Here is a 72,089-nt window from a genome sequence, read left to right on the forward strand (position 1 = left end):
TTGTGTTAATAAGTTGAGACTACTGGATGAAATAATGTTAGTGTTAATGGTGATTGGTTGAGCGTCTATAACTTGTATTGGGATGAGACATTGTTTGTGTGAAGTAGTGACAGCTAGTGTATCTGTGGGGGTTGAGCCTGACTAGTTATCACTATCAGACTGCTAATAACCAATAATGATGCACCAAATCCTATTGATATGCTATGTGTGCTGGATATTATTAATCCACTGGTGGTGTCAATACAATTTACGGGTCAAAGGTGATGTTGGATGTTTATAACTAAATTCAGAGTTCCTTCAAACTGAGCTCACACTTATATTGAATTAATTAAAGGCTGCCATCTCCAAAGTCTCATTTAGACCCATTGGAGATAGTGATTTGAACTTGTAGATCCAATAGGTCTCTCTCTATCTAAGTTTCACAACTCTATTGGATCCCTGTATAAAGGGTATGTGTTCGATGGGGGTAATTTTGAAGGCACATTTTATATTAGAATGGTACAGACAATGGTGTCTGGAGACACTATGTTTGTTGCTCCCTTTGATGATATTTCTATAATGTTCACCCCATCTTTTCCTGATAGGTTGAGTGGTGCAACCTAAATACTGCATTCCACAAATACATTTGAGTAGATAGATAACAAAACTCGAGCTACATGTGAGCTTGTTGTTTATGGTGTATGATAAACCTGTTGTCATTGATGTCACCTTTTTATGACCATGTGTGACATACTGACACATATTGCATCTATTTTTGTCACATCTATAAACCTAATTTATATGATTGTGTGGTTGTCTGACTCTTGGAATTGAATTGGGCATTTTTCTCTTAGTAACAACTACTTTGCTGGGTGCCACTTTCTGTTTAATAGTGGGTGCCCTTTTGAAAATACACTTGGGTATGGAACCAATAATCTGTTTCAAGACAGGATCTCTTTGTAAAAGGTGCCAATATTTGTTGATCACCTTCTTTATGGCCCTAAAATTTGAGTTATAATCAGTGATGAATGATGCTTCACTAGGATAATTGGTGGTATTAGGCTTATTATTGGCCTGATCTAGACATGTGCGATTCGGTTCGGTCCGAATCGAAATTCGGACGAATTTTGCCAAATTCGGAATTCGGATCGATTCGAATTTCCGAATTGCGGCAGTGCTGAATCTACCGAAAAAATCCGAATCGATTCAAATTTATTCGGATGGATTCGGATGGCCATGTATTACACTAGTATTGTACAGTATACTAGTGTAATACACAACACATCCCACTTAACAGTGCCGAAATTCCGAAAATCCGAATCGATTCGAACCGAATTGAACCGAACCAAACCGAATTTCACACGAATCCGAAAGAATTCAAATTCCGAATTCGAATCGATACGAACCGAAATTCGAATCGGTCCGAATCGATCTGAACCAAACCAAACCAAATTTTTCGTGGCTGCACATGTCTAGCCTGATCCAGTATTTAATTCTTACTAATTAATCTTGCTTTTATGAAGCCTTCTTTTATTAGGGAAATAGGGTACCCTTTCTCTCTAAATCTTTGTTTTAAAATCATAGATTGTGCATCATATGACTCTAAGGAGCTACAATTTCTTTTAAACCGGTGAAACTGACTGTATGGAATATTGTTTTTTTAACTAGTTAGGTTATTACTACTATATTCAAGGAAATTGTTACTATCAACTGATTTGAAGTATGTTTGGCATATTATATTGTAATGTAAGATCAACAGTCCTGAATACATTATAGCGGGTAACAGAGGAAGAAAACCGAAACCAATAGAAAGGGAGGTGAGAGTGACATCATCACAGCCACGCTTGGGTAACGGAAGACTCTGAAAACAACAACCGCTGTAATCAATCACCGGAGAAAAGCACAGTAAGCCTGCAAAGAGGCACATTATTGTGTTAAAAAAGTTCCCGGTAAGCATATTCTCTACTTCTATCAGAAGCACACAAAATATGTGCAGGGCACAGTACGTGTCTGAAGATTCCAGTAAGCTATAATTCACATTATCCTGCATTAAGAAGGAAGTGTCTATTTGGTCAGTGTTCCTTGGCCAGACTTTGTTATATTGTTCTAAACATATATTTACAAATATAGTAGAGTTAAGCTACACACTCCGGAAAACTGCAGTTTTTAACTGGAAAATATACATGCCAATATTGACTCAATAAAGACTTTAGATCTGGATTCCATATATAAAAATATATAGGAACTCTCTATGCTCTCTGTAATTTTATATGATTTGAATCTGCACATGTTTTAGATTTACACAGAAATATACTATAAATTGTTTTATTAAAAGTTATTAGATTTTATCACCTCTTAGACTCCTTAGCTTCTTTAGCGCTCTCTTACTTATTATTTTTTAATATATTTGTTCCAGTTAGTTGTAACTTGGTGTTTGTTTTAATACATTTTCGTGTGCTAATTAGGCTTGCGATGATGCAAAATGCTACTCTTTATTGCGTAATTTCTGTTGCAAATTTTTTTGGCGCAAAATCGCGTCTGTCGTGATGCGAGTCGCGTCATTTCTTGTGTCTTTATTGACGCAATTTTATTTGGGGTGAAGTTGCGCCTGTTATGACAAAAGTTGCATTAATTCATTTGTTAGCTTTGGAGGCAAAAATTTTTTCCTCTGCATTTGCGTCATCTTTGTTTGCGTCATTCTTGGCGCCAAAATTTGCTATATTAAGTCTCTCCCTCTTTTGCTCACTGCTCTTATTTGTTTTTAGAGAGCTATGCTGTTTGCTTTTGATTTTACTTTTGTTTAAGAATATTATAATAAGCATTTTTTTTCCAATCCCGAAAGTGCTATTTTGAGGAAATTGGATATTTTGTTTAAATGTTATTTTTTCTTTTTTGTTACATTTTGCAAGATGTCTTAAACTGATCCTGCCTCTGATCTAAGCTGCCTGAACACAATTCTACCAAAGCTAAGTGTGTTTGTTGTTAATTAGCTGATGTTACTTCTTCAGATCAAATATGTGGCACTTGTTATGATAAATTATTACATGCTGATAATGTTTCTATAAGTACAAATACATCTACTGTTACTCCTTCATAGTCTAATGTACATGATATTCCTGCAGATGTTAAAAATGTTATTGCTGCAGCCATAGAGGAGGCTATGACTGCTATTCCGCCTTCAAATAAACGTATAAGGTCTTTCCAAACTTCTCATAAATCTGATGAAATTTGTATTAATCAACAGCATACTGAAGTATCTTCTGCTGATGAGGATTTCTCTGGCTCAGAGGATCCTGCTTCAGAGACTGAAATTGACGAATCTACCTTTCTTTTTAAGATTGAATATATTTGTTCTTTATTAAAGGAAGTTTTGTTTACTTTGGGTATTGAGGAGTCTAGTCCTCTTGATAACAAAACTAGCAAACATTTGAATTCTGTTTTTAAAACTTCTGAGGTTACTCCTGAAGTTTTTCCTATTCCAGATGCTATCTCTAATATGATTACTAAAGAATGGTCTAATACTGGTGCTTATTTTAACCCTTCTCCTAGGTTTAAGAAGCTATATCCTTTACCTGTGGCCAATTTAGAGATTTGTGAAAGAGTCCCTAAGGATGATGGGGATATTTCCACTCTTGCCAAACTTACTACTATTCCTATGGAAGATAGTACTTCCTTTAAGGATCCAATAGATAGGAAGATTGAATCTTATCTTAGAAGAGCATATTTACATACTGGCTATATTCTAAGACATGCTATTTCTATGGCTGATCTTGCTGCTGCTTCAACTTTTTGGTTGGACAGTTTAGCACAGCAGTTATCAGATCCTGTATTGTCTAGCATTGTTCTTTTACTTCAACATGCTAATCATTTAATTTGTGATGCTATATTTGATGTCATTATAATTGATATTAAATCTATGTATTTAGCTATTCTTACTAGAAGAGGTTTATGTGTTAAATCTTGGAATGCTAACATGGTTTCTAAATCTAGATTACTATCTCTATTGCTTCAGGGTAATAATTTATTTGGTTCTCAATTGGATTATATTATCTCCACTATCACTGGGCAAAAAGAGAGTTTTTCTGCCCAAGATAAGAAATCTAAGGGTAAGTTTAAAGCTCCCAATAGTTTTCGTTCCTTTTGTCAGAATAGAGAACAAAAGACCTATAATTCCCCTAAGGCCTCTGGCTCTAATTGGAGACCATCTCCAAATTGGAATAAATCCAAGCCTTTTAAGAAACCAAATCCAGCCCCTAAGACTGCATGAAGGTGCGACCCTCAAACCAGTTCATCTGGTGGGAGGCAGATTGAAATTATTTCAAGACATTTGGACAGATTCTGTTCAAAATCAGTGGATTCAAGATATTGTTTCTCAAGGATATCGAATAGGTTTTAGAATAAGACCTCCCATTGGAAGATTATTTCTTTCTCATGTTCCAACAAATCCTGTGAAGGCTCAGGCTTTTTAATTTGTTTTGGAAGAGTCAAGATGGTGACTATAAGGACTATTCTGCTTTTTGTTCAGCAAGGTCATTTCATGTCCACAATAGACTTACAGAATGCTTATCTTCACATTCCAATTCATCCAGACCACTATCGTTTTCTGAGATTATCTTTTCTAGGCAAGCATTACCAATTTGTCGCTCTTCCGTTTGGCCTAACAACAGCTCCAAGAATCTTCTCGGTGCCCTTCTATCTGTAATCAGAGAGCAGGGTATTGTGATGTTTCCTTATTTGGACAATATCTTGGTACTAGCTCAATCTTTACATTTAGCAGAATCTCACACAAAACATCTAGTGTGGTTTCTTCAAAGACATGGTTGGAAGAACAATATACAAAAGAGTTTCTTGATTCCTCAGACAAGAATCACCTTTTTAGGTTTCCAGATAGATTCAGTGTCCATGACTCTTTCTTTTCTGATAGACAAGAGACAAATTAAGTTGGTTTTAACTTGTCTAAACCTTCAGTCTCTATCATTCCCTTCAGTGGCTATGTGCATGGAAGTTTTAGGTCTCATGACTGCAGCATCGGACGCAATCCCCTTTGCTTGTTTTCATGAGGCCTCTACAGCTTTGCATGTTGCACCAATGGTGCAGGGATTCTACTCAGATATCACAACTGATATACTTAAATCCAAACACTCAACTCTCCCTGATTTGGTGGTTAGACCATCACCTTATTGTTCAAGGGGCATCCTTTCTTCATCCTTCCTGGACTGTGATCTCAACAGATGCAAGTCTTACAGGTTGGGGAGCTGTCTGGGGGTCTCTGACAACACATAGGGTTAGGTATCCTCAAGAGGCGATGTTACCAATCAATATTTTAGAACTCTGTGCTATTTCCAGAGCTCTTAAGGCTTGGCCTCTATTGAAGAGAGAACTTTACAATGAAAGAAGTATCTTATAAACTTTCTTGGGCGGAATCCAACTCTTGTCAAATTTCTGCGATTCATATCCCAGGTGTAAACAATTGGGAAGCGGATTATCTCAGCCGTCAGAAAGCCTCTGCCATTTTTCATCAGTTGCCACTTCTTGAGTTTTCAAGAATTTGCAAAGCAGCAACTTGGTCTTCTTTGCATACATTTACTAAATTTTACCATTTTGATGTGTTTGCTTCTTCGGAAGCAACCTTTGGTAGAATGGTTCTTCAGGCAGCTGTTTCAGTTTGATTCTAGTGCTTTTAATTTGAGTTTTTTGAAATTTTTAAGAAAACAATTATTTTTTGGATTTAATTTCTCAGCGGATATAGCTGTTTTTATTTTATCCCTCCCACTCTAGTGACTCGTGGACTCTTGGGTATTATATCACATACGTCACTAGCTCATGGACTCTTGCCACTTCCATGAAAGAAAACATAATTTATGTAAGAACTTACCTGATAAATTCATTTATTTCATAGTGGCAAGAGTCCATGAGCTAGTGACATATGGGATATACATTTCTACCAGGAGGGGGCAAAGTTTTTTCAACTTTTTCAGCTCCATTGAATTCTATGGGTGAATGCAATTTTGCATTCATAACTTCTCAAAGTCTATTTTTAACCGTGACGTTACGAACATAAGAGAACAAACTTTTTACTTTCAACTCGTAATATAAGAGTGAATATCAGAGAGAAAAAAAATGACTGATAGCCCCCAAGGCAGAACAGTGTACGATGTGCGATCTCATCGCAGAAACTGTAGTGTGTCTGCAGACAGACCGGCCGTGACAGTAAAAAAAAAAAATTGCCTGCACTTTTAATTTCTACCTGCTGGTGTCACTATTCTGTTCTATCACAGTGTAAATATTTACTACGTTCCTCTCTTTTCAATTTCCTACCACTTCCTGAACTCAAGTGCGGTACAGGGTAAAAGCACATTGCAGAAAAGGTAAGTCAGGGATAAACAAATTTATTCTAGGAGCCAACCAATATACGTAGGAGCCAGATTTAGTTTTTTTTTAAATAAATGTGTGTTAATATATAGAAGTGTGTGTGTTGTTATGTGTGTGTGTGTTAATATATAGAAGTGTGTGTGTTGTTATGTGTGTGTGTGTTAATATATAGAAGTGTGTGTGTTGTTATGTGTGTGTGTGTTAATATATAGAAGTGTGTGTGTTGTTATGTGTGTGTGTGTTAATATATAGAAGTGTGTGTGTTGTTATGTGTGTGTGTGTTAATATATAGAAGTGTGTGTGTTGTTATGTGTGTGTGTGTTAATATATAGAAGTGTGTGTGTTGTTATGTGTGTGTGTGTTAATATATAGAAGTGTGTGTGTTGTTATGTGTGTGTGTGTTAATGTGTGTTTTAATGTATGTGTGTTTTAATGTGTGTGTGTTATAATGTGTTTGTTTTAATGTGTGTATCTGTATTAGTGTGTGTGTGTATATATATATATATATATCAGCAGTATAAGCAAGGAGCAGCAGCCCCTCCAAATTAAGCACATAGACCCCAGCAGTACAGTAGAGCAGGTTCCCAGGCAGACTGACACTGTGGGAATATACAGCAGACATCAGCGAGGCTGTACATGAACCTGTCCTCATGCACACCGAGTAAGGGCAAAGAATGCAACACTGGCTCCTCAGACCCTGCAAAAAATGTTTCACTAAAAAAAATCTCATTGCAGAAAATGAAAAAAAGTTCTGCCTCTGGGCTGATAGCTGTTTTAATGCTTGAACATGAGTGCAAACTACTGCTCCACTGGTAATCTAGCCCATAGCTGGTATTCGTATGTAGGGTTTCCAGCTGTGCTTCATAAAAATACTAGACGACCTATAGGTGTTTGGATACAGACGTAGCTGTGGTTGACACAATGGGGCCGATTTACTATGCCCTGAATGTATCTGTTTCCGCACGATCCTTCAGGCTCGCCGGAAACAGATGTTAAGATCTTAAGACCACTGCTCCTTAACTCATCCGCCACCTCTGAGGCGGCGGACAGCAATCATCCCGATCAGATACGATCGGGATGATTGGCCACAAATCTGCAGGGGGCGGCATTGCACAAGCATTTCTAGGAATGCTTTTGCAATGTTAAATGCCGACAGCGTATGCTGTCATCATTTAGCAAAGACCGTCCGACAGTTAGTAAATCGGCCCAATGTCTCCACAAAAGCTCAACCTTAGGCCCCACCCTTGATCCCACCACAACTAAGCAGTCATTTTATCGCCTTGTTTGCCAGTAACACATGTACAGAGCTGTGATGTGACCCCTTGGCTGCTAGAGCTACACACCCAGCAATGATTGAACACCCCCATGGTTGCCTGTAACACATAGAATAGAAAATGCACAGTGTAACTTCTTTTTTAGCCATATTTCTAATGCATAAAGGCCCAGAAGGCTCTTTACATTTAGCTGACAGGGGTCTTTATGTGTCCAGTATTGTACAGATTTCACTAATCAGCCTGCTAAAATACTGGACTGTCCGGTTGAATAGTGGACATAAATATTACTGGCACAATGACAGTTTATGTTTTTAACACAGTACCACAAAGTTTGTATTGTCTACAGAAACTTTCCGCCATTTCCCTCGATAAGTGCAGCATATTCACGACAAGGAAGTTGGTTTCTTATAGCTGTTTCTTATTTGTGAAATTCTGTTTCTTATTCATGGAAGTTGGTTTCTTATTCAATTTTTTTTTGTCAGACTGCTTTAAATTGACTTTAAAATAAAAATATAGGTTTTATTTAAATAATAATATGATTCATATAATGTAGTTACACAGAGGTGGAATTCCTTTATACAACAATTGGATATACAAACTGGAAAAAAGGGCATACGTTGGCACCAATACAATGATTACTATTTTGAATAAGTAACAGATATATTCAAAGGGTTAATAACCATTGGGCCACTGATTTCACTATGAATATATACAGGGTAGACCCCCCTCCATGACATGCAATTGTTTTTAGCCTGGCCCAATGTTGTTTTGGTCACAGAAATTGATGCCAACACTAGCATAGGTGCTCTGATTCTCATTTTTGAATAAGTAACTGATATTTTCAATGGTTAATGACAATTGGGCCACTTTTTTCACTATGAATATATACAGGGTAGACAACCCTCCATGCCATGCAAATGTTTTTAGCCTGGCCCAGTGGTCTTTTGGGCATATAAATTGATGCCAACACTGGCATTGGTGCTGTAATTACCATTTTTGAATAAGTAACATATTTTCAAAGGGTTAATAACCATTGGGCCACTGATTTCCCTATGAATATATACAGGGAAGACCCCCCTCCATGACATGCAATTGTTTTTAGCCTGGCCCAATAGTGTTTTGGGCAAAGAAATGTATGCCAATCCTGGCATAGGTGCTCTAATTCTCATTCTTGAATAAGTAACTGATATTTTCAAAGGGTTAATAACCATCGGGCCACTCATTTCACTATGAATATATACAGGGTTTTGAGCACAGAAATTGATGCCAACACTGGCATTGGTGCTGTATTTACCAATTTTTGAATAAGTAACTGATATTTTCAAAGGGTTAATAACCATTGGGCCACTTATTTCATTATGAATATATTCAGGGTAGATCCCCCTCCATGACATGCATTTATTTATTGCCTGGCCCAATGGTGTTTTGGACACAGAAATTGATGCCAATCCTGGCATAGGTGCTCTAATTCTCATTTTAGAATATGTAACTGATATTTTCAAAGGGTTAATAACCATTGGGCCACTGATTTAACTATGAATATATACAGGGTAGATCCCCCTCCATGACATGCACTTGTTTTTAGCCTGGCCCAACGGTCTTTTGGGCACAGACATTGATGCCAACACTGGCATTGGTGCTGTAAATACCATTTTTGAATAAGTAACATATATTTTCAAAGGGTTAATAACCATTGGGTCACTGATTTCACTATGAATATATACAGGGTAGATCCCCCTCCATGACATGCAATTGTTTTTAGTCTGGCCCAGTGGTGTTTTGGGCACAGAAATTGATGCCAAGAGAGATGTCACACACACAATGTGAAGGGCCTCGGTGCAGAGTTTCTTCAAAATTGCTACTATTGTGTGAAAAAGCTCATACAGAGTCCATGGGGCTGATTTAACAAAGTCTGGCACACATGATTCGCTGTAGCGATCATGTCCGCCAGACATTGCTGATTGCGGACAGCATGCGCTGTCGGCATTCATTACCGCACAAACAGTTCTAGTGAACTGCTTGTGCAATGCCGTTCCCGGCAGATTTGCAGCCAATCGGCCGCTAGCAGGGCTTGTCAATCAACCCGATTGTATGAGATCGGGTTAATTGCTGTACGCCGTACCAGTTAAGGAGCGGTGGACTTAAGACCGCTGCTTCTTAACTGCTGTTTCCGGCAAGCCTGAAGGTTTGTGCGGAAACAGCTACATTGGGGCCGATTGACCGTTTGGTTAATCGGCCCCATATCTGAGCAGCCACATCTCTTAAAAGGACCCCTTACTGGAAAAAAGAGGGTCTATCATTTCAGATGAGGGCTTTTATGTCCCTCTAGGATGAAGGTTATTAAAATAAAAAATGTTGATCAACTGAATCAACAGCTAAAACAAACAAGGCATCAGTTGTCCTCCTATGATATGGATAATCACCATGAGAAATAATAAACACTTCCCTGAATGACTACCATTGAGTTTGCAATTAAACTCTATGAAGTCTACTATACAGTTCAGCGCTCTAGAGTAAAACACCATTGGGCCAGGCTAAAAACAACTGCATTTCACGGAGGGGGATCTACCCTGTATATATTTATAGTGAAATCAGTGGCCGAATGGTTATTAACCCTTTGAAAATATCAGTTACTTATTCAAAAATTATTAGTACAGCACCTATTCCAGGGTTGGCATCAATTTCTGTGCCCAAAACACCATTGGGCCAGGCTAAAAACAATTGCATGTCATGGAGGGGGATCTACCCTGTGTGTGTATATATATATATATAGTGAAATCAGTGGCCCAATGGTTATTAACCCTTTGAAAATATCAGTTACTTATTCAAAAATGAGGAGTACAGCACCTATGCCAGTGTTGGCATCAATTTATGTGCCCAAAACACCATTGGACCAGGCTAAAAACAATTGCATGTCATGGAGGGGGGTTTACCCTGTATATATTCATTGTGAAATCAGTGGCCCAATGGTTATTAATCCTTTGAAAATATCTGTTACTTATTCAAAAATGAGAAGTACAGCACAAATGCCAGTGTTGGCATCAATTTCTGTGCCCAAAACACCATTGGGCCAGGCTAAAAACAATTGCATGGCATGGAGGGAGATCTACCCTGTACATATTTATAGTGAAATCAGTGGCCCAATAGTTATTAACCCTTTTAAAGTATATGTTACTTATTCAAAAATGGTAATTACAGCACCAGTGCCAGTGTTGTCATCAATTTATGTGCGCAAAACACCATTGGGCCAGGCTAAAAACAATTGCATGTCATGGAGGGGGATCTAGCCTGTATATATTCATAGTGAAATTAGTGGCCCAAAGGTTATTAACCCTTTGAAAATATCAGTTACTTATTAAAAAATGAGAATTATGTCACCTATGCCAGTGTTGGCATCAATGTATGTGCCCAAAACACCATTGGGCCAGGCTAAAAACAATTGCATGTCATGGAGGGGGGTCTTCCCTGTATATATTCATAGTGAAATCAGTGGCCCAATGGTTATTAACCCTTTGAAAATATCTGTTGCTTATTCACAAATGGTAATTAAAGCAGCAATGCCAGTGTTGGCATCATTTTCTGTGCCCAAAACATCATTGGGCCAGGCTAAAAACAATTGCATGGCATGGAGGGGGATCTACCCTGTATATAATCATAGTGAAATCAGTCGCCTAATAGTTATTAACCCTTTAAAAATATATGTTACTTATTCAAAAATGAGAAGTACAGCACCTATGCCAGAGTTGGCATCAATTTCTGCGCCCAAAAACACAATTGGACCAGGCTAAAAATAATTGCATGGCATGGAGGGGAATCTACCCTGTATATATTCATAGTGAAATCAGTGGCCCAATGGTTATTACCCCTTTGAAAATATCTGTGACTTATTCAAAAATGAGAATTAGAGCACCTATGGCGGGGTTGGCATCAATTTCTGTGCCCAAAACACCATTGGGCCAGGCTAAAAACAATTGCATGTCATGGAGGGTGATCTACCCTGTATATGTTAATAGTGAAATAAGTGGCCCAATGGTCATTAACCCTTTGAAAATATCAGTTACTTATTAAAAAATGAGAATTAGAGCACCTATGCCAGTGTTGGCATCAATTTCTGTGCACAAAACACCATTGGTCCAGGCTAAAAACAATTGCATGGCATGGAGGGGGATCTACCCTGTATATATTTATAGTGAAATCAGTGGCCCAATGGTTATTAACCCTTTGAAAATATCTGTTACTTATTAAAAAATGAGAATCAGAGCACCTATGCCGGGGTTGGCATCAATTTCTGTGCCCAAAACACCATTGGGCCAGGCTAAAAACAATTGCATGTCATGGAGGGGGGCCTACCCTGTATATATTTATAGTGAAATCAGTGGCCCAATGGTTATTAACCCTTTGAAAATATCTGTTACTTATTCAAAATAGTAATATTTGTATTGGTGCCAACGTATGCCCTTTTTTCCAGTTTGTATATCCAATTGTTTTATAAAGGGAGTCCACCTCTGTGTAACTATATTATATATTTATTTTAAAGTCAATTTAAAGCAGTCTGACAAAAAAATGAATAAGAAACCAACTTCCATGAATAAGAAACAGAATTTCACGAATAAGAAACAGCTATAAGAAACCAAATTCCTTGACGTAGCATATTCTGTAATTACGCTTTTATTTTTAACTCTCCAAATGCTACTTCCAGCTGCAGCACCAGTAAAGTATTAAAGCCCCGCCTACTCAGTCCAGTCCACGGCGGCGCCCACTCGGTGCTAGCAGCGCACACGCCCCCTACCCTTCATGCACAAATGTCTGACTTTGTTTCTCATCTCACGCCCCCTCCAGTATCACGTGTTTTTTCAAGCGATGACAAGTACGCATGCACATGACGCCGTAAAGTAACCACTCTGTGACGTAATGGTGGTGAGTGAGGTTTATAACCTGATGTCAGATAAGCTTAAGTCGTAAAGAGCGGCGCTCAGTGATGCGATAGTGGGTTCTAGGCCGTTGTGTGACCGATCTAATGTGCTACTCGCCGGTTTCCTGTAGTAATGTGCTCTGCATACGCGGAGTGCCCAGGAGAGCATTACGGGATGATTTGGCTCTCTTCCTGTCTATTCCCATAATTATCCCCTGATATTAGTCTTGTGATAAAGGGAAAGTCAGACAAAATAACGTATACGGTCAATATATATATATATATATATATATATATATATATATATATATATACATTATTACTGTGACACTAAATGTAATAGTCTTATTGCATGCTGTTATATTCACTGGCCTCTGTATTGTAATCTGATATTAGTCATGTGATAAAGGGTGTGAAAGACAAAATAACGTATAAGTGGTCATATATATATATATATATATATATATATATATATATATATATATATATATATACTACACAGAAGTCAGTGAACACATTCAATAAAACATTTAGTGTAACAGTAACAATGTATGCAATATATATACTGTATGTATATATATATATATATATATATATATACACACACACACACACACACTATATATATATATATATATATATATATATATATATATATATATATATATATATATATATATAGCATACATTGTTACTGTTACACTGTAACAGTAACAATGTATGCTATATATATAGTGTGTGTATATATATATATCTACAGTATATATATTGCATACATTGTTACTGTTACACTAAATGTTATAGTTTTATTGTATGTGTTCATTGACCTCTGTATTGTTATTTCAGATCCCCAGCAGCTGTTAACCCTTTGTTTATACCTTGATGTAGCATCATCCCTGCCCAATGCTCCACCAAAGTCATTTTAGCTTGATGCTATTAGGGCTGCCACTTGTCCTACACATGCTGGACAACATGTATGTGATATAGCACAGTTAGTAGATGGGGTCAGACAATGATCTTAAAAGCTTTACCTTAGGCCCAACCCCATGACCCCAGCATTTATATGTTTTACACCTGGGCAGTCATTTTATCCCCTTGGCTGCTACTAACATGCAAATCAGTCAGTTTACCTCTTTTGGCTGCCAGTAATATACTTAAACAGTTGTGATTTTACCTCTTAGACTTCTAGAACCACACAATGAGCAGTGATTTAACACTCCTAATTACTGTGAATAACACACAGAATAGAGCATGTTCAGTGTCACTCCTTTCTGGGCGATATTTATAATACATAAGGGTATAAGAAGCCTTTTACATTTAGCTGCCACTTAGGAGACTTTATAAAACTGGCATATAAGTATCCAATACTATTTTGTAGATTTTACTGGACAGTCTGCTAAAATATTGAACTGTCCAAGCTGACATTGGGTGGTGCAGCCAATTAGATTGCTTATCACCCACCTCATTGTCTAATTGCAGATATCATTTCTGCCCCCTGGCTTCTGTCTGTACTGACTAATAACAAGCTAACAAATATCTCAGGTGGGTTGGCAGGCAGTTGATCTTGTTACTTCAGGGGTGTAAACAGAGGGGTTTAAAGGGACATAATATATATCTAAATATATAATGCAGCCAAAGCTTACCTGCAAAACGGTTTCTGTTTTAACACCCATTAACCCTTTTAATTCAGGCATAGTTTTGTTTGCAGCAAGCTCCCCCTGGGCATTTCCATATATGGAAGGTGCTATCCAGGCCATAGCTTCAGCAGAATGCACTCGTGCATGGTAGGGGGCAGAGTCACATGACATCTGACAAAAGGAATGCACAGTATAATGCTGAAGCTTTCACAAAGCATGTGACATTTTCCCCATGGAAACCTTATTGAAATACTTATGGGGGGTTTTTACACTTTTTTTTTCCCCACACACTTTTCTACCTCAGTTGCCCTTTTTATAATATGCACATAACTCAAAATATTTTATGGCACTTTAAAGCCACGTGGACACCTCATAGATCAGTATAGAAACAAAAGATAAGTCAGTAATTATAATGTGTAAAACAAAATAATAGATTGTGTCCTTTTAAAATTAAGTCCTTCCTAAAATAACCTACCCTGTTTTGGCTACAAATAATTCTGTATAACAGTTTCAGTACTTAAAGGGACAGTCAACACCAGAATTGTTGTTGTTTAAAAATATAGATGATCCCTTTATTACCCATTCCCCAGTTTTGCATAACCAACACAGTTCTAATAATACATGTTTTACCTCTGTAATTACCTTGTATCTAAACCGCTGCAACCTGCCCCCTTATTTTAGTTCTTTTGACATACTTGCATTTAAGACAATCAGTGCTGATTCCTAGGTAACTTAACATGTGAGAGCTCAATGTTATTAGCTCCCAGTAGTGCATTGCTGAAGGAGCAGCAATGCACTACTGGGAGCTTGCTGAACACATCACTAAGCCAATGAAAGTATGCACAAATGTGCAGTAACCAATCAGCAGCTGGCTCCCAGCTACTGAGCCTACCTAGATATGGTTTTCAACAAAAGAACAAAACAAATTTTAGAAGCTGCAGGTATCTATTTGCATATGGAACCAGAGCATGATCAGTACAGCACGATCGGTAGAGCATGATCAGTACAGCACGATCTGTAGAGCATGATCAGTACAGCACGATCGGTAGAGCATGATCAGTACAGCACGATCGGTAGAGCATGATCAGTACAGCACGATCGGTAGAGCATGATCAGTACAGCACGATCGGTAGAGCATGATCAGTACAGCACGATCGGTAGAGCATGATCAGTACAGCACGATCGGTAGAGCATGATCAGTACAGCACGATCGGTAGAGCATGATCAGTACAGCACGATCGGTAGAGCATGATCAGTACAGCACGATCGGTAGAGCATGATCAGTACAGCACGATCGGTAGAGCATGATCAGTACAGCACGATCGGTAGAGCACGATCAGTACAGCACGATCGGTAGAGCACGATCAGTACAGCACGATCGGTAGAGCACGATCAGTACAGCACGATCGGTAGAGCACGATCCGTACAGCACGATCGGTACAGCACGATCAGTACAGCACGATCGGTAGAGCACGATCGGTACAGCACGATCGGTACAGCACGATCGGTACAGCACGATCAGTACAGCACGATCGGTACAGCACGATCGGTAGAGCACGATCGGTAGAGCACGATCGGTAGAGCACGATCGGTAGAGCACGATCGGTACAGCACGATCGGTACAGCACGATCGCTGCTCCGGTTCCATATGAAAGCAGATGCCAGATCGTTACAGAAGGTGATACCATGTGTATTACTGTCTGTAATGATCATCTGCTGGTGCCACGGGAGGTGTGGGAGGGAAAGCGGTAGGAAGCCTTGCGTTGGATGGAGGGAGTAGGATGAGCCCTACACTGCAGGAAAAAAAACGAAGGGAGAGGGATGGGGACCAAACTACAGAAAAAGGTGGAATGGGGGGGCTAACTAATGATCACCAGAGGTGGGAGGTGTGGGGACTGCTACACTACAGAGATATAAAAAAATCAAATAAATAAAAATATATGTATATATTAGGTACTGGCAGACAGTTGCTAGTACCAAAGATGGCCACCATTAGGGGGAGGGTTAGAGAGCTGTTTGGGGGGATCAGTGAGGTGGGAGGGTTGAGTATACACACTGCATAACAAAAAACTTAATTGCATATTGGCAGACTGTTAAGGAAAATATTTTTTGGGGATTGACCAGGTGGGAGGGTAGTCTCTACACTAAAACGAACCTTACAAGCTAATTGATTAACCCCATCACTGCCGGGAATAATAGAAGTGTGGTGCGCAGCTGCAATCAGCGGCCTTCTAATTACCAAAAAGCAATGGCAGCCATGTATGTCTGCTATTTCTGAACAGAGGGGATCCCAGAGAAGCTTTTACAACTATTTATGCCATGATTGCACAAGTGGTATGTAAATAATTTCAGTGATGAACCCAAAGTTTGTGATAAAGTTTTTTGTTTGTTTTTTAAAATATCCCATTTGGCTGTGAAATGGTGGCATGAAATATACCAAAATGGGCCCAGATCACTACCTTGGGTTGTCTACTTAAAAAACAACAACATAGTTTTGACAGGTAAATAAAAAAACTTTCTGTTTAAAGGGAGTGAATTTTAAAGGGAAAAAATGATCTGGTATTTTGGGAAAGTTCTTCCCTGAAATTTCCGGTAGAAAAGGGGTTAATGGTACTTAAGCTCCAAATCCCTAGCATGAGACTGATCTGTCCTATCCTTAAAACATAATATGCTCTTGATTAATTGTATTCAAAGGTTTGTTCTAGTACACACTATAATGGGGATATATGTTAATCACAAGTTTTCTTGTTTCCTATATATATTTCTCTAAGTATTGCATATGCAAGAATTCACAGTATAAACGTATATATGCATTTGTGATTGGCTGATGGCTGTCACATGGTACACGTATGCATTTGTGATTGGCTGATGGCTGTCACATGGTACAGGGGAGTCCAAATAGACATAACTTTTAAAATGTGTCTAAAAAAATCTACTAATCATTTGAAGTTCAGACTAAGTGCTATTGCATTGTCTTGTTATCATGCATTTGTTGATTATGCAAATCTACTGTTTACTGACCATTTAAATCTCCCAAAACAGTCTTCATTTCAAAGAATCACTGCGTTTAGAAATCAAATCAATAATGACCAGGCAGTGTATGTGGTCTTCATAGACTTGTTTCTTTAGACACATCAGTGTGTGCATTGTGTTTTAAGGACTTTGCACATAGCTTGAATGGTTTGTACAGGAAGATTCCCTGCTTGTAAACATTTTGGAAATGTGAGCTATTTACCAGTCTGTGGACAAGTGAGAGTTTAACCCTTTCACTACCGGGACTTTCAGAGAAAAACTTGCCCAAAAATACCAAATAATTTTTTGCATTTTTAACATCACTCCATTTAAACAGAAATAGAGCCTTGTTTTTTTTTTTATTTACCTGTCAAATCTATATATATATATATATATATATATATATATATATATATATATATATATATATATATATATATATATATATATATATATATATATATATATATATATATATATATATATATATATATAAGTAGACAACCCAAGGTATTGATCTGGGCCTATTTTGGTGTATTTCATGCCACCATTTCACGGCCAAAGGCAATCAAATAAAATAAATTGTTACTTTTTTTACAAACTTTGGGTTTCTCACATAAATTATTTACATACTGCTTGTGCAATCATGGTAAACATGTTTGTAAAAGTTTCTCTGGGATCCCCTTTGTTCAGAAATAGCAGACATACATGGCTTTGCCATTGCTTATTGGTAATTAAAAGGCCGCCAATTGCAGCTGCGCACCAGACTTCTATTATTCCCGGCAGTGAAGGGGTTAATTAGGTATCTTAAAAGGTTAATTTTAGCTTTAGTGTAACTATTAGCCTCCCACCTGACACTTTCCACCCCCTGATCCCTACTTGATCCCTCCCAAACATCTCTCTTCCCTCCTCCACTCCCCACTGGTCTCCCCCATCTTAGGTACTGGCAGACAATCTGCCAGTGTGAATTTTTTTTTTAAATAAAATGTTTTTTTAAATGTTGTAGAAACCTCCCCCTCTGTTAGGCGCCATCTTAGGTACTGGCACCTGTCTGTCAGTACCTATAAATCACTCTTTTAAATATATATTTTTTATATATATATATATATTTTTATTATTTGTTCCTTATTTTCCGTATCGTAGGGCCCTCCCACTCCCTCCCCCTCCGCTGCTGAGCCGCCCGCTCGCCACCCCCCTCCTACCCACACCTCCCGCTGGCACCAGCAGAAGATCGTTACAGACGGTGACACACACACCGATCTCGCTCTGGCTCCATATGCGGCAGATGCCTGGAGCTTCAGGAGCTCCAGCTCTCGGCTGTAATTTAACAGCCGAGACTGCTGGAGATTCCTAAATCAAAAATGTATATATACGTCTTGCAGTACGATAGGCAAAGTACTGCAAGACGTATATATACGTATTATTGGGTGAAGGGGTTAAGTTGTCTCATCTAGTCCAACTACTCAGCTGTATGTATATATGTGAATCTTAAAGCAGGTCTGCATACTTTCAAATCTCGCTGCAGTCCTTTATTGTGAGCTGAGTCTCGCTGTGTTGCTTTGCCCTTAAAGGGATATGAAACCCAAAATCTTTGTTTCATGATTCAGAGAATACAATTTAAAAAAAGTTTCCAATTTACTTAAATTATCAAATGTGCGTTGTTCTCATGCTATTCTTTGTTAGAGATATCCAGATAGGTAGCGTGCACATGCCTGGAGCTCTAAATGGCAGGAAATAGTGCTGTCATCTAGTGCTCTTGCTAATGTACAACATTGTTGCAAAACAGCTGCCATATAGTGCCGCAGACACGTGCACGCTCCTGAGCTTAGCTTCCTGCTTTTAAACAAAGGAAATTAAAGAAATTTGATAATAGAATTAAATTGGAAAGTTGTTCAAAATATTATGTTCTATCTGAATCATGAAAGGAAAAAATTGGGGTTTATGTCCTTTAAGTTCTTATTTAATTAAAAATAAAAAAGTGGAACTTTCCAAATCCTACACTGGAACTCTGCTGATGGATGGGTGAGACTCTGAACACACAGATCCTGCCCCCGGACTGCTTAAACCTGAACACACAGATTCTGCCCCCGGACTGCTTAAACCTGAACACACAGATCCTGCCCCCGGACTGCTTAAACCTGAACACACAGATCCTGCCCCCGGACTGCTTAAACCTGAACACACAGATCCTGCCCCCGGACTGCTTAAACCTGAACACACAGATCCTGCCCCCGGACTGCTTAAACCTGAACACACAGATCCTGCCCCCGGACTGCTTAAACCTGAACACACAGATCCTGCCCCCGGACTGCTTAAACCTGAACACACAGATCCTGCCCCCGGACTGCTTAAACCTGAACACACAGATCCTGCCCCCGGACTGCTTAAACCTGAACACACAGATCCTGCCCCCGGACTGCTTAAACCTGAACACACAGATCCTGCCCCCGGACTGCTTAAACCTGAACACACAGATCCTGCCCCCGGACTGCTTAAACCTGAACACACAGATCCTGCCCCCGGACTGCTTAAACCTGAACACACAGATCCTGCCCCCGGACTGCTTAAACCTGAACACACAGATCCTGCCCCCGGACTGCTTAAACCTGAACACACAGATCCTGCCCCCGGACTGCTTAAACCTGAACACACAGATCCTGCCCCCGGACTGCTTAAACCTGAACACACAGATCCTGCCCCCGGACTGCTTAAACCTGAACACACAGATCCTGCCCCCGGACTGCTTAAACCTGAACACACAGATCCTGCCCCCGGACTGCTTAAACCTGACCCCTTTATTCTAAATCCAGGTTTAATTTTTAATATGGGTGAAAGCAACCTACTTGCAGTATCTGACACAAAAAGAGAGGATGAGTTTATCGGTTGTCAGAGATAATACCCAAGAAAATTGTAATTTGGGTAGGTTTTCTATGGTCATTACAAACTGATGGTGGGTTATGGAATAAGGTCCCGTAGTGTCTCACAAAATATTTTTTCTGGCACACTGTCCAACATATCTACCCCACGCTCCAGGCGGCATACGATGTCCAGCATACCTACCCCACACTCCGGCATACGATGTCCAGCATACCTACCCCACGCTCCGGCATACGATGTCCAGCATACCTACCCCACGCTCCGGCATACGATGTCCAGCATACCTACCCCACGCTCCGGCATACGATGTCCAGCATACCTACCCCACGCTCCGGCATACGATGTCCAGCATACCTACCCCACGCTCCGGCATACGGTGTCCAGCATACCTACCCCACGCTCCGGCATACGGTGTCCAGCACACCTACGCCACGCTCCGGCATACGGTGTCCAGCATACCTACCCCACGCTCCGGCATACGGTGTCCAGCACACCTACGCCACTCTCCGGCATACGGTGTCCAGCATACCTACCCCACGCTCCGGCATATGATGTCCAGCATACCTACCCCACGCTCCGGCATACGATGTCCAGCATACCTACCCCACGCTCCGGCATACGATGTCCAGCATACCTACCCCACGCTCCGGCATACGATGTCCAGCATACCTACCCCACGCTCCGGCATATGATGTCCAGCATACCTACCCCACGCTCCGGCATACGATGTCCAGCATACCTACCCCACGCTCCGGCATACGATGTCCAGCATACCTACCCCACGCTCCGGCATACGGTGTCCAGCATACCTACCCCACGCTCCGGCATACGGTGTCCAGCATACCTACCTCACGCTCTGGCACACATCCTGCACTATTCGGCATACACTGCCCAGCATACCTACCCCACGCTCTGACATACGGTGTCCAGCATACCTACCCCACGCTCCAGCATACGATGTCCAGCATACCTACCCCACGCTCCAGCATACGATGTCCAGCATACCTACCCCACGCTCCAGCATACGATGTCCAGCATACCTACCCCACGCTCCAGCATACGATGTCCAGCATACCTACCCCATGCTCCGGCATACGATGTCCAGCATACCTAGCCCACGCTCTGGCATACGGTGTCCAGCATACCTACCCCATGCTCCGGCACACACTTTCCAGCATACCTATCCCATGCTCCTGCATACGGTGTCCAGCATACATCCTCCACTATTAAACATATCTACCCCACGCTCCGGCATAGGCTGTCCAGCATACCTACCCCACGCTCCGGCATACATCCTGCACTATTCAGCATACCTACCCTACACTCCGGCATAGGCTGTCCAGCATACCTACCCCACACTCCGGCATACATTCTGCACTATTCAGCATACCTACCCTACGCTCCTGAAATTCATCCTGCACTATTCAGCATACCTACCCTACGCTCCGGCATACACTGTCCAGAATACCTACCCCACGCTCCTGGAATACATTCTGCACTGTCCAGCATACCTTCCACACATTCCGGCATACATCCTGCACTATTCAGCATACCTACCCCACGCTCCGGCATACATCCTGCACTATTCAGCATACCTACCCCATGCTCTGGCATGCATCCTGCACTATTCAGCATACCTACCCCACGCTCTGGCATACACTGTCCAGCATACCTACTGCACATTCCAACATACATCCTGCACTGTCCAGTGTACTTATTTTACATGAGTATATGTACTTCACACAAATAGCATACATAGTACACAAGGGTGTATATATAGCACATACAACAGCATAGCTACATATAACTTTTTCCCCAGTTCATTTTAACTTAGAATTCTTCTAATTTTAATATTTTGTTAGTCCCTGACCTTTAATAATAATAATATTATCCTTGTTTATGTATTTAGAGATTCGCTCTACAGTTCAAGGCCACTCTGGAGAACATCTCCGGTCTGCGGCCTCTGGGAGAGGATTTCCGCTGGTTTTTAAAGGTGAGAAGGCGATAGATACACTCCGCGGCACACTCAAAGCCTCTGTATAGACATACACAACAGTATACAGGGATTCTCTCATCATGGGGTACACACACACACAGTGTTTATAAATGCCCAGACACAGTGTCTATATAGAAAATGACACTCAGCCTGCATACACAAACACTGACAGAGTTACACACAAACAATATGCAAAGACACATTGTGTATATAGAAAACCACCTAGACTTAAAGTGATGGTAAATTTCAGACTTTAAGAATGTTGCAATGAAAATATATTAGTGTACTAGCAAACCCGCATAATTTTTTTTTTTTTTTAAAGTTTGTATATATTTTATAATAAAAGATTTCTAATCCTATTTGGTACCTTCTGTTCCTCCTACCGCCTTCATTTCCTCTATTGGCTGGGCTGTGACATAGAGACCAGTCCCACCCACTGTCTACATAGGCTTCCTAAGGGCTGGACTTCAAGAGTGTCATATGACAGACACACTGATTGGACGTTTAGAAATTGTCATAAAAAAAGGGTTCATCCCATTTGTCCGGCATAACGTTGTAATAGAAGCATTACTATAGGTTTAGATTTAACCCTTTTCACAGATAGATATAAAAAAAGGTACTGTACACATACTTCTTTTAATGGCAAATATTACATATATAGTATTACTTTTGATTAGTTAAAGTTTACCATCACTTTAATAAATACATGCACAAGCAGCCATATGTAAGGACACACGTCCAGTGTAGCTGCAATTTCCTTTTTTTTTTATTACAGAACAAACCACTGTTACTGGAATTGTATAAAATTGATTTTCACAAGTTTTCAATCTCATGTTACAGCTAAAATGCGGAAACTGTGGTGAAGTATCAGACAAATGGCAATACATCACACAAATGGTGAGTGCATCTGTGTGCAGCACTGTGTACATTGTGAGGCTTTATTTAGCTTGGTGTATGTGTGATTTATTGTGCACACACGTATATCTGTACTGAGTGTGTTTTTACACAACTATAGTCACTACATCCTGAAGAGTGATACAACAGCCTGTATTGAATCAGTATTTTGTAGGGACCCAATCCCTACTGCTGCATCCAGATTGTCCAGCATTTCTCCTCGAGGGCTGGCAACAGACCAGATTTTCAGGATATCCATGTGTGAGAAAATCTGTGTTCAGCAGCCGCTGACTGACTCAAACAAGTATATCCTTAAAGGGACACTAAAGTCAGAACTAAACTTTAATGATTCAGATAGAGCAGCAGTTTTAAGAGACTTTTCAAATTACTTCCATTATCAAATTATCCACAGTCTTTTTATATACACACTTTCTGAGGCACCGGCCCCTACTGAGCATGTACAAGAGTTCAGTGTATATGACTGATTGGCTGATGGCTGTCACATGATACAAGGGGCCAGCAAATGGATGTATGTTTTGAAACTAGTCCAAAAAAAAATAATCTAATTTAAAATTCATAGTAAGTGTTTTTGCATTGTATTTTTATGGTTTCCCCCCAGGAAAACATTGGCTATGGGAATTCTAGACTAAAAAATGTATTTAAAAAAATCTAGAAGCCCTGTAAATTTGATATGTAACTTTGTTGTTTAAGGTAACTGTCTATCATTGTCAGATGTGACTTCCTTACCCTTTAGAGAACTGCTGGAAGCTATAGAGTGAGAGGCAGTTAACCGCTTATATAGAGTCATCAGTTACAAAACGACACAGAATAAGTGAATATAATAGTTCTATGTACTGAGGGAAAAATAGGATCAGGGTTTATCATATTTGCTTGTGTGCCATGTTTATAAACTAGTGTAATCCCTCACTAAGTATGGAAAGCTAGATAGTGACACCTTGCCAAGCAATCAGTACGCTCAGCTAGACTTGGACAACACTGTGACATCACTGGGCATCTTATCAGCTTGTGATCATAGCTAGTGAGGCGGCTCTGTAATTATACTTCTGTGATACAGGAGCAAACAAAAGTGCCTGCAGATTGCTGGTTTGCTTAATTTGCAAACTAATCTCTGACATTTATTTTTTTCCACTGTATGAACTAATGAGGCATATATCTGAATTATGGCCATCTGTTGTCAGCAGTATGTGTGTGTATATGGGGAGAATGAAGCTACTCCCAGGTGGCAACCGGGCCATAGAAAAAGTATTGATGCTGCTGTTCGTTCCTGGCAGACTGCTTCTCATTCTGTTTTGCATATGTAAATATGACCCTGGGGATAGTCTCCCTAAGGGTGATGGGGGAAACCAGACGGAAACTCCTTGCCCAATGTGCTTAGAGGGATATGGCTGCATCTCACTGAGGAGGCCGAAACTATCGTCTGGGGTTGTCGCACCATGTTGAAGAGCATACCTAAGTAGGTAGAGTGCACATTTCTGAAGCACTACATGATAGAAATCACTGCTGACACATATTGCTCTTGCAAATGCAAAACAATGTTAAAAGAATTATTTCAAGGCTGTTACCATAAAGTGCTGCAGATACATGCACACTCCTAAGTCTACCTGCTTTTCAGCAAAGGATACCAAGTGATTGAAGTACATAAAAAAATATATACTGTAATATTTTGGGGTTTTATGACCCTTTAAAACTGCAGTGTTTAGCAAGAAGAAAAACATAACATGTAAGGAACATCTATACCATGTACACTGGGTACTATTTACAAGGTATTGTTGTTTGTATAGCTCGGTGCATCATGCATTCCCTATGTGCACATTAACACACTCTTTGTATGTTCTCTAAGTATTTCAATTTGTCATCTGCAGGACAGTGTTCCGCTAAAGGGCGGCAGAGGTAGTGCCAGTATGGTGCAGAAGTGCAAGCTGTGCTCCCGAGAGAACTCCATAGGTGAGTGCCTCACTCTGCCCTCTGTATTCTTAATGCTGAGTCTACACACATTAGATGAGTGCCTCACTCTGCCCTCTGTATTCTTAATGCTGAGTCTACACACGTTAGATGAGTGTCTCACTCTGTCCCTCTGTATTCTTAATGCTGAGTCTACACACATTAGATGAGAGTCTCACTCTGTCCCTCTGTATTCTTAATGCTGAGTCTACACACGTTAGATGAGTGTCTCACTCTGTCCTCTGTACCAGCTCTCAGACTTAATGCTGAGTCTACACACATTAGATGAGTGTCTCACTCTGCCCTCTGTATTCTTAATGCTGAGTCTACACACGTTAGATGAGTGTCTCACTCTGCCCTCTGTATTCTTAATGCTGAGTCTACACACATTAGATGAGTGTCTCACTCTGCCCTCTGTATTCTTAATGCTGAGTCTACACACGTTAGATGAGTGTCTCACTCTGTCCTCTATACCAGCTCTCAGACTTAATGCTGAGTCTACACACATTAGATGAGTGTCTCACTCTGCCCTCTGTATTCTTAATGCTGAGTCTACACACATTAGATGAGTGCCTCACTCTGCCCTCTGTATTCTTAATGCTGAGTCTACACACATTAGATGAGTGCCTCACTCTGCCCTCTGTAATCTTAATGCTGAGTCTACACAAAGATGACTCTGTATTCTTAATGCTGAGTCTACACACATTAGATGAGAGTCTCACTCTGTCCCTCTGTATTCTTAATGCTGAGTCTACACACATTAGATGAGAGTCTCACTCTGTCCCTCTGTATTCTTAATGCTGAGTCTACACACATTAGATGAGTGCCTCACTCTGCCCTCTGTATTCTTAATGCTGAGTCTACACACAGATGACTCTGTATTCTTAATGCTGAGTCTACACACGTTTAGATGAGTGTCTCACTCTGTCCTCTGTACCAGCTCTCAGACTTAATGCTGAGTCTACACACATTAGATGAGTGTCTCACTCTGTCCCTCTGTATTCTTAATGCTGAGTCTACACAAATTAGATGAGTGTCTCACTCTGCCCTCTGTATTCTTAATGCTGAGTCTACACACATTAGATGAGTGTCTCACTCTGTCCCTCTGTATTCTTAATGCTGAGTCTACACACATTAGATGAGAGTCTCACTCTGTCCCTCTGTATTCTTAATGCTGAGTCTACACACATTAGATGAGTGTCTCACTCTGTCCCTCTGTATTCTTAATGCTGAGTCTACACACATTAGATGAGTGTCTCACTCTGTCCCTCTGTATTCTTAATGCTGAGTCTACACACGTTAGATGAGTGCCTCACTCTGCCCTCTGTATTCTTAATGCTGAGTCTACACACATTAGATGAGTGTCTCACTCTGCCCTCTGTATTCTTAATGCTGAGTCTACACACGTTAGATGAGTGTCTCACTCTGTCCTCTGTACCAGCTCTCAGACTTAATGCTGAGTCTACACACATTAGATGAGTGTCTCACTCTGCCCTCTGTATTCTTAATGCTGAGTCTACACACATTAGATGAGTGTCTCACTCTGCCCTCTGTATTCTTAATGCTGAGTCTACACATATTAGATGAGTGTCTCACTCTGTCCTCTGTATTCTTAATGCTGAGTCTACACATATTAGATGAGAGTCTCACTCTGTCCCTCTGTATTCTTAATGCTGAGTCTACACATATTAGATGAGTGTCTCACTCTGCCCTCTGTATGCTTAATGCTGAGTCTAAACACAGATGACTCTGTATTCTTAATGCTGAGTCTACACACGTTTAGATGAGTGTCTCACTCTGTCCTCTGTACCAGCTCTCAGACTTAATGCTGAGTCTACACACATTAGATGAGTGTCTCACTCTGTTCCTCTGTATTCTTAATGCTGAGTCTACACACATTAGATGAGTGTCTCACTCTGTCCCTCTGTATTCTTAATGCTGAGTCTACACACGTTAGATGAGTGTCTCACTCTGTCCCTCTGTATTCTTAATGCTGAGTCTATACACGTTAGATGAGTGTCTCACTCTGTCCCTCTGTATTCTTAATGCTGAGTCTACACACGTTAGATGAGTGTCTCACTCTGTCCCTCTGTATTCTTAATGCTGAGTCTACACACGTTAGATGAGTGTCTCACTCTGTCCCTCTGTATTCTTAATGCTGAGTCTACACACGTTAGATGAGTGTCTCACTCTGTCCCTCTGTATTCTTAATGCTGAGTCTATACACGTTAGATGAGTGTCTCACTCTGCCCTCTGTATTCTTAATAATGAGTCTACACACATTAGATGAGTGCCTCACTCTGCCCACTGTATTCTTAATGCTCAGTCTACACACATTAGATGAGTGCCTCACTCTGCCCTCTGTATTCTTAATGCTGAGTCTACACACAGATGACTCTGTATTCTTAATGCTGAGTCTACACACGTTTAGATGAGTGTCTCACTCTGTCCTCTGTTCCAGCTCTCAGACTTAATGCTGAGTCTACACACATTAGATGAGTGTCTCACTCTGTCCCTCTGTATTCTTAATGCTGAGTCTACACAAATTAGATGAGTGTCTCACTCTGCCCTCTGTATTCTTAATGCTGAGTCTACACACATTAGATGAGTGTCTCACTCTGTCCCTCTGTATTCTTAATGCTGAGTCTACACACATTAGATGAGAGTCTCACTCTGTCCCTCTGTATTCTTAATGCTGAGTCTACACACATTAGATGAGTGTCTCACTCTGTCCCTCTGTATTCTTAATGCTGAGTCTACACACATTAGCTGAGTGTCTCACTCTGTCCCTCTGTATTCTTAATGCTGAGTCTACACACATTAGATGAGTGTCTCACTCTGTCCCTCTGTATTCTTAATGTTGAGTCTACACACGTTAGATGAGTGTCTCACTCTGTCCCTCTGTATTCTTAATGCTGAGTCTACACACGTTTGAGTGTCTCACTCTGTCCTCTGTACCAGCTCTCAGACTTAATGCTGAGTCTACACACATTAGATGAGTGTCTCACTTTGCCCTCTGTATTCTTAATGCTGAGTCTACACACATTAGATGAGTGTCTCACTCTGTCCCTCTGTATTCTTAATGCTGAGTCTACACACATTAGATGAGTGTCTCACTCTGCCCTCTGTATTCTTAATGCTGAGTCTACACATATTAGATGAGTGTCTCACTCTGTCCTCTGTATTCTTAATGCTGAGTCTACACACATTAGATGAGTGTCTCACTCTGTCCTCTGTATTCTTAATGCTGAGTCTACACATATTAGATGAGAGTCTCACTCTGTCCCTCTGTATTCTTAATGCTGAGTCTACACATATTAGATGAGTGTCTCACTCTGCCCTCTGTATGCTTAATGCTGAGTCTAAACACAGATGACTCTGTATTCTTAATGCTGAGTCTACACACGTTTAGATGAGTGTCTCACTCTGTCCTCTGCACCAGCTCTCAGACTTAATGCTGAGTCTACACACATTAGATGAGTGTCTCACTCTGTCCCTCTGTATTCTTAATGCTGAGTCTACACACATTAGATGAGTGTCTCACTCTGTCCCTCTGTATTCTTAATGCTGAGTCTACACACGTTAGATGAGTGTCTCACTCTGTCCCTCTGTATTCTTAATGCTGAGTCTATACACGTTAGATGAGTGTCTCACTCTGTCCCTCTGTATTCTTAATGCTGAGTCTACACACATTAGATGAGTGCCTCACTCTGCCCTCTGTATTCTTAATGCTGAGTCTACACAAATTAGATGAGTGTCTCACTCTGTCCCTCTGTATTCTTAATGCTGAGTCTACACATATTAGATGAGTGTCTCACTCTGTCCCTCTGTATTCTTAATGCTGAGTCTACACACATTAGATGAGTGTCTCACTCTGCCCTCTGTATTCTTAATGCTGAGTCTACACACATTAGATGAGTGTCTCACTCTGTCCCTCTGTATTCTTAATGCTGAGTCTACACACGTTAGATGAGTGTCTCACTCTGTCCCTCTGTATTCTTAATGCTGAGTCTACACACGTTAGATGAGTGTCTCACTCTGTCCCTCTGTATTCTTAATGCTGAGTCTATACACGTTAGATGAGTGTCTCACTCTGCCCTCTGTATTCTTAATGCTGAGTCTACACACATTAGATGAGTGCCTCACTCTGCCCACTGTATTCTTAATGCTGAGTCTACACACATTAGATGAGTGCCTCACTCTGCCCTCTGTATTCTTAATGCTGAGTCTACACACAGATGACTCTGTATTCTTAATGCTGAGTCTACACACGTTAGATGAGTGTCTCACTCTGTCCCTCTGTATTCTTAATGCTGAGTCTATACACGTTAGATGAGTGTCTCACTCTGCCCTCTGTATTCTTAATGCTGAGTCTACACACATTAGATGAGTGCCTCACTCTGCCCACTGTATTCTTAATGCTGAGTCTACACACATTAGATGAGTGCCTCACTCTGCCCTCTGTATTCTTAATGCTGAGTCTACACACAGATGACTCTGTATTCTTAATGCTGAGTCTACACACGTTTAGATGAGTGTCTCACTCTGTCCTCTGTTCCAGCTCTCAGACTTAATGCTGAGTCTACACACATTAGATGAGTGTCTCACTCTGTCCCTCTGTATTCTTAATGCTGAGTCTATACACGTTAGATGAGTGTCTCACTCTGTCCCTCTGTATTCTTAATGCTGAGTCTACACACATTAGATGAGAGTCTCACTCTGTCCCTCTGTATTCTTAATGCTGAGTCTACACAAATTAGATGAGTGTCTCACTCTGCCCTCTGTATTCTTAATGCTGAGTCTACACACATTAGATGAGTGTCTCACTCTGTCCCTCTGTATTCTTAATGCTGAGTCTACACATATTAGATGAGTGTCTCACTCTGCCCTCTGTATTCTTAATGCTGAGTCTACACACATTAGATGAGTGTCTCACTCTGTCCCTCTGTATTCTTAATGCTGAGTCTACACACATTAGATGAGTGTCTCACTCTGCCCTCTGTATTCTTAATGCTGAGTCTACACACCTTCGATGAGTGTCTCACTCTGTCCCTCTGTATTCTTAATGCTGAGTCTACACACATTAGATGAGTGCCTCACTCTGCCCTCTGTATTCTTAATGCTGAGTCTACACACATTAGATGAGTGTCTCACTCTGCCCTCTGTATTCTTAATGCTGAGTCTACACACATTAGATGAGTGCCTCACTCTGCCCTCTGTATTCTTAATGCTGAGTCTACACACGTTAGATGAGTGTCTCACTCTGTCCCTCTGTATTCTTAATGCTGAGTCTACACACATTAGATGAGTGTCTCACTCTGTCCCTCTGTATTCTTAATGCTGAGTCTACACACATTAGATGAGTGTCTCACTCTGTCCCTCTGTATTCTTAATGCTGAGTCTACACACATTAGATGAGTGTCTCACTCTGTCCCTCTGTATTCTTAATGCTGAGTCTATACACGTTAGATGAGTGTCTCACTCTGTCCTCTATACCAGCTCTCAGACTTAATGCTGAGTCTACACACATTAGATGAGTGTCTCACTCTGTCCCTCTGTATTCTTAATGCTGAGTCTACACACATTAGATGAGTCTCACTCTGTCCCTCTGTATTCTTAATGCTGAGTCTACACACGTTAGATGAGTGCCTCACTCTGTCCCTCTGTATTCTTAATGCTGAGTGTCTCATTCTGCCCTCTGTATTCTTAATGCTGAGTCTACACACATTAGATCAGTGCCTCACTCTGCCCTCTGTATTCTTAATGCTGAGTCTACACATATTAGATGAGTGCCTCACTCTGCCCTCTGTATTCTTTTTTTTTTTTTATATTTTATTTATAACCAGCATGAGGTACAATAATAAACAGTGTATTCGTGATGCACCGCGCAGGGTGCAATAAGAGATAACAAAATTGATAAAGCACGATAATAAAGTATGACTGTCAAATACAGGTTTGTCAGTAGAAAAAGAGCTCACTGTTCACAGTTACCGTGGGGGTTGCCGGAGTCTTCTACAGATTAGAAAGCATTCTAGGATATATGCATATGTACCTCAGCACTGGGGTTTTATTGTGTTATAACCTAAAACAACCAAACATCTATAAACAAAAACAAAATATAACTAAAACTAAAAAAAACTCTTACTCTCGATAAATTCCACCCTGATGATCTATGAATGTTCCCCTGGTATTAGGCCTTTTCCACCTAGAGAAGTTCTGACCATGCGCATAACATCAAATGTATAGTGAATAGATTAGATAAATTCTAAACATCATATACGGGCTAGGCACTTTTGTAGGAATAGTGCTACTGCATATTATGTTCCTTTCCAGGGCTTTGTGTTACCAAGTTCCAGGTTATGCAGAGCTAATGGACAGGTTTGCTGGAGATTTTTAAGTCTGGCAGATATTTATGTAGTTAACTCCTAGCCTACAGCCTGGACGTAGTATGCCATCATCACTCTAGGGGGAACTACAAGATTCCTGCCTTTTAGACCAACTTCGGGAAAGGGGGAGCTGCCTTGAGGGGATGGAACCGGCAGGAACATATAACAGACTGCAAAGCGATGGTAGACTTAATAAGTGGTATTCTTGACTGTGCGGAGTGACCTATCTGTAGCGTTTTCATGTACCTTGCGTAAAGGGTATGAGTGCATAGATAATGAGACACTATTTCCAGGGTGGCCAGCGCTAGGTAAACAAAAATCAGAAAACTAAGTCTGATGAGAGCATTATTGCAACAGACCATAAAGCAATGGTAGGCTTAACAATTGGTATTCTTGACTATGCGGGGTGACTTATCTATAGCGTTCTCATATACCTGGCATAAGAGGTGTGGATGCATATAAAATGGGATATCATTTTTAGGGTGGCTGAGTGCTAGGTAAACAAAATTCAAAATACTAAAGCTGATGATATCATTGCTGAACAAAACAAAACAATTAGCCAACAGGGCCAGATGTAGAATGGACAGGGAGTGCAAATTAGGATACTTGGCAGCAAGTAGAAGGGGATCTCGCCCTAGTGAGAGGACATGTAGGGCCTTGGATACATTTTTATGGAGGTATATATACCTGTATATATCGCATGATGTGGTGAACCCAAACACTCATTAAAATTTCCCGTATTCCAGTCCCCCACTGTTTGACATGACAACGAGTTTAATAACTAACATTTTTAAGCGGTAATGTTCGACTTCAGGGTTATGTGTCAGTATACTTACAATAGGTTGCTGGGTATTTAAAGCATTCCCCCTAACAGAATAGACAAAGTTGCTCCTTAACCAGCTCTCATGACTTAGAAGATACCCCTTTAAGTACAGAAATGTTATACATGCATATACATAGCTTAGAAGAACAATAATGTCCAACAAACAAGGAAAAAGTGATAATACAAGCTGTCCAGCATAAATATATTGGATATAGATGCAGCTTAGAGTCTATGTGGAAAATAGCGATTTGTGCAGCACAGCACTGCCCAATATCTAATGTGATATCAAAGAGCGTGTTAGTCAAAGCAGCATAAGTGTTAGCAATATTTCAAAGTTGTCACTACTATAGACTTGAATGTGTAGAGGTATAGAAATTATTAAGCACATGCCATCAGCAATTATATCAGAGAGAATACATTAGTAGTAAAGTGCAGTTCCGTTATTCATGCAGTAAAACGTTTAATTTTAACATAAGTCTGCGTTTCAAAGTGTGTAGATCAGAACAAAGAATCTACTCTACTCCCACACGCATCTAGTATGCCAGGTCTAGGTTAGCCAGACAAGTTTATAGTGCCATTCTAACTTGAAAGTCATAAGCGTCTGCCGGCACAGGATCTATAAGTGTTACCCCACACCTTCTCTGAATAAAGCCAGCGAGTCATAACATGAGCCTGGCAGCCATTTTAGCGGTGGCTGCTGAGAGGTATGGTCTGCTGTGCTGCGGTCACAGATGCTAGATGAGAGCAGGTATCTCTCCCTGGAGTAGTCCGCCATCTCAGTTAACATGTGAGGGGCAATAGCCGCGCCTTCCATATTTGCATTGAGCCTGAGTGGTGTTTCAGTAAAGGGCCAGCGCAGGCTAAAGCTTGAGTATTGCGGGATATCAGCAAAGCTGCCATCGATTCCAGGTGCCAAGTTCACAGCTTGCGCAGTGGGTAAGTCCTGTAGCAACTCGGGAACAAGTAGTGTTTCTATGCTATGCCTCTCAATACCCAGAGTCGGGTCCTTCACTTGGGCACTTATGATGTAGGCACCGCATAGGCTCTCCCTTCCCGCAGCAGCCGTAGCAGGTGGATATTGAGCCTGTTCCATACAGCATGACAGTGATCCCACGGCCAAGTCTGAGTGAAGGCTTGCTGAGTCGTCCGATGCAGCAGTTCTTTGTAACGGTATAGTAGGCGGGTGTTGCAGGGCTTGTACTGAGCGGCAGGTTCGCTTATTCACGGGGTCAAGGTCTTTGATGTGGGCCCCCTCCGCTGTTTGAGTCACCTCAAGCAAAGTTTTAAGTTGACAAGATAAGGGTTCAAATCTAGGCATGAAAATATCAAGTATCTGTATAGTGATATAATTTTCTGCCTCCATCGGGAAACCAGTAGATACTGAGAGAGTTACTAAGTACAGCGTGGCGCTTGAGAGCTCGCCACTATGCCCAGTGGCTTTTGATGCACAATATGACCTCCGTGGGAGAGAAGATGGTATTTTCTCAATCTGCCTTGGTTCTCGGACACGTAGCTGTCAAGAGATGTGCAGATGGCAAGGGGTCCAGGCTGTATAAGGGTTCTTTTTCTCAAGGTCTTTCAGAGCTTCAGAAACATGCAGCCATCTTGGAATGCCACGCACCGGAAGTCTGCCCTCTGTATTCTTAATGCTGAGTCTACACATAGATGACTCTGTATTCTTAATGCTGAGTCTACACACGTTAGATGAGTGTCTCACTCTGTCCTCTGTACCAGCTCTCAGACTTAATGCTGAGTCTACACACATTAGATGAGTGTCTCACTCTGTCCCTCTGTATTCTTAATGCTGAGTCTACACACGTTAGATGAGTGCCTCACTCTGTCCCTCTGTATTCTTAATGCTGAGTCTACACACATTAGATGAGTGTCTCACTCTGTCCCTCTGTATTCTTAATGCTGAGTCTACACACATTAGATGAGTGTCTCACTCTGTCCCTCTGTATTCTTAATGCTGAGTCTACGCACATTAGATGAGTGTCTCACTCTGTTCCTCTGTATTCTTAATGCTGAGTCTACGCACATTAGATGAGTGTCTCACTCTGTTCCTCTGTATTCTTAATGCTGAGTCTACACACATTAGATGAGTGCCTCACTCTGTCCCTCTGTATTCTTAATGCTGAGTATACACACATTAGATGAGTGTCTCACTCTGCCCTCTGTATTCTTAATGCTGATTCTACACATATTAGATGAGTCTCACTCTGTCACTCTGTATTCTTAATGCTGAGTCTACACACATTAGATGAGTGTCTCACTCTGTCCCTCTGTATTCTTAATGCTGAGTCTACACATATTAGATGAGTGTCTCACTCTGCCCTCTGTATGCTTAATGCTGAGTCTAAACACAGATGACTCTGTATTCTTAATGCTGAGTCTACACACGTTTAGATGAGTGTCTCACTCTGTCCTCTGCACCAGCTCTCAGACTTAATGCTGAGTCTACACACATTAGATGAGTGTCTCACTCTGTCCCTCTGTATTCTTAATGCTGAGTCTACACACATTAGATGAGTGTCTCACTCTGTCCCTCTGTATTCTTAATGCTGAGTCTACACACGTTAGATGAGTGTCTCACTCTGTCCCTCTGTATTCTTAATGCTGAGTCTACACACGTTAGATGAGTGTCTCACTCTGTCCCTCTGTATTCTTAATGCTGAGTCTATACACGTTAGATGAGTGTCTCACTCTGTCCTCTATACCAGCTCTCAGACTTAATGCTGAGTCTACACACATTAGATGAGTGTCTCACTCTGTCCCTCTGTATTCTTAATGCTGAGTCTACACACATTAGATGAGTCTCACTCTGTCCCTCTGTATTCTTAATGCTGAGTCTACACACGTTAGATGAGTGCCTCACTCTGTCCCTCTGTATTCTTAATGCTGAGTGTCTCATTCTGCCCTCTGTATTCTTAATGCTGAGTCTACACACATTAGATCAGTGCCTCACTCTGCCCTCTGTATTCTTAATGATGAGTGCCTCACTCTGCCCTCTGTATTCTTAATGCTGAGTCTACACACATTAGATGAGTGCCTCACTCTGCCCTCTGTATTCTTAATGCTGAGTCTACACACATTAGATGAGTGCCTCACTCTGCCCTCTGTATTCTTAATGCTGAGTCTACACACATTATATGAGTGTCTCATTCTGTCCCTCTGTATTCTTAATGCTGAGTCTACGCACATTAGATGAGTGTCTCACTCTGTTCCTCTGTATTCTTAATGCTGAGTCTACACACATTAGATGAGTGCCTCACTCTGTCCCTCTGTATTCTTAATGCTGAGTCTACACACATTAGATGAGTGTCTCACTCTGCCCTCTGTATTCTTAATGCTGATTCTACACATATTAGATGAGTCTCACTCTGTCACTCTGTATTCTTAATGCTGAGTCTACACACATTAGATGAGTGTCTCACTCTGTCCTCTGTATTCTTAATGCTGAGTCTACACACATTAGATGAGTGTCTCACTCTGTCCCTCTGTATTCTTAATGCTGAGTCTACACATATTAGATGAGTGTCTCACTCTGCCCTCTGTATGCTTAATGCTGAGTCTAAACACGTTTAGATGAGTGTCTCACTCTGTCCCTCTGTATTCTTAATGCTGAGTCTACACACATTAGATGAGTGTCTCACTCTGTCCCTCTGTATTCTTAATGCTGAGTCTACACACGTTAGATGAGTGTCTCACTCTGTCCCTCTGTATTCTTAATGCTGAGTCTATACACGTTAGATGAGTGTCTCACTCTGTCCTCTGCACTAGCTCTCAGACTTAATGCTGAGTCTACACACATTAGATGAGTGTCTCACTCTGTCCCTCTGTATTCTTAATGCTGAGTCTACACACATTAGATGAGTCTCACTCTGTCCCTCTGTATTCTTAATGCTGAGTCTACACACGTTAGATGAGTGCCTCACTCTGTCCCTCTGTATTCTTAATTCTGAGTGTCTCATTCTGCCCTCTGTATTCTTAATGCTGAGTCTACACACATTAGATCAGTGCCTCACTCTGCCCTCTGTATTCTTAATGATGAGTGCCTCACTCTGCCCTCTGTATTCTTAATGCTGAGTCTACACACATTAGATGAGTGCCTCACTCTGCCCTCTGTATTCTTAATGCTGAGTCTACACACATTAGATGAGTCTCACTCTGTCCCTCTGTATTCTTAATGCTGAGTCTACACACATTAGATGAGTGTCTCACTCTGCCCTCTGTATTCTTAATGCTGAGTCTACACACATTAGATGAGTGCCTCACTCTGCCCTCTGTATTCTTAATGCTGAGTCTACACACAGATGACTCTGTATTTTTAATACTGAGTCTACACACGTTTAGATGAGTGTCTCACTCTGTCCTCTGTACCAGCTCTCAGACTTAATGCTGAGTCTACACACATTAGATGAGAGTCTCACTCTGTCCCTCTGTATTCTTAATGCTGAGTCTACACACATTAGATGAGTCTCACTCTGTCCCTCTGTATTCTTAATGCTGAGTCTACACACATTAGATGAGAGTCTCACTTTGTCCCTCTGTATTCTTAATGCTGAGTCTACACACATTAGATGAGTCTCACTCTGTCCCTCTGTATTCTTAATGCTGAGTCTACACACATTAGATGAGAGTCTCACTCTGTCCCTCTGTATTCTTAATGCTGAGTATACACATATTAGATGAATCTCACTCTGTCCCTCTGTATTCTTAATGCTGAGTCTACACACATTAGATGAGTGTCTCACTCTGTCCTCTGTATTCTTAATGCTGAGTCTACACACGTTAGATGAGTGTCTCACTCTGTCCTCTGTACCAGCTCTCAGACTTAATGCTGAGTCTACACACATTAGATGAGTGTCCCACTCTGTCCCTCTGTATTCTTAATGCTGTCTACCCACATTAGATGAGTGTCTCACTCTGCCCTCTGTATTCTTAATGCCGAGTCTACACACATTAGAGGAGTGTCTCACTCTGTCCCTCTGTATTCTTAATGCTGAGTGTCTCACTCTGTCCCTCTGTATTCTTAATGCTGAGTCTACACACGTTAGATGAGTGTCTCACTCTGTCCCTCTGTATTCTTAATGCTGAGTCTACACACATTAGATGAGTGCTTCACTCTGTCCCTCTGTATTCTTAATGCTGAGTCTACACACATTAGATGAGTGTCATACTCTGTCCCTCTGTATTCTTAATGCTGAGTCTACACACATTAGATGAGTGTCTCACTCTGTCCCTCTGTATTCTTAATGCTGAGTCTACACACATTAGATGAGTGTCTCACTCTGTCCTCTGTATTCTTAATGCTGAGTCTACACATATTAGATGAGTGTCTCACTCTGTCCCTCTGTATTCTTAATGCTGAGTCTACACACATTAGATGAGTGTCTCACTCTGTCCCTCTTTATTCTTAATGCTGAGTCTACACACGTTAGATGAGTGTCTCACTCTGCCCTCTGTGTTCTTAATGCTGAGTCTACACACGTTAGATGAGTGTCTCACTCTGCCCTCTGTATTCTTAATGCTGAGTCTACACACGTTAGATGAGTGTCTCACTCTGTCCTCTGTACCAGCTCTCAGACTTAATGCTGAGTCTACACACATTAGATGAGTGTCTCACTCTGTCCCTCTGTATTCTTAATGCTGAGTCTACACACATTAGATGAGTGTCTCACTCTGCCCTCTGTATTCTTAATGCTGAGTCTACACACGTTAGATGAGTGTCTCACTCTGTCCTCTGTACCAGCTCTCAGACTTAATGCTGAGTCTACACACATTAGATGAGTGTCTCACTCTGTCCCTCTGTATTCTTAATGCTGAGTGTCTCACTCTGTCCCTCTGTATTCTTAATGCTGAGTCTACACACGTTAGATGAGTGTCTCACTCTGTCCCTCTGTATTCTTAATGCTGAGTCTACACACATTAGATGAGTGTCTCACTCTGTCCCTCTGTATTCTTAATGCTGAGTCTACACACATTAGATGAGTGCTTCACTCTGTCCCTCTGTATTCTTAATGCTGAGTCTACACACATTAGATGAGTGTCATACTCTGTCCCAGCACTGCAAGGTCAGCTAGAGCCGTGAGATCCCAGCACTGTAAGGTCAGCTAGAGCCGTGAGATCCCAGCACTGTAAGGTCAGCTAGAGCCGTGAGATCCCAGCACTGTAAGGTCAGCTAGAGCCGTGAGATCCCAGCACTGTAAGGTCAGCTAGAGTCGTGAGATCCCAGCACTGTAAGGTCAGCTAGAGTCGTGAGATCCCAGCACTGTAAGGTCAGCTAGAGTCGTGAGATCCCAGCACTGTAAGGTCAGCTAGAGTCGTGAGATCCCAGCACTGTAAGGTCAGCTAGAGTTGTGAGATCCCAGCACTGTAAGGTCAGCTAGAGTCGTGAGATCCCAGCACTGTAAGGTCAGCTAGAGTCGTGAGATCCCAGCACTGTAAGGTCAGCTAGAGTCGTGAGATCCCAGCACTGTAAGGTCAGCTAGAGTCGTGAGATCCCAGCACTGTAAGGTCAGCTAGAGTCGTGAGATCCCAGCACTGTAAGGTCAGCTAGAGTCGTGAGATCCCAGCACTGTAAGGTCAGCTAGAGTCGTGAGATCCCAGCACTGTAAGGTCAGCTAGAGTCGTGAGATCCCAGCACTGTAAGGTCAGCTAGAGTCGTGAGATCCCAGCACTGTAAGGTGAGCTAGAGTCGTGAGATCCCAGCACTGTAAGGTGAGCTAGAGTTGTGAGATCCCAGCACTGTAAGGTCAGCTAGAGTTGTGAGATCCCAGCACTGTAAGGTCAGCTAGAGTCGTGAGATCCCAGCACTGTAAGGTCAGCTAGAGTAGTGAGATCCCAGCACTGTAAGGTCAGCTAGAGTCGTGAGATCCCAGCACTGTAAGGTCAGCTAGAGTCGTGAGATCCCAGCACTGTAAGGTCAGCTAGAGTCGTGAGATCCCAGCACTGTAAGGTCAGCTAGAGTCGTGAGATCCCAGCACTGTAAGGTCAGCTAGAGTCGTGAGATCCCAGCACTGTAAGGTCAGCTAGAGTCCTGACTCGATCCCAGCACTGTAAGGTCAGCTAGAGTCGTGAGATCCCAGCACTGTAAGGTCAGCTAGAGTCGTGAGATCCCAGCACTGTAAGGTCAGCTAGAGTCGTGAGATCCCAGCACTGTAAGGTCAGCTAGAGTCGTGAGATCCCAGCACTGTAAGGTCAGCTAGAGTCGTGAGATCCCAGCACTGTAAGGTCAGCTAGAGTCGTGAGATCCCAGCACTGTAAGGTCAGCTAGAGTCGTGAGATCCCAGCACTGTAAGGTCAGCTAGAGTTGTGAGATCCCAGCACTGTAAGGTCAGCTAGAGTCGTGAGATCCCAGCACTGTAAGGTCAGCTAGAGTCGTGAGATCCCAGCACTGTAAGGTCAGCTAGAGTCGTGAGATCCCAGCACTGTAAGGTCAGCTAGAGTCGTGAGATCCCAGCACTGTAAGGTCAGCTAGAGTCGTGAGATCCCAGCACTGTAAGGTCAGCTAGAGTCGTGAGATCCCAGCACTGTAAGGTCAGCTAGAGTCGTGAGATCCCAGCACTGTAAGGTCAGCTAGAGTCGTGAGATCCCAGCACTGTATGGTTGGCTTTTGACTTGAATCCCATTGCGACTAGTCACATGAGATTGAAGGAAACATTCAGATGTCCTCATGCTAGGTATTAATTTGGCATCTTGTTTCTTTTCAGATATCCTGAGCTCCTCACTGCGGCCATATAATGTAAGTGTGATGTGCTCTAGAGTTTCTACTTAATGTGCATCCTCATGAATCTTATTTTCCTAATTTTGTTTTTAGGCTGAAGACAGTGACACCTTTAAGACTATTGTAGAATTTGAGTGCCGTGGGTTGGAACCTGTTGATTTTCAGCCACAGGTGAGAAGAATCTTTTATCTGCTGTTCATTCTACCCTTGCATTTCATATACTCTGCTGAAGAGAAACGCTCTGCCTCTGTTTTTCACGGAGGAGAAACGCTCTGCCTCTGTTTTTCACGGAGGAGAAACGCTCTGCCTCTGTTTTTCACGGAGGAGAAACGCTCTGCCTCTGTTTTTCACGGAGCAGAAACGCTCTGCCTCTGTTTTTCACGGAGCAGAAACGCTCTGCCTCTGTTTTTCACGGAAGAGAAACGCTCTGCCTCTGTTTTTCACGGAGGAGAAACGCTCTGCCTCTGTTTTTCACGGAGGAGAAACGCTCTGCCTCTGTTTTTCACGGAGGAGAAACGCTCTGCCTCTGTTTTTCACGGAGGAGAAACGCTCTGCCTCTGTTTTTCACGGAGGAGAAACGCTCTGCCTCTGTTTTTCACGGAGGAGAAACGCTCTGCCTCTGTTTTTCACGGAGGAGAAACGCTCTGCCTCTGTTTTTCACGTTGGAGAAACGCTCTGCCTCTGTTTTTCACGTTGGAGAAACGCTCTGCCTCTGTTTTTCACGGAGGAGAAACGCTCTGCCTCTGCATTTCTCTGAGGAATTATAAAATGTGTAATAGTTTAATATAGGAAATCACATTTTTGTAAATATTAGCAAAATAAATATAAAGGGGAGCAAATAGTTGACATACTATATAAAAAACCTGTGAAATGCATGAAAGCATAATACATACACAGATATTATATCCGCATAGTTTACATTACCATGTTACACATAAAATGCCCAATAAAGATGGCTGTTTGAATCAGAAATAAACCATTTAAGAGTCCTGGCTTCCAGTTTTTGTCCAGCCCTGCAGTAAATACCCCCAGAGGTTTCAGGCTTAAAGTGCCATAAAACATTTTGAGTTAAGTGCATATTATAAAAGGGTTAACTGAGGTAAAACAGTGTATGGGGTGGGGTGGGGGGGGGAAGCTTTTAATAGAATTTCCAAAAACCTGCAAAATGACTTACACTTTAGTGTTGCCAAGTGTAGCTTGCCCCACCCCCCTTATCAGGCTTGCTCATTTCCATGGGGATAATGCCACATGCTTTGTGAAAGCTTCAGCATTATACTGTACACTGCTTTAGTCAGGTGCCATGTGACTCTGCCCCTTACCGTGCACAAGTGCATTCTGAATAATCTATGGCCTGGATGGCACCTTCCATAAATGGAAATGCCCAGGAGGAGCTTGCTGCAAAAAAAAAACTATGCCTGAATTAAAGGGGTTAATGGGTGTTAAAACAGAAATCTTTTTGCAGGTAAGCTTTGGCTGCATTAAATATTTAGAAACTTATGTTAGTTCATACTGTTTTATGTCCCTTTAAGTTCTTTTTGTGATCCCTGATTCTGGGTTTACCTCCCTACAGGCTGGATTTGCTGCTGAAGGAGCAGAAACTGGGACTCGTTTCAATGAGATTAACCTACAGGAAAAGGTTTGTGTGCAGCAAATAACATATTTTTTTACGCTATAGTTTGCAGCAAGCACCATTAGTTTAGTATGATTTCTAGAACAGGACAAAATACTTATGAACTATAAGATGACTTCCATAACATTATCCACATTAAGCCAATAACTGTGTGCACCAGGGCAGACTGTAGAGTTCACTGCTGCATTTCACAATAGTGTTCTGCACATACCTGATACACCTTTACTGTAGAAAGTGCCATTAGATACTCATAACCAATATGGCAATTACTTGTTTTGTGCATGTGCATTACACTCATCATCCATTAAAGAAGTGTTAATGCTGCAGTTCCAAAACAATGTGCTGGACCTCTACTGATACAATATATGGTCTAGTCTAATACACCTACAAGGTGTACAGCTGTCGCAGTATGCACATTCACTATATATGTCTGTATACAGACAGTGATAGTACGCATCACCAAAGTACCATTAGATACTCATAACCAATATGGCAATTACTTGTTTTGTGCATGTGCAGAACACTCATCATCCATTAAAGGAAGTGTTAATGCTGCAGTTTGAAAACAATGTGCTGGACCTCTACTGAAACAATATATGGTCTAGTCTAATACACTTCTGGCCATAGCAGTACAGTCTGAATCTACTGCTGATTCGCTGAATTATATCAAGCATTTACATGGTCTTATGATCTTTATTTATCAAATGCTTGGCGAATAAACAATATATTTTATCATCTTCATTGCAATTACCATGCTACTAATAAAAGCTATCACTTTTTTAATAAATAACCCACAGGGTGTACAGCTGTCGCAGTATGCACATTCACTATATATGTCTGTATACAGACAGTGACAATACGCAACACCACAAGCGTGTTAAGCTGATGTGCAGCTGTGAGACCTTGAGATGAACTTGTCTGGAGTATGAGGTTACCTAGGCTATATGCAAGGCAATGGGTGGGCTTTGTATACTCTGTGATGTGGGAGGTATGGCAGATGATTTGCTGTATTGTCTGTTTAAAAAAATAAAATAGGCGATTGCTGTGGAAGACTGATAATGCGGGCTAATATCAAATACATGGCAGCAGGTAACTTCATCACATTTTCCTTCACTACAATTTAGGTGTATAATGTATATTTGATTGAGTCAGATCTTTAACATTTTATTATAGACTAGAAAAATAATTGGTGTAAAGTTTGCCCTGATTCTGTGAATCTTTCTATAGAATATGGAGAGTGATTGTCTCCGACCACCAGAGGGTTGTCACGTACAGCAGATATTTCACAGCTTTGTAATATATTTATAGATTGTAGCTTTAGAGACACAAGTATACGATACTCAGATCTAGTGTAGATCACTGTAATAAGAACGTTCTCTTACACTCATCAACTGTATTGTACACAAGACCTGAAACTTCACCCGTCCTGCACCCGTTAGTGCAGTAAGTCTTGCACACTACTGACCTGTTTACATCACTGTATATGGGACCTCTCCTGGTTAAAATCTCCCCCTTTTTTTATTGTGCTTGATTTGGCTACCAGCATTCTATGTAACGTATTAATATCATGAGATTTTTTTATTTTGTTGCATGAATCCTTGCTGGCAGCACCCAGCCCATCCGGTATCTTGCACGAGGCAGCTATGTGGCTTATAGTATTACTGTTACTGTATAATACTTCTGTACAATTAGCAAAAAAGTTTTTTTGTTTATATGCTACTGGGGGGAGCCCTGGTTTAGTTTTCTTACCTATTTATATCATAATGTGACTTTTTTTCTGGTACTGACTTTTTAAGGGACAGTCTAGTCCAAAACAAACTTTTATTATTCAGATAGGGCATGTAATTTTAAACAATTTTCAAATTTAGTTTAAAGCTAAACATAGGAGGTTCATATGCTAATTTCTAAGCCCTTGAAGGCCGCCTCTCATCTCAGGGCATTTTGACAGTTTTTCACCACTAGAGGGTGTTAGTTCATGTGTTTCATGTAGACAACACTGTGCTCATGCACGTGGAGTTCCTAGGAGCCAGTACTGATTGGCTAAAATGCAAGTCTGTCAAAAGAACTGAAATAAGGGGGCAGTCTGCAGAGGCTTAGATACAAAATAATCACAGAGGTAAAAAGTATATTAAAGGGACACTGAACTCAAATTTTTCTTTCGTGATTTAGATAGAGCATGCAATTTTAAACAACTTTCTAATTTACTCCTATTATTAATTGTTCTTCGTTCTCTTGCTATCTTTATTTCATCTAAGTTATTTTTTTGGTTCAGCACTTGTTTATTGGTCGGTTAAATCAATACCAATCGGCAAGAACAACCCAGGTTGTTCACCAAAAATGGTCCTGCATCTAAACTTACATTCTTGCTTTTCAAATAAAGATACCAAGAGAATGAAGAACATTTGATAATAGGAGTAAATTAGAAAATTGCTTAAAAGATTAGCTTAAAAATTATAACAGAAAGTAAACAACTAACATTAAAGTTAATAAACATTAATTAAAACCTACTAACCTATATTTTCTCCAAAACGAAGTTTCATAACGTTCTAAAAGTTATATCTTTTATTCGCCGATGATGTCACGTTATCCTGCCCACTATTTTCAGCACTGCATGTTCAAAATACTTAAACCAATAACTTTGTGTTTAAAGCGCCATTTGGAAACCTAGGTATTGTAAACGGATTGGTACAGAGCAAAGGATACCTACGGAGTGGGTTTGGAAAGCAATTGTTTGCAGACAAGATTTCTGATATACGATAGAGATATGTTAATGAAATGCTATTGATAAAAAGCGTATTTGGGGTAGTTAGTTAGTAACAGGCATAGAAAATATTTACTTACAGTGGCCCTTTAAAATTGCATGCTCTATCTGAATCACAAAAGAAAAAAATTGGGTTCAGTGTCCCTTTAATATAACTGTGTTGGTTATGCAAAACTAACACAGTTAGGTATCCAAGCGGGAATTCTGCTGCAGGACTGGTGTCAGACAAAATCTCTTAAAACAATAAATATTCTGGTGTAGACTGTCCCTTTACTACACAATGTATAGCATCTTCAGGGACTTACTATTACTAACTAGAGATTTTATTTACTTAGATATTTTAATACTTTTCATTTCCTTTGCTAAGCATGGACCTCCCCTGAGAGGCTGATTTTATGTATCCTCTGCTTGGATTGATCAGTAATTCAGGCTCTGTGATTACTCTCTTGTGCCCAGGGCGGGGATTCCTTTATATCTGACCTCTCTGTGGGATTGGAAAGCTGGAGATACACTGGCACAGGCTATCCCATTCTCAATACCCTAAACTGCAATACTCACTATTTAAAGGATGAGAGTTTATGTTTGACCATCAGAGTAATTAGTACTAATTATTCACATGGCCAGCTTGTGAATTCTAGTGACAGCCATAAGGAAAACACATATACAAATCTGTTTATATGTTTGGAACAATCTTAATAAATCTAATTGTCAGTTTTTGTTTTCTTTTATATTTTAAGAATGACTCTTCAGACATTGATGTGTGATCCAACATCCCAAAGACATTTATAATCCTGTGTTGTGTCTTTGCAGGATTGGACGGACTATGACGAGAAAGCCAAGGAATCTGTTGGAATCTACGAGGTTACACATCAGTTTAAAAAATGTTAATGTATAAGAACCCAACTAAGTCCAAGATATGTATATGTAACTGTCAGGTCTGAGGCGACAGGGAAACTGAGCTTTGTGCTTCTTATATGGACCAGAGCAAGGTCAGGCTGACAGCAGCAATATTCATCAGCTTTATTTAAGTTTACAAATGTGGGATCAACAAAAAAACAAACTTCTCACCTAAATGAGAAAATCACTCAGCAGACTTGATTTGTGTATAATTCATACAACAAAATACATCTAATAAACCGTTCTACAAGGGAGTTGTCTGTTTAGTGTTTGCATAGACTGAGTTTACATTAATTGTGATGTGCTCTGTACTCTCAGCAGCAGATGCAATACGCTGTAAGTTACATTCATGGTTTTCAGAAATTTCCCATACCGTGTATTTATTGAGGGGATCGGCACATTCCTGGCTTTATCTCTAGATTCTTACAACAGGCCCAGTCCATTCTTTATTTGTATTACTGCAGTTGTCATGTGACATCTTAGAAACAATTGCTGTAAATCTGCATAACAACAAATATTTAATTTTGTTAAGAGCACAATATGGGGAGAGGTAATAACCAGAATGTAGAGGTTGCTTTGTTCCATGGGAGCAATGCCAGAATATTGTGCATGTAATATGTGTCCTGCGCATTATAAAACATTAATGAATAGGGCCCAATATTAAAAGTAACGATTTACGTGAGACCGGGGAGTTAGTGGAGACCTCTATAAATGGTGAAAGGTCCAGTTGGTGCCCAGTAGCTACTACAGATCAGGAGTTTGCTGAGGTTGGTGACTACAGAAACCACAGGATGATGTACCCTGGTTATTACCTGAGAAAAGCCCTACAGAAGGACTACGTTGATGACAGCTTTGGACTAGTGCAACAATCTTTTAGAAATAGTTCTAACTTAATCCACAAGATCTAACCCAACAAGCACAACCCTTACAGCTCCTGGATTAAGGCCATTAGCTTCTGCATCATAAATTACATTGATACATTTACAGTATTTGGATAAATCAGTGCTGTCTGCAAAGATAAAACAAATAAGGTTGATTCAGTGCCCTACGACTTTACAGGTTTCTCTTCTAGCACTTTAAAAATGTCCTCCAGAGACTGGTGCACACACTGCACAAACTGTCTGACATCACGGGATGGATACGCAGATACGTTGCAGCCAATCCAGTCGTCATGAACACCGTATCCCACTCCAAAGCCATCGGCTACCACAGGTGCAAAGCCCCCAAGCTGCACTGCGGGGCTTGTAAGGGTGCTGGTAGACAAGACATTATGATTGATTTGAGTGTATGCAGGATCCTGATATATCTCCGGAAGCTGAAGCCCCTTACTGGCTGCCAAATATCTCAGGGCAAAAAGATGGCGATCAAACCCTTGGCCTAAAAAATAAAAAATAGAATTAGATACTAAGAAAACTATAACGAGAAATAGGAACAATGTATAACCTGAGGGACATGCACTGTTATCAGAAAAAAAAAACTAAAAAAAACTAACAAAGCTCACATCTAGGGTCAAACCATCTCACATTTTCTGTAACGGCACGTGGCATTTATTATCCAGTGACCATAAACTAGAAAAGTCAAAATTAAACGTTCACAATTCAAACAAAGCAGCAGTTTTAAACAACATTCCAATTTACATCAGTTATCAAATCTACATTGTTCTCTTGGTATAATTTGTTGAAAAGCATACCTAGGTAGGCTCAAGAGATGCACATGCCCTAAGCACACTATATGACTGTAGTGTTTGTAACAATGTTATGCATTGTTAAAGGGACACAAAACCTGATATTTTTCTATCTTGATTTATATAAATTGTATAATTAAAAAAAACACAACAACTTTGCAATTAAATTATGTTATTAAATTTACTTTGTTCTTTTGGTATCCTCTGTTGAAAAGCAGATAGGGAGGTTTAGGATCATGCATATGACTGGAGCAATATATGGCAGCAGTTTAATAACAATGTGATACATTAGCAAGAGCACTAGATAGCAGCAGTTTTATAACAAGGTGATACATTTGCAAGAGCACTAGATAGCAGCAGTTTTATAACAAGGTGATACATTTGCAAGAGCACTAGATAGCAGCAGTTTTATAACAAGGTGATACATTTGCAAGAGCACTAGATAGCAGCAGTTTTATAACAAGGTGATACATTTGCAAGAGCACTAGATAGCAGCAGTTTTATAACAAGGTGATACATTTGCAAGAGCACTAGATAGCAGCAGTTTTATAACAAGGTGATACATTTGCAAGAGCACTAGATAGCAGCAGTTTTATAACAAGGTGATACATTTGCAAGAGCACTAGATAGCAGCAGTTTTATAACAATGTGATACATTTGCAAGAGCACTAGATAGCAGCAGTTTTATAACAAGGTGATACATTTGCAAGAGCACTAGATAGCAGCAGTTTTATAACAAGGTGATACATTTGCAAGAGCACTAGATAGCAGCAGTTTTATAACAAGGTGATACATTTGCAAGAGCACTAGATAGCAGCAGTTTTATAACAAGGTGATACATTTGCAAGAGCACTAGATAGCAGCAGTTTTATAACAAGGTGATACATTTGCAAGAGCACTAGATAGCAGCAGTTTTATAACAAGGTGATACATTTGCAAGAGCACTAGATAGCAGCAGTTTTATAACAAGGTGATACATTTGCAAGAGCACTAGATAGCAGCAGTTTTATAACAATGTGATACATTTGCAAGAGCACTAGATAGCAGCAGTTTTATAACAAGGTGATACATTTGCAAGAGCACTAGATAGCAGCAGTTTTATAACAAGGTGATACATTTGCAAGAGCACTAGATAGCAGCAGTTTTATAACAAGGTGATACATTTGCAAGAGCACTAGATAGCAGCAGTTTTATAACAAGGTGATACATTTGCAAGAGCACTAGATAGCAGCAGTTTTATAACAAGGTGATACATTTGCAAGAGCACTAGATAGCAGCAGTTTTATAACAAGGTGATACATTTGCAAGAGCACTAGATAGCAGCAGTTTTATAACAATGTGATACATTTGCAAGAGCACTAGATAGCAGCAGTTTTATAACAATGTGATACATTTGCAAGAGCACTAGATAGCAGCAGTTTTATAACAAGGTGATACATTTGCAAGAGCACTAGATAGCAGCAGTTTTATAACAAGGTGATACATTTGCAAGAGCACTAGATAGCAGCAGTTTTATAACAAGGTGATACATTTGCAAGAGCACTAGATAGCAGCAGTTTTATAACAAGGTGATACATTTGCAAGAGCACTAGATAGCAGCAGTTTTATAACAAGGTGATACATTTGCAAGAGCACTAGATAGCAGCAGTTTTATAACAAGGTGATACATTTGCAAGAGCACTAGATAGCAGCAGTTTTATAACAAGGTGATACATTTGCAAGAGCACTAGATAGCAGCAGTTTTATAACAAGGTGATACATTTGCAAGAGCACTAGATAGCAGCAGTTTTATAACAATGTGATACATTTGCAAGAGCACTAGATAGCAGCAGTTTTATAACAATGTGATACATTTGCAAGAGCACTAGATAGCAGCAGTTTTATAACAATGTGATACATTTGCAAGAGCACTAGATAGCAGCAGTTTTATAACAATGTGATACATTTGCAAGAGCACTAGATAGCAGCAGTTTTATAACAATGTGATACATTTGCAAGAGCACTAGATAGCAGCAGTTTTATAACAATGTGATACATTTGCAAGAGCACTAGATAGCAGCAGTTTTATAACAATGTGATACATTTGCAAGAGCACTAGATAGCAGCAGTTTTATAACAATGTGATACATTTGCAAGAGCACTAGATAGCAGCAGTTTTATAACAAGGTGATACATTTGCAAGAGCACTAGATAGCAGCAGTTTTATAACAAGGTGATACATTTGCAAGAGCACTAGATAGCAGCAGTTTTATAACAAGGTGATACATTTGCAAGAGCACTAGATAGCAGCAGTTTTATAACAATGTGATACATTTGCAAGAGCACTAGATAGCAGCAGTTTTATAACAAGGTGATACATTTGCAAGAGCACTAGATAGCAGCAGTTTTATAACAATGTGATACATTTGCAAGAGCACTAGATAGCAGCAGTTTTATAACAAGGTGATACATTTGCAAGAGCACTAGATAGCAGCAGTTTTATAACAAGGTGATACATTTGCAAGAGCACTAGATAGCAGCAGTTTTATAACAATGTGATACATTTGCAAGAGCACTAGATAGCAGCAGTGTTTGCCTTAATTTGGCATTCTTATTGCTTTAATACTTTATTTGTGTTGTCGTTCACTCCGTAAGGAGTTACTGTCATGTGCTATATATCTAATGTGAGGTGAAAAGGAAATAAAACAGCACAAGATTCCACAATTATTGACAACGTTTAAATTATTTTAGACAAGTAAAAAAACAACAACATTTCAATATGTTTGGATTTATCCGGGTTAAAAAAAACAATTTCTTGAAACTGTTCTTTAAAAAGATATATTGCATTATAAAAAAACTCACAGATAAATCCACAGCCTCTTATCACATGCTTTTTTATTTGCTTTTCACAACAGGAGACTGCTAGTTCATGTGGGCCATATACATAACATTGTGCTCACGACCCGTGGAGTTATTTAAGAGTCAGAACAACACAGCTAAAATGCAAGTCAATAGATAAAGTCATATACATCAATATATAGTTATGTAATCAGGGGGCTGTCAGCAGATGCTTAGATACAAGGTAATCACAGAGGTAAAAAGTCTATTTATATATATATATATATATATATATATATATATATATATATATATATATATATATATATATATATAGATACTGCAGTACTGACCAGCCTTCTTAGATAACCTATCTTCACCATAAAATGTATAAATCACTCAGAAACAAACTCAGAATAAATTTTTTTTTGCTATAACAGACAACTTTACCATCCTGCACATTTGACACTTTCATGACGGGTCTAATTTGTCTAAACAAATTTAAATCACCTAGCGTCATAGGGACAATCACAAGATTTCAATGATAGGATTGGGATGGGGGCCCAACCTCCAGGCTGCGATCCGATTCAGGAAGCCCAGCACAGTAAGGACAGCATGGAACATCCTAACGTCAGGAAGGCGTTAAGCGCACGAGAGACAAGAAATTTATTAGTAACTAATAGTATTCTGTAGGAATTGTCTCTCACAATTAATTCCTTTTTGTTTGTATTATAGTTCTGTTCTGGAATGAAAGTTTCCTTGTTTTAAGGGAGTTAAAGGCACATTTGTAGCCAAGTGTTATCAGTCATAACTAATCCTCCTGTAATTGTATCCTGATGTCAAGTAGTCTGCTTTTAAGCATCTACCCCTTGAAGAAAGAAAACCATTTGATCAGGCTGATTTACATCATAAACAGTTACAATTCTAATCCATAAAAGTACAAATGTAATCTTAAAGGAACATGAAACAAAAATTTTCATTCAAAATTCAGATACAGCATTCATTTGTAAACAACTTTCCAATTGACTTCTATTATCAGATTTGTTTCATTATCCTGGTATCCTTTGTTAAAGGGGCAGCAATGTACTACTGGGAGCTAGCTGAACATAGAGCCAATTACAAGAGGCACATATGTGCAGTCAGCAATCAGCTGTTAGTAGTGCATTGCTGCTTCTGAGCCTACCTATGAATGCTTTTCAACAACAGATACAAAAAGTACAAAGCAAATTAGATAGAAGTAAATTGCAGTTTTTTTTAAAAAAAAATTACAAGTGCTATCTGAATCATGAAAGTTTAATTTTGACCATACTGTCCCTTTAACATGAATTGAAGTGAATGTACATTTTCATGAATCAGTGCCAGGTTTTTTTAAATACTATTAAACACAGGGGCACTTTCATTCATGAAAGTTTACATTGCAGCGGATTTTAGAAATACCTCTTTCTTCAGTAAAGCCGGATCGCAGATCCCCCGCCACCAATGACGAAACCGGCTTCCTCCAATCATGGCTTCCCCCCATACCGTCCATCTCGAGAGGCCACGCCGTGATTGGAGGAAGCCGGTTTCGTCATTGCTGTGTAAGTACAGCATGAAGAAGCGGGCGGGGGATTGCTGATCTGGCTTTGGTGAAGAAGAAGGTATTTGTAAAATCCGCTGCAATGTAAACTTTGATGAATGAAAGTGCCCGTTTTTAATAGTATTTTTAAAAACCGGGCACTGATTCATGAAAATTTACATTCACTTTAATGTTAGATTTTGCCATGTCCTGTTTTAACGTGTTCAGCTCTCTCCAGCAAGCAAAAGGTTTCAGATCTGTGGCCATCACACTAGAAATGCTGTTTTATCAGACTGTCTGCAGCGGTAGTAGCCCTGCTTAAAGGGATATACACGTACACAAAGAAAATGCTCTAATATGTAGTTATGCTTGTATATAACTGTGTGTTTAAACCCTGCAAAGAAATTAAACACAAAGTCCAGAACAGCAATGCACTATTGGGAGCTAGCTGAACACATCTGATGAGCCAATGACAAGACACAAATATGTGTAGCCACGTATCTCACTGTAATGCACTGCTGTTATAGAGCTTATGTACATATGCTTCTCCACAAAAAACCAAGAGAACAAAGTAAATTTGATAATAGAAGTGGATTTAAAAGGGCCTTACGATAACATGCTCTGAATCATGACAGTTTAATTTTGACTTTCCTATACCACCGATAATTCCAACGTACCCATTGCAGCCTCCTTGGTCAGCTGCCCGTGGTACTTGGAACATTCTTCCATAATTTTCCTGAGCTCCCCGGCACTGTGTGCTGAACGCTGTTGGACAAAAGCTTCACAGCATTTCTTAGTGTAGATGGAGGCTGGACGGATTGTCTCGGTGCGGCCATGTTTGAAAGCTGCAGTACTGCAGGACTCATAAGTGGCTGTAGTTTTGCCATACTGCTTGAGGAACGCCATCTGAAAAGATAATTGAGATATTGCATCCGGGCTGAGTTTCTGTGCCTTAAGGAACTCTTTACCCCCTCTCTTGAATTCCATGGTAGCAATGGTCAGTGAGTTAGCAGTTGCTTCAAACTTTTCCTTGGCATTGTTGATTGCAACTTTCAAGGGGTCATCCAGATGGAATTGAAGTTTCTGTACTGCTCTGCTAGAGTCCACAGTGGCTGGCAGACTCTGAGGAGATACTGCTGGTCGTTGAGTGCTGTCCTTAAACACTTCATTCTGGAACCTCAAAACAGCCACCCCGTCTCCCCACGAATGCTCAAAGTTAATAGCTGCTGTGCCATCTTCCGTCATGATTATGCTGAATGACTTGTCATACCAGCGGTTCAGGCTGGAGCCATGCAGCATATTGTGTGACAGGTGAATAGGGTCCTTGGTAGGAAAATCATCTAAGCACAAGCAGAATACAGCAGAGTCCACTTTCTTCAAAGCATCTTGGTTCCCATTGTCAAGCAGCTTTTGTCTCAAGAGTGCCCATGTGTTCCTCTCCTCACTCGTTAGGTATCCCAGCGGGAATTCTGCTGCAGGACTGGTGTCAGACAAAATATACTGAAGATGTGCCTGGATCTCTGAAGCCTTCATAATGTTCCCATCTTTATCCAGCACATCGAACACATAGAAATTCCCCTTCCTTAGGACCAGTAGGTGCCTCCCACTCTCATCTGTTACCAACTCATCACGGTTGGGTTTTGGCAATCGTGTGGAGTTAAAGAGACGGAAATACTGAGACATGTCTAAGGGGTATGCGTTTACCATGTAAGCACCATACCAGGATAGAGAGGAGGGTACAAATCGAATGAGCCTTCTAAAAGTCTGTGTATCACTTTTTGCTGGATTCAGATGGAAGATTTCTGGCTCTAGGTAGCCAGCTCGCATTGTCTTTAAGAAACGCATTGCAGACACTATCATGTTAGTAGATCTGATAAGCTGGTTATTATATTCTGGTCTAGGATCAGGTGTAAAGGACATAAAGGGGTTAAAATTAAATACTATGGGCTCACGGGCACAGAGGTACATGTCAGACCAGGGACCTACAAAACAAAAATGACAATTATTACAATAGAATCCTGTCTCTTCCTCTGTACAGACCGTTAAATTAGATGTACTGTTTGGTCCTGTTTTATACACACACTGAAATGTGAGCAGGTCTCAAGGTGCTGCCGGTATCCTATCTCTTTACTTGCAAACACAGTGACCTAACAGTGTCCGTTGTAACCTGTCTTATACACATTATGTCAGATGTTGTACTATTACCAGAGATGTAGCTGGTCTGTTTGTTGATCTTGTCTTTTGTCACTAGCTCCTCATGCAGCTGTTTCCCAACACCACTCTGAAAGTTCTGAACCAGCTGTTCTGTCTTCCTGAAAAATGGCACAAGGCATCACATTTATAGAGAGAAATACTGAATGCAGTCTATGCCATATACAGCGTTATGTGTCACTACCTGAACTGCTCATCATCTAGAAGAGGTCTTTGTGCATTCAAGTATCGTTTGGTAGTATCTTCCAGTTTGGGAATCGGAAGCCTAAAAATAAAGATGGAAATCTAATAAAACAACATTTCTGCTATGTGCCTGCGTATATTGGTGAACAAGGACATGTGGTATATACAGGCTAATTTCAGTGAACATAAAATGAGTGCAAGTAAATGTTTTAAACACTAAAAAAAAAAGACTTTACATTAGCATTAAAGGGACATTCCTGTCAAAATTTAAATGCAAATAGATAAATTACATATTTGAATAGAAACATATTTGCAATATACATGTATTAGCAAAAGAAATGTCTCTGCACGTGCATGTGAAGCATAGCTGGATATTTTCAGTGCTCCAGCATTTTAAATACTGCAGCTGCTCAGAGCACTAGTGGGGCTTGTATCATGTCACCTATTAACAACAAACTGAGTCATTACCAGATGCTACAAGCACCTTAGGCTCTCTGAGCAGGTGTTGTGTATAAAATGCTGGTGCACGGTGCATACTTAAATACACGTTTGAAACAGCTATAGCTTTTATTAGAAGCATTTTTGCTAATACAGGTATATTAAAAACAATGCTTCTATTCAAAACTGAAATGCACCCATGTGGATTCCAATTTTGGCTGGAAAGTCTGTTTAATTGTTTTAAAAGTAATGTAAATATGAACAAAACAAACATTTACTCATAACAAAATAATTTCTAGTGTATCTATCAGGTTATGCCACTGTATTTTACCATGAAAACAAAGTCTGTCATTAAGTAATATTGTGGCATCTGAGCACACTGTCATTTTGTGACATGACATCACACTCCATAAATATAGAGGCCATGCACACACACACACTCACGTGCACTTATGAAGACACACACACTCACGTGCACTTATGCAGACTCTCACCTGGGAAGACTTTTCTGGAAGTGCATTGTTGGTACGATGCTCTGATTCAGGTGTTCAGTGTCCATGCTCCCTGCACTGTAAGTTCTGAGGGTCACAGAACATTGGGAAGCCACAAAGTGCCCTCTCCAAAGACATGACGTTGTCAGCAGGCGAGCCATGGTAAAAGCAGCAGTACTGAGGCTTGTAGGGCAATCTGAGACAGGTATATAATCAGCAAGTTTCTAGAAGCATGACAGATAGTGTGTATATAACATATATCACAACTCTCACTCTCTCTGTAGTCACATGTAAGTCTCCCTGGGTGTCACACACAGAGCTTTAGTTATAAAATATGCATAAATATATGCACATTTTAAATATATACATACACACATACACACATATATATATATATATATATATATATATATATATATATATATACATACACGCCACACACATATATTCCAGTGTCACTTTGACCAGTCAGGTAGGTCTCCCTGCATGTAACACATAGGTCTCTAGTTATATACACACATATATATGTCCCAGTGTCTCTCTCACCAGTAAGGCAGGTCTCTCTTTATGACACACACAGGAGTCTAGTTATATACACACACATGTATATGTCCCAGAGTCACTCACTCTCACCAGGCAGGCCTCCCTGCATGTCATACACAGGTTTAGTTATATACAAACATATATATGTCCCAGTGTCACTCACACTCACCAGTCAGCCAGGTCTCCCTGCATGTGACACACAGGTGTCAAGTTATATACACACATATATATGTCCCAGTGGCACTCTCACCAGTCAGGCAGGTCTCTGCATGTCACACACAGGTCTCTAGTTATATACAAATATATATATGTCCCAGTGTCACACTCACCAGTCAGGCAGGTCTCTAGTTATATACACACACATATATAAATTGTATGTCCCAGTGTCACTCTCACCAGTTAGGCAGATCTCTCTGCATGTCACACACAATTCTCTAGTTATATACAAATATATATATGTCCCAGTGTCACTCACACTCACCTGTCAGGCAGGTCTCTCTGCATGTTACACACAGGTCTCTAGGTATATACACACATATTTATGTCCCAGTGTCACACACTCACCAGTCAGGCAGGTATCCCTATGTCACACACAGGTCTCTAGGTATATACACACATATATATGTCCCAGTGTCATTCACACTCACCAGTCAGACAGGTCTCCCTATGTCACACACAGGTCTCTAGTTATTTACATACATATATATGTCCCAGTGTCACACCCACCCACCAGTCAGGCAGGTATCCCTGCATGTCACACACAGGTCTCTAGTTATATACACACACACATATATATGTCCCAGTGTCACACACTCACCTGTCAGGCAGGTCTCTCTGCATGTCACACACAGGTCTCTAGTTATTTACACACACATATATGTCACAGTGTCACACACTCACCAGTCAGGCAGGTCTCCCTGCATGTCACACACAGGTCTCTAGTTATTTACATACATACATATATATGTCCCAGTGTCACTCACACTCACCAGGCAGGCAGGTATCCCTGCATGTCAGACACAGGTCTCTAGTTATATACACACATATATATGTCCCAGTGTCATTCACACTCACCAGTCAGACAGGTCTCCCTGCATGTCACACACAGGTCTCTAGTTATTTGCATACATATATATGTCCCAGTGTCACACACTCACCAGTCAGGCAGGTCTCTCTACATGTCACACACAGGTCTCTAGTTATTTACATACATATATATTTCCCAGTGTCACTCACACCCACCAGTCAGGCAGGCAGGTCTCCCTGCATGTCACACACAGGTGTCTAGTTATATACACACAGATATATGTCCCAGTGTCACTCACCAGTCAGGCCTCTCTGCATGTCACACACAGGTGTCTAGTTATACACACACACATATATATGTCCCAATGTCTTTCACACTCACCAATCAGGCAGGTATCCCTATGTCACACACAGGTCTCTAGTTATATACACACACATATATATGTCCCAGTGTCACACACTCACCTGTCAATCAAGTCTCCCTGCATGTTACACACAGGTCTCTAGGTATATACATACATATATATGTCCAATGTCACTGAGAGTCCAAGGCAGCTAATGTCACCTTTGTCCCACTTCCCTCTCTCCCTCCCCCGCTGGCTCTCCCCAGTGACACGCACATTGTGGCAGATAAGAGGAGCACACAGGCTGTCAATGTGTATCTGCTGCCTCTTTATTCGCCTGAACTCAGTTTCCCACCAGCCCTGCTGTCAGCTCAGCCACTCAGAGCAGATGTCACTCTTCAGTACAGTACAACTTGTGCAGGTCCCCCCCGTATGAATATGCAGCCCCCAGTTACTCTCCCCTAAAAACTTGCTGCAGCTCTTACCTCTAACAAGTTCTCTCAACCGGAAGTTCCCGGAGCAGCAGCACCTAGACTCACGTGACTAAACAGGAAGCGGCAGGAAATGTGACCGAGAAACAGCAGAAAGAGTGTGACAGCAGACTCAGAGATAGTCACAGTGACAGGTATAAACAGCAGAGATAGGCATAAGGTGACACAACACTGATACAGAGGTATAAACAGCACAGTGACAGGATACAGCAGAGATAGGCAGAGTGTGACAGGGGACACTATATAGTGACACAACACTGAGACGAGGTATAAACAGCACAGTGACAGGGTACAGCAGAGATAGGCAGAGTGTGACAGGGGACACTATATAGTGACACAACACTGAGACGAGGTATAAACAGCACAGTGACAGGGTACAGCAGAGATAGGTAGAGTGTGACAGGGGACACTATATAGTGACACAACACTGAGACAGAGGTATAAAAAGCACAGTGACAGGATACAGCAGAGATAGGCATAGGGGACAGGTGACACTATATAGTGACACAACACTGAGACAGAGGTATAAAAAGCACAGTGACAGGATACAGCAGAGATAGGCATAGGGGACAGGTGACACTATATAGTGACACAACACTGAGACGAGGTATAAACAGCACAGTGACAGGATACAGCAGAGATAGGCATAGGGTGACAGGGGACACTATATAGTGACACAACACTGAGACAGAGGTATAAACAGCACAGTGACAGGGTACAGCAGAGATAGGCAGAGTGTGACAGGGGACACTATATAGTGACACAACACTGAGACAGAGGTATAAACAGCACAGTGACAGGGTACAGCAGAGATAGGCATAGGGTGACAGGTGACACTATATAGTGACACAACACTGAGACAGAGGTATAAACAGCACAGTGACAGGATACAGCAGAGATAGGCAGAGTGTGACAGGGGACACTATATAGTGACACAACACTGAGACAGTGAGAGGTAAAAACAGCACAGTGACAGGGTACAGCAGATAGGCAGAGTGTGACACAGGTGACACTATATAGTGACACAACACTGAGACAGTGAGAGGTATAAACAGCACAGTGACAGGGTACAGCAGAGATAGGCAGAGTGTGACACAGGTGACACTATATAGTGACACAACACTGAGACAGTGAGAGGTATAAACAGCACAGTGACAGGGTACAGTAGAGATAGTCAGAGTGTGACACAGGTGACACTATATAGTGACACAACACTGAGACAGTGAGAGGTAAAAACAGCACAGTAACAGGATACAGCAGATAGGCAGAGTGTGACACAGGTGACAATATAGTGACACAGCAGTGAGACAGAGGTATAAACAGCACAGTGACAGGATACAGCAGAGATAGGCAGAGTGTGACAGGGACACTATAGTGACACAACACTGAGACAGAGGTATAAGCAGCACAGTGACAGGATACAGCAGAGATAGGCAGAGTGTGACAGGGGACACTATATAGTGACATAGCAGTGAGAGGTAAAAACAGCACAGTGACAGGATACAGCAGGGATACAGAGGGTGACAGAGAGAGACACATTTTCACAGTTACAAAATAATAAAAACCAGTATAAGGAGTAACGCTATAGTGACACAGGTACAGAGAAGACGTGTGATGTTTCACCAGTTTAGCTATGTAATTGTCAAACAGTATACAGTATATTTTATTGGGGCAGATGTTTTTTGTTTTTTCTAAATGTTCTTTGTTAAGATGCAGAACAGTTCCGACAGGATTAAAGTACAGATTTCCCACAATAAATAGCATATTAAGGAGAAAGTTAAAGCAGCACATTATACATCATTACCCCTACCCCGCATGCCCGATGTCTCAGGGTCACACTTGACTCAGATCTTTCACTCCTCACATTCAGTCCTTGGCTAAAGCCTGCCGCTTCCACCTTAAAAACATCGCTAAATATAGACACTTCCTTACACAAGACACAACTAAGATTTCAATTCACTCTCTCATCCTTTCCCGCCTTGATTACTGCAACTCTGTCCTCTCTGGTCTCCCCACCTGCCGCCTAGCTCCTTTACAATCCATAATGAATGCCTCTGACAGACTCATCTTCCTTACACGTCGCTCTTCATCTGCTGCGCCTCTCTGCCAATCCCTTCACTGGCTTCCTCTTGCCTCTAGGATTAAACAAAATTCTCACTCTGACATACAAAGCCCTCAATTGCACTGCTCCCCCCTATATCTCAGACCTTGTCTCCAGATACTCTCCCTCCAGTCCCCTTCGCTCTGCTCATGACCTCCTACTCTCCTTCTCTCTTGTTACCTCATCACACTCCCGTTTATAGGACTTCTCCAGACTGGCTCCCATCTTGTGGAACTCTCTGCCTTGCTCCACAAGACTCTCCCCTAGTTTTGAAAGCTTCAAGCGCTCCCAAAAGACTCTACTGTTCAGGGATGCATACAACCTACACTAACCTTTCTTTATACCAGTTCCTCTCCTCCATTGTTATCCCCTGAACCCCCTTAGCATGTAAGCCTAAGAGTCCAGCTGTTTGTAGATCACCTTCTTAAGAGCTGACTACAACAGTGCAACTCTTGGCAGTGCCCTCTACCCATGTGATCCCTATAATTGTTTTGTTGTATTCCGCATTTGTTTATAGCGCAGCAGAATCTGTTGGCGCTCTACAAATAACCGATAATAATAATAATAAGAAGAAGAATAGAGGAAAAATGTACATGAATGAATCCAGAAGAGAACATGTATTTGTCCCAAACAATATACATCAATTAACTGTATGATATGAGCAAATATCAGTGGGTGGTCATTTTTTTGCTCTTTTGTAAATCCTATTTTTCTGTTTCCAGTGAGTTCCATTGATAAGTCATAATAGTCCACTGGTTGGCAGACGAGGGATACTCTAAACACCCAAATTAAATGGGAAAGAGGTGTCTGAACCTTAAAGGGACAGTATACTATAAATTTGTTTTTCCCTTAGAGTGTTCCAATTACCTTTTTTACCAAGTGCAGAGTTTAAAATGTATGATATTTGCTTTTTAAGGTTTATTTGTGTATATGAATTAGCTGATTTTGTGTTTTGAGGCCACAACCTAATAAAATGTGTTGAGCTTGTAGGTATAATCATATCTCATTACGTTATCACATTGTGTACATACACATGCTTCTTTATCTTATATCTGTCCATAAACCAATCACCAGTACTTGGAGAGAACAATGGAAAAGTAACAGGTGTGACCTTATCTCTTCTATACCCCACTGGGAGTGTAATTTCTTCTGCTGGCTGTGTTTACACAGCTTGGCCTTAAGGTGGGGATACCACAGGCTAAATCAACTATTTCAAATGGCAATATAATTTTAAAGGAAATACTTGTAAACAATTTAATACACTCTAGCAGGTAAAGTGGATCATCTGGAACAAATTAAAGGGGAGAACATTTTTGAGTAAACTGTCCCTTTAAGGAGACATGAAATCCAAAATCTTTCTTTTGTAATTAAGACAGACCATACATATTTTTCCATTTTACTTCTATTATAAAATTTGCTTCATTCTTCTGGTATTCTTTGTTGAAGAGATATCTAGTCATGTATAACATGCTTACAAAACTGTTGCCCTGCTTTTTCAACAATGGATACTAAGAGAACGAAGATAATTTAAAAATAATTAGGAAAGTTGATTAAAGTTACATGCTCTGCCTGAATGATGAAAAAAATGGTTTTCATGTCCTTTTAAGCCTATGCTAGGGTAGTAGAGTAATTGAGATACAGAGGCCCTGATATTCAAAACATAGTTTGGTGATATATATTGAAAAAAAAGGGGGCTTAACCCCTTAAGCACCATAACCCCAACACAACCTAACCCCTCTACATTATTAACCCCGTAAGTGCCATAACCCCCAACACAACATAAAGCCTCCACACTATTAACCCCTAAAGCACCATAAACCCCCAACACAAGCTAACCCCTCTACACTATTAACCTCTTAAGTGCCATAACCCCAACACAACCTAACACCTCTACAATATTACCCCTTAAGTGCCATAATTCCCCAATGCAATGGAGGAACACCATCACCGCTGACATGGAGGATCACCGTCTTAGAGGACCTTATGGATTAATAGTGTAGAAGGGATAGGTTGTGTTGATGTTATGGCGCTTAGGGGATTTAATAGTTTAGAGGGGTTAGGTGGTGTTAAGGGTTATGGCGCATAATAGGTTAATTGTGTAGAGGGTTTAGGTTGCATTGGGGGCTATGTGCATTAAGGGGTTAATATTGTAGAGGGGTTAGGTTGTTTTGGGGGCTATGTCCCTTAAGGGGTTAATAGTGTAGAGGGGTTAGGTTGTGTTGGGGGTTATGGTGCTTAAGTGGTTAATAATGTAGAGAAAGTTAGGTTGCATTGGGGGCTATGACGTTTAAGGGGTTAATAGTGTAGGGCTGTGTAGCGGCTTCATTGGGTTGTTCATTTTATATTAAAAGAAAAAGGAATACATGTTTTTAAGCTTTTCGTTAATACATTCTTTATTATTTTAATTTTTTTAATTTTTCACAAACTTTGGCTATCTCACAGATATAATTTACATACTGCTTGTGCAATCATGGCACAAATGGTTGTAAAAGTTTCTCTGGGATCCCCTTTGTTCACAAATAGCAGAAATATATGGCTTTGCCATTGCCGCTAATTGCATCTACGCACCACACTTCTATTATTCTCGGCAGTGAAAAGGGTTAATTAGGTAGCTTGAAAGGTTAATTTTACCTTTAGTGTAGAGCTTACCCTCCCACCTGACACTTCCCACACCCAGATCCCTCCCAAACAGCTCTCTTCTCTCCCTCACACCCCACTGGTCACCCCCATCATAGGTACTGGCAGACAGTATGAAAATTTAAGGCATTTTTGTTTTTTAAATAAAATATTTTTTATTTTATTTTTATATGTTCTGCAGTGTAGAATCCCCCTAACCTCCTTGATCCCCCAAACAGCTCTCTAAACCTCCCCTCTCTAACTATTAGCTGCCATCTTAGATACTGGCAGCTGTCTTCAATCACCTTTAAACATTGTGTGTCCTCCACTTCCCACGACCATTAGTTTGGGCCCCCCATATCCCCAAATTCCTTTTTCTGCAGTGTAGCTGCCCCATCCCTCCCTGTCCCTTTATTTATTTTTTTCTGTAGAGTAGGGCCCTCCCACTTCCGCCCTCTCCACCCTCCCCTGCTGGGCCGCCCACCTGCCTCCCGCCCACGCCTCCAGTTGGCACCAGCAACAATCGTTACAGATGGTGACACACACAGTGTCACAGTCTATAACAATCTGGCATCTGCCCTCATATGGAACTGGAGCACCGATCACGCACCAATTGTATATGCGGCAGATGCCTGGAGCTTCAGGAACTCCAGCTCTCGGCTGTAATTTAACAGCCGAGACTGCTGGTGCTTCCTGAAGCTAAGACGTATATATATAAGTCTTGCAGTACGATAGGCAAAGTACTGCAAGACCGCGGTATATATTCAGGTAGATCATTCAATTTTACACGACTTTCCAATTTACTTCTATTATCAAATGTGCTTAGTTGTCTTGCTATCCTTTGTTGAAGAGTAAAAATAGGTAGCAGTATTTTGCAGCAGTGTTATACATTGTTGCAAACACTGCTGCCATAATGTACTAAATACATGTGCACACTCGTGGGGCCCGATCCGATATAAATCGTCGCCCGCAAAAGCCGGCGAAGCCAATATTTGCGCGGGTTTGTTATCCTATATACGGCGTAACTTAGAAGTTACGCGCGTATATTTCTGCCTTCGCCCGTAGTTTTTTGGCCCATAGACTGACATACAAAACATGCGCAGTTTGGTATCCAATATACGGCTTTAGTACTTACGCGCGCAGATTTCAGAAAATCTACTCCAATCTCATCTCGCCACAAATTTCAGCCGCAGGAACCCTTGCACTGACTTAGAAACCAACGTAACTCTCTGAAGGCCTAACAAGTGCATGCTTAACAACATACATATCAGCAGCTTGATCACAAATAGTTAACCTCTTAAAAGCATTTATTATTCCTGCCCCTGCAAGTTTGTCAAACCAATCACAAAGGGGTGCATCATGGGGCACAGGGGGACATCATGGGGCACAGGGGGACATCATGGGGCACAAGGGGACATCATGGGGCACAAGGGGTCATCGTGGGGCACAGGGGGACATCATGGGGCACAGGGGGACATCATGGGGCACAGGGGGACATCATGGGGCACAAGGGGACATCATGGGGCACAAGGGGTCATCGTGGGGCACAAGGGGTGCTGGAAGCCCTACAATCCCCTGTTGTTCTGTCTACACATGCTGATTCTATAGTTGCTGCTGAGGTCCATGGTGATGGTGCTGCCCCTGCTGCAGCTGGTCATCGAATTACATACTGTGGATTTCCACTGCATGTAAGTGAAACTACTACATCCCACCCCCATTCCCTTAACCACCCTAATTACTGAAAATATATCATTAGTTCAATTCATGTTTTGGTCACTATGATTTATTGACTATCATTTCGAGGAATGAAAATGGATGTTTATACCTTATGTTCACACCTTCTGTAAAAACATTATTATTTAGATATATATACCCATGTGCAGGGATAGGCAAGGTGTCCTCCACTAAAACTCTTTACCTTAGAAAATGTCAGCAACAGTCTTGGCTCGTGCCTATCCCTGCACATGGGTCAATTTCTATTGGATGTGAGAAACCTTGATTTACATCTTAAAAGTGAATATCACTATATGTACCCTTCATACACAACTATGTGATGTGGTTTAGAGAACATGAATATGTCATAAACATGATGATATTACCTTTTCTGGGCCATTTCCACACAGGCCTTATTATATTTTTTAAAAATATTAGTGTACTAAAACACCCCTCACATGGATGTGGATGACAATTATATGGTAAATAACAGAGGACAAGATTTAGGATTAAATATAACAAGATTTATTTTCTTTTCGGCTTCTTAGATGAGGGGGCTGAGGGGCCTGGAGTGGGTCTCCTGGTTCTCCTGGGTTGTGTTGATTGTGAGGATCCTGCAGGAGTGCTGGCCACAGATGAGATGCTGGAGGCAATGTCCTGCTGGTGGGTGAAATGCTCCACTAACACAACCAACAGTTGGTTCTGTTCCCTCCATCTGTTGTCACTCTGGATTTGCATGTCAGAAATGACTCTCAGCATTTGCGATTGGTTTTGGACCATAGCAGTTAAAGATGCTGCCATGTCCCGTTGCAGCTCAATGGAACGCTGTTGTAAAGTCTGTTGGCTCCTATAGAACCTGCGTTGGTCCCTCTGCATTCTCTCGCAGGTTGATGTGAGACTCTCACAGGTCACTGTTTGCCTCCTCTGTAGGGCAATGTATTCATCGCCCATGGCGGAAGTCAGCGGATCTATGGGCTCTTCCCCAGCAGGCACTCTAGGCGCCGGTTCAAATTCAATATCCTCAGCTGCTGGTGCTGCCTGTGTGATTACAGCTGCTGGTGCTGCCTGTGTGATTACAGCTGCTGGTGCTGCCTGTGTGATTACAGCTGCTGGTGCTGCTTGTGTGATTACAGCTGCTGGTGCTGCCTGTGTGATTACAGCTGCTGGTGCTGCCTGTGGGATCACAGCTGCTGGTGCTGCCTGTGTGATTACAGCTGCTGGTGGTGCCTGTGTGATTACAGCTGCTGGTACTGCCTGTGTGATTACAGCTGCTGGTGCTGCCTGTGTGATTACAGCTGCTGGTGCTGCCTGTGTGATTACAGCTGCTGGTGCTGCCTGTGTGATTACAGCTGCTGGTGCTGCCTGTGTGATTACAGCTGCTGGTGCTGCCTGTGTGATTACAGCTGCTGGTGCTGCCTGTGGGATCACAGCTGCTGGTGCTGCCTGTGTGATTACAGCTGCTGGTGCTGCCTGTGTGATTACAGCTGCTGGTGCTGCCTGTGGGATCACAGCTGCTGGTGCTGCCTGTGTGATTACAGCTGCTGGTGCTGCCTGTGTGATTACAGCTGCTGGTGCTGCCTGTGTGATTACAGCTGCTGGTGCTGCCTGTGTGATTACAGCTGCTGGTGCTGCCTGTGTGATTACAGCTGCTGGTGCTGCCTGTGTGATTACAGCTGCTGGTGCTGCCTGTGTGATTACAGCTGCTGGTGCTGCCTGTGGGATCACAGCTGCTGGTGCTGCCTGTGGGATGATCACAGCTCTATGCTCCCCCTCAGATGCTGGAGCTCTTCCAAGTGCAGCAGATGGTGGAGATGTCCGGATGGACTGATAGTCCCATTGCCGGCTGGTGTGCACCCACTCAGCCTGGTGGTAGAATCCCTGAGTGGCCTGATATTGTTGGGGGGGGGGTAAAGGTATCTACCCTTCGGGGCTGACTTGGCTCCCCCTCCAAGCCAAAGGAATAGTCCTCCTGCCAGGTATCCTCATGTAATGCTGGCGGTATGACATCCGGATTGTCAATAGAGGCAGTCCAACCCAGCTCATGCCTGGCATACTCTTGCTGGACTCTCTGGACCGTTGGTCGAGGTGGAGAAATACTTTGTGGCGGTGGTGGAGGTGGATGCATGGGAGTTGGCACCCTGGTGACTGGAGGTTCTGTGGAGGAGTCAAATGATGAGAGGGATTAGTACAGTCAGATATATATCCATGTGGGCATACAATGTACATGCTAGGGCCTATACTCATTCTCATGTCAAACTCTATAACATGCATGTGCACATTGTGATTTGTGATATGAGGGTTTTTAATATGCAAAGTATACATGTATGTGTTTCATACAATAGTTCTGTGTACATGTCAAATGCGTTCTTAAGTGACACTATGGTTGTGATGACTATAGTGTCCATTTACTGAAAACTCTACATGTGGCTTGTGGCCTGTGTTACTCTGAGACATGTTAGTATTTCACTATTCCACCTCATATCATGAATTTCAATGTGTTAAGTAGCATTAAATGGACATTAAACCCATTTTGATTCTTTCATGATTCAGCTAGAGCATGCAATTTTAAACAACTTTGTAATTTACTTCCATTACCTAATTTGCTTAATTCTCTTGATATTCTTAGCTGAAAAGCATATCTAGATAGGCTCAGTAGCTGCTGATTGTTGGCTGCACATCAATGCCTCGTGTGATTGCCTCACCCATGTGCATTGATATTTAATAAACAAAGAATAAGAAAATAATGAAGCAAATTAGATAATAGAAGTAAATTGGGATGTTGTTGAAAACTGTATTCTCTATCTGAATAATGAAATAAAAAGATTTGGTTTAATGTCCCTTTAATGTTAAATCTCATTGTAGATGTTTTTGTTAGTAGGCCAAATACCATGCTCCTCATTGTGTACATGAATGTGTGACAATATAGGATGTTATAACTCAAATACATATAATACTGGTGTGTGGGATGTTACTCACCAGCATGCTGCGCTGATGTTGCAATCCCTGAGTCACGAGCCCCTGGAAGTCCACGGACTGCTGTGACGCTCAGGGACCTACGAATCAGCTCCTGCCACTCGTTATATTCCGCCTCATGGTGAGGCCCACCTCCTGTTGCCCTCTGGGACATTGCTTCTTGGCCCATCTTCTCCTTAACTCTCCTCTTACAATCGTTCCACCTCTTCTTTAGGCCATCCACATTCCTCCTCTGCTGGGACACACCATTAACGGCCTCCACCACCTTCTGCCAGGCATCTTTACGGCAACTCCTTTGCCCTTCTCTTGGCCAAAGAGGGCGGTATGGTTCTCCAGGACAGCCTGGACTAGAGCGAGGTTTTCAGCGAATGTGAAGTTGGGGCACCTCATACGCTCCTCGTCCTGGGCCGCCTGGCTCCCTCCCTGGGATGTCCCTGGTGTGGGTTCCTCCCTATCCTCTCCCTCCTCCCCCTTCTATCCCCATGTGCACCCTCTATCCCTCTTCTGAGTGTGCCTGGCCTTGGGGCAGCCCCACTCCCATCCTCCCTTCTAGCTCTCCCTCTCCCCACTCCGCTCACTCCCTGACGGGGACCCTGCTGCTCCTCCTGTCCATAATCCTCTCCCTGCAACTCCCCTTCCCTCCCCCCCCCGCCCTATCTCTCCCTGACATCCTCACACTACACACACTCACACTCACTCCCACTTCAATCACACACAATCACAACCAAACACTCAGCCTTTCACACTGTAAAAGATAAATAAAATGTGTAAGGTGTTAGAAAAAAAAAGTGTTGTGTATTTTGTATATGTGTGTATGCAAAATGTGTGCAATATGTAAAAAAGTGACAGTAATGTACAAGTTTAACAAATCCACCAAATCCGACCTAACTAAATATTATGCAATGCGCCTCTCTCTCTACTCTAACCATTTTCTCCTACTCACTGTAGTGTGCTGTAGCTCCAAGAACCGACCAAACACACTAAAGAAAATGGCGGCTGCGCAGGGGTTTAAGTATGATTTTTGAATGTCGTAATTACGTGGCGCATCTCTTAGAACTGGCCGTTATTTTTTACAATTCGTAGGCTAATTTGCATAAAACTACACTTTATTGAGACTTTACGTGAACAAAATACTGGCGTAAGTACTTGCGACGACTAAAATGTGTATTTGCGCACATTTTAGCTGATCGCCGGATTTTCCTACTTACGCCAGTTTAGCATCTGACGGCGCAGTATATTGGATAGGTCGAGTTGCGAGGTGAAATTACAGGCGGCGCGGGTTCCCTCGCTTGTGTCGCAAACTACGCCGTATATCGGATCGCGCCCCTGATCTCTTATTAGCCCATCAAGCTTTACTGTTCAACTAATGAAACTAAAAGAACAAAGCAAACTAGAGAATAGAAATACATTGGAAACTTGTTTAAAATTGTATGTTCTATTTTAAATGTGAAAGTTGAACTTTACTGTCCCTTTTTGATTGCGATATGCAATTAAAAAACTTAGGTGTGGTTTTATAATGAACATGTTTAAACATAGTTTAAAACTGTGATTTGAGCTTTATTGTCAGCTTTGTATTAATCAAAACAAGATAGTTTGTTAATGTGTGAATTAAGCATGTGCAGAAATCTTAACACTGAAAAAACAGCCATAAAATGCCACTTGAAACAGGAAAATGTTTGTTTTTAATCAACTTTCTAATTTACTCCTATTTTCTTCATTCTCTTGCTATCTTTATTTAAAAAGCAGGAATGTAAATCTTAGAAGCCGGCCCATTTTAGGTTCAGCACCATGCATAGCGCTTGCTTATTGGTGGGTGACATTTAGTCACAAATAAACAAGCATAACCCAGGTTCTCAACCAAAAATGGGTCGGCTTCTATGCTTTACATTCCTGCTTTTTAAATAAAGATAGCAAGAGAACAAAGAAAATTTGATAATGGGAGTAAATTAGAAAGTTGCTTAAAATTGCTTCTCAATCTGAATAATCAACAAAAAAAAAATTGGGTTTAGTGTCCAGTGTAGAAAACTGCCAGAGAAGTATTTTCTGATTGAGTTAGTATGGTGTCAAGAATGAACAAAACTTTGTTGCAAACACTTTCATTTTTCTATTATCTTTCTGCATGATTCAGTTAGAGCTGCGATTTTTTGCTAAAAAAAATCCTCAAGTATATAATATGAGGCTTTGGGGTACCCCATTTTTTGCACTTAACCCTTGTTCCTGCTTTTATACAATAAGCCGACTGTCAAATGTATCTGGTTTATGCTTTATAAAATGATATTTTTTTCTTTGGTCGCAATCTGGGTATGTCTCTTTCATTATGACACAGTATGTGGAGTAATTAGCTGGAAATAAGTTTGTGCTGGATATAATATACTGTTTATTTCTTTGCTTGATCTATATATATATATATATATATATATATATATATATATATATATATATATATATATACACATATGTGGTTTGTATTTTTATGCTCCCAGAGTGTATTGGACATTCCAAAACATGTACATTGCGATTCTGTAGTCTGAAATAAATTTTTTATTGAAAAATGAAGGTGTTATAGTCATTTAAAAGAAAATCGCGATTAAATCGAAATCGCAATTTTTTGGGTTCAAAATGACGATTTTCATTTTTGCCCATATCGCCCAGCCCTAGTACATATCCTACACTAGTGGGAACATGCTGCTGATTGGTCGCTACACACATTTGTCTCTTGTCATTGGCTGACTAGATATGTTATGCTAGCAAAAGATACCAAGAGAATAAAGCAAATTTGATTATAGAAGTAAAGTGGAAAGCTTTTTAAAATTGCTTGATCTATCTGAATCGTGAAAGAAAAAATTAGGTTTCATGTCCCTTTAATATCCAAAACCAAGGATTCTTATTACCTGTGTCCGTTGATGAGATCTGCTATACAAAGCTCTTGAGTATTGTTCAACCCCAAATATAAATACTTTATGTATTGGATGATTAGTTGTGGGGGAAAACCCCCAGTCTAGCGGTCAGTACCTTAGCATACCATTTAAATTCAATATTGCTATGTTAAATAGAGCATTCATTTTCACTCATCATGAAATCCTTCATGCTTTGAATAAAATAAAAAAGAGCAGTGGCTATAATATTGTTATGCATCATATGGTTTAATAAAGGTGTTGGATGATGGGTAAGGCTATTGGTCCTTAAACACTGTTTTGGTCCTTGGAAATTTTCAGTTAGGAAATAGTTATCTATACTTCTTCATGGAATATCAGTGCTTTCAGAGTTTCACAGTTCAACTCCAGAAGGATCTTGGACATTTGGATAATTCTTTCAGAACGTCTTAAATGCATCAGCTATTTTAGCAAGTTATCATAGGAAGGAGAAGTATTAGAAACTTTTATAGCTGAGATATGAAAAGAAGACACTACTTTCCAGAAATTGTTGGGCTGCTTATAACATTTTGTCTAAACCAGGGTATAGCTGTGGTGGTCTTGCACATAAGGATGGCAATTAGTTGGTCACTGGCAGAATAAAGTTGTTGGAGAGACATGGTGCATGGTTTGGTTTGTACATGGTTAGAAGGGAGTTCAGCTCAGCACATTGCACTCTTAGGGGCCGAATTCTCAAGCTCTGAATGGAGCTCTAAAGACCGCTGCTCCATAACTTGTGCGCCTCCATATTATATGAATGTGGTGTGTTACATTATGTGTCTGTATTGTGTTACATTATGTGTCTGTGCTGTGTTACATTATGTGTCTGTGCTGTGTTACATTATGTGGCTGTACTGTGTTACATTATATGAATGTGTTGTGTTACATTATGTGCCTGTGTTGTGTTACATTATGTGGCTGTGCTGTGTTATATTATATGAATGTGTTGTTTTACATTATGTGTCTGTGCTGTGTTACATTATGTGTCTGTGTTGTGTTACATTATGTGTCTGTGTTGAATGTTTTATTTTACATTATGTGGCTGTGCTGTGTTACATTATATGAATGTGTTGTGTTACATTATGTGCCTGTGTTGTGTTACAATATGTGTCTGTGTTGTGTTACATTATGTGTCTGTGTTGTGTCACATTATATGAATGTGTTGTGTTACATTAAGGGGCTGTGTTGTGTTACATTAAGTGTCTGTGTTGTGTTACATTAAGTGTCTGTGTTGTGTTACATTATGTGTCTGTGTTGTGTTACATTATCTGGCGGTGTTGTGTTACATTATGTGTCTGTTTTGTATTACATTATGTGGCTGTGTTGTGTTACATTAAGTGTCTGTGTTGTGTTATGTTATATGAATTATTTTCTTTACATTATGTGTCTGTGTTGTGTTACATTTTATGAATGATTTTCTTTACATTATGTGTCTGTGTTGTGTTACATTATGTGTCTGTGTTGTGTTACATTATATGAATGATTTGATTTACATCATGTGGCGGTGTTGTGTTACATTATATGAATGATTTGATTTACATCATGTGGCGGTGTTGTGTTACATTATATGAATGATTTTCTTTACATTATGTGTCTGTGCTGTGTCACAGTCTGTGTTGGGTTACATTATGTGGCTGTGTTAAGTTACATTAAGTGGCTGTGTTGTGTTATATTATATGACTGTGTTGTGTTACATTATGTGTCTGTGCTGTGTTACATTATGTGTCTGTGCTGTGTTACATTATGTGGCTGTGCTGTGTTATATTATGTGTCTGTTTTGTGTTAAATTATGTGTCTGTGCTGTGTTATATTATGTGTCTGTACTGTGTTACATTATGTGTCTGTGTTGTGTTACATTATGTGTCTGTGCTGTGTTACATTATGTGTCTGTGCTGTGTTACATTATGTGGCTGTGCTGTGTTATATTATGTGTCTGTGCTGTGTTACATTATGTGTCTGTGTTGTGTTACATTATGTGTCTGTGCTGTGTTACATTATGTGTCTGTGCTGTGTTACATTGTGTGTCTGTGCTGTGTTACATTATGTGTCTGTGCTGTGTTATATTATGTGTCTGTGCTGTGTTACATTATGTGTCTGTGCTGTGTTACATTATGTGTCTGTGCTGTGTTACATTATGTGTCTGTGCTGTGTTACATTATGTGTCTGTGTTGTGTTACATTATGTGTCTGTGCTGTGTTACATTATGTGGCTGTGCAGTGTTACATTATGTGGCTGTGATGTGTTACATTTTATGGCTATGCGTGTTATATTATGTGGCTGTGCTGTGTTACATTATGTGTCTGTGCTGTGTTACATTATGTGGCTGTGCTGTGTTATATTATGTGTCTGTGCTGTGTTACATTATGTGGCTGTGATGTGTTACATTTTATGGCTATGCGTGTTATATTATGTGGCTGTGCTGTGTTACATTATGTGGCTGTGCTGTGTTATATTATGTGGCTGTGCTGTGTTACATTATGTGGCTGTGCTGTGTTACATTATGTGGCTGTGCAGTGTTACATTATGTGGCTGTGCTGTGTTATATTATGTGTCTGTGCTGTGTTACATTATGTGGCTGTGATGTGTTACATTTTATGGCTATGCGTGTTATATTATGTGGCTGTGCTGTGTTACATTATGTGGCTGTGCTGTGTTATGTTACGTGTCTGTGCTGTGTTACATTATGTGGCTGTGCTGTGTTATATTATGTGTCTGTGCTGTGTTACATTATGTGTCTGTGCTGTGTTATATTATGTGTCTGTGCTGTGTTACATTATGTGTCTGTGTTGTGTTACATTATGTGTCTGTGCTGTGTTACATTATGTGTCTGTGCTGTGTTACATTATGTGGCTG

General features: G+C 40.9%; 2 protein-coding genes across 6 annotated transcripts; one reads left to right on the forward strand and one right to left on the reverse strand.

Moving 5' to 3' along the window:
- The first annotated feature begins 12,426 nt into the window (after window positions 1–12,426).
- CZIB (CXXC motif containing zinc binding protein) lies at window positions 12,427–45,392 on the forward strand. 2 transcript variants are annotated; one of them, XM_053693455.1, is made up of 8 exons: window positions 12,427–12,542; window positions 21,973–22,056; window positions 22,900–22,956; window positions 24,837–24,918; window positions 39,837–39,868; window positions 39,944–40,021; window positions 41,421–41,486; window positions 45,052–45,392. In XM_053693455.1, the coding sequence occupies exons 1-8, from the start codon at window positions 12,537–12,539 to the stop codon at window positions 45,127–45,129; spliced, it is 483 nt and encodes a 160-aa protein (XP_053549430.1). In that variant the 5' UTR covers window positions 12,427–12,536; the 3' UTR covers window positions 45,130–45,392. The 2 variants fall into 2 exon arrangements, with proteins under 2 accessions (XP_053549430.1, XP_053549431.1); XM_053693456.1 differs by lacking the exon at window positions 12,427–12,542 and adding an exon at window positions 12,601–12,611.
- CPT2 (carnitine palmitoyltransferase 2) lies at window positions 45,248–57,054 on the reverse strand. 4 transcript variants are annotated; one of them, XM_053693451.1, is made up of 6 exons: window positions 56,916–57,054; window positions 54,521–54,713; window positions 53,590–53,670; window positions 53,400–53,506; window positions 51,872–53,176; window positions 45,248–46,515 (listed from the first exon to the last, which is right to left on the reverse strand). In XM_053693451.1, exons 2-6 carry the CDS (start codon window positions 54,676–54,678, stop codon window positions 46,184–46,186), a joined length of 1,983 nt encoding a protein of 660 aa, XP_053549426.1. In that variant the 5' UTR covers window positions 54,679–54,713; window positions 56,916–57,054; the 3' UTR covers window positions 45,248–46,183. The 4 variants fall into 4 exon arrangements, with proteins under 4 accessions (XP_053549426.1, XP_053549425.1, XP_053549427.1 ...); XM_053693450.1 differs by having other exon boundaries at window positions 54,521–54,741; window positions 56,916–56,941; XM_053693452.1 differs by lacking the exon at window positions 56,916–57,054 and adding an exon at window positions 56,606–56,778.
- Between the last annotated feature and the right edge of the window lie 15,035 nt (window positions 57,055–72,089).

The sequence above is a fragment of the Bombina bombina genome, chromosome 10, assembly GCF_027579735.1.
Source record: "Bombina bombina isolate aBomBom1 chromosome 10, aBomBom1.pri, whole genome shotgun sequence".
Classification (NCBI taxonomy): domain Eukaryota; kingdom Metazoa; phylum Chordata; class Amphibia; order Anura; family Bombinatoridae; genus Bombina; species Bombina bombina.

What these genes read in the sequence shown, in the direction of transcription:
- CPT2 (XM_053693451.1), bottom strand. Translation starts at nt 54,678, where the DNA reads ATGGCTCGCCTGCTGACAACGTCATGTCTTTGGAGAGGGCACTTTGTG. An exon ending in TTCCAGAAAAGTCTTCCCAG is followed by an intron (nt 53,671 to 54,520) that starts GTGAGAGTCTGC and finishes CTTTATTTTTAG; the next exon opens with GCTTCCGATTCCCAAACTGG. An exon ending in ACAGACCAGCTACATCTCTG is followed by an intron (nt 53,177 to 53,399) that starts GTAATAGTACAA and finishes TTTGTTTTGTAG; the next exon opens with GTCCCTGGTCTGACATGTAC.
- CZIB (XM_053693455.1), top strand. An exon ending in ATTTCCGCTGGTTTTTAAAG is followed by an intron (nt 22,057 to 22,899) that starts GTGAGAAGGCGA and finishes CTCATGTTACAG; the next exon opens with CTAAAATGCGGAAACTGTGG. An exon ending in CTCCCGAGAGAACTCCATAG is followed by an intron (nt 24,919 to 39,836) that starts GTGAGTGCCTCA and finishes GTTTCTTTTCAG; the next exon opens with ATATCCTGAGCTCCTCACTG.